The 72,089-nt window shown below is 36.5% G+C and overlaps 2 protein-coding genes and 1 pseudogene across 2 annotated transcripts; all 3 read right to left on the minus strand.

Moving 5' to 3' along the window:
* Positions 1-1,577: 1,577 nt before the first annotated feature.
* Positions 1,578-2,364, minus strand: LOC133293393 (glutaredoxin-C9-like). Its single transcript, XM_061491963.1, has one exon. It carries the CDS (start codon positions 2,233-2,235, stop codon positions 1,771-1,773), a length of 465 nt encoding a protein of 154 aa, XP_061347947.1. The 5' UTR covers positions 2,236-2,364; the 3' UTR covers positions 1,578-1,770.
* Positions 2,365-10,122: 7,758 nt separating this feature from the next.
* LOC133293395 (fasciclin-like arabinogalactan protein 13) lies at positions 10,123-29,512 on the minus strand (annotated as a pseudogene).
* Positions 29,513-54,240: 24,728 nt separating this feature from the next.
* LOC133293394 (probable O-methyltransferase 3) lies at positions 54,241-55,507 on the minus strand. Its single transcript, XM_061491964.1, has 2 exons — positions 54,737-55,507; positions 54,241-54,543 (listed from the first exon to the last, which is right to left on the minus strand). The coding sequence occupies exons 1-2, from the start codon at positions 55,505-55,507 to the stop codon at positions 54,241-54,243; spliced, it is 1,074 nt and encodes a 357-aa protein (XP_061347948.1).
* Positions 55,508-72,089: the final 16,582 nt, after the last annotated feature.

Here is a 72,089-nt window from a genome sequence, read left to right on the forward strand (position 1 = left end):
AAAGCTTCTTAGCTTAGATTGAGGGACCGAGTTCGTCCCAGGGACATGTCCAACTAACTCTCCAATTTAACAAAAATATATTTTAGGCGAGTTGATTGTGAAAAACATTAGGTGTATCTTCCCATTTATTATATATAATTTTAATACATTTTATTACGCATATTTAGCAATTGAGTACGTAAAAACCAGATAAATCATCAACATATACTCTTTTAAGTCATTAGGATTTGTGGTAAGGAATTTAGATAATTTGTATTAGATTATGTGTTTAATTTTTATTATTATATCTAAAAAAAATTATGTACTCTTTAATAATAAATAATGTTTACGCCGTGTTTTCTCCACTTCAACTTAAATACACCCATTTGTACAATCATGCACAGTATTAAATACAAAAAGTTGGTACTAGCATTATAATCACTACGGGAGATGAATAGATTATGGTTCCTTTTTTCCGTTGTCAGAGCAGGACGGATTAAACAAAAAATAACGTTCAATGCACCAAATTGTCTCTTGCACCCATAATAATTCTGAATTCTAAACCCAGTAATCACGGTGGGTCAGCACGATGAGACCCACAAAGTACCAAACCGAAGGGTCGCAGAAGGTGAATTTCTTGATTTTTCTGTACACAGTTACCATATTTTATTTGTTTACGCTATCGCTACCCCTCTCCAAATACGCATAAAGTCAAAAGAGGAACCTTCCTATTATTACCAGTACAGCAGGAATAGAATGACACTATGACAAAGAAAAAAGCCAAAAAAATGAGACCTTGTCATCTGCCAAAATGACAAACGAAAGATGTCAAAAATATCAATAGAATAAAGGGATACCATATTATTATTACATTATTATTAATGTTATTACTATATTTTTATCATATTTTAACCGTTCAATTTTGTCAATTAATAGTTATCATTTATTATGAATTAATAATTAATTCATGAGTTTAATTTGTAAAAATAATAACCGTTGATTGACGAAAATCAACGATTAAGATATGATAGTGAAAATATGATAGTAATATTGGTAGTAACATTATTTGATAATAACAATATTCTATGGGAAAAATGTTTCTGCAGTTACTGTAGATAAATTATCTGCATTTATTCCCATATATTTCTAAAACGACGTCGTTTTGGTATTGAAATATTAAAAAATTATAAATATAAAGACCATTATAACCCTAAAATAAATTAAAATTACATAAACACCATGATTTCCACCCAAAACGATGTCGTATTGGGCTTACTGCAGATAACTTATCTGCAGTAAGTGCAGAAAAAGCGAACCCATATTCTATCTCTAGAATAAAATAAAAAATTAATATTTCTCATATTATAAGAGATAAAATTATCTCTTATGTATATATAAAAATAATGTGAGATTATGTAAAGAACAAAAAAAAGAAAAATACAAGCACATAAAATAAAATTACCTCCTAGGAAAAACATTAATTTTATAAAACAATGATTATTTTTCCTTTATCTTTTACTGATCCAAACATAAGATTAAGCACCAGTTTAGCATGTTATAGTCCTTTTTTTTTTTCAAAAATGAAAATGAAAATCTGCAATAATAACACTATTATATCATCAGATTTCTGTATCCATTATCATAGATATCGAAAATATTCCCTCTTTTTCATTTTTTTTCTCTCTAACCTCCAAAGGTTGGAGGAAATCAACATATCGGAAAATATATAATAAAACAAGAAAAACAAGTATGAAAATGAAAACTCTTAAAAAATAATAATACAATAATGAGTCAAAGCCATAAAGCCCCTGCTTCTTTGAGTATAGGAACCAATTGACCAGAAATATGAGTAGCCATAAGACGATCCAATCCTCCAAACAATTTTCCACCTATAAACACTGCTGGAAACTGCACCTTCCCATCATTTTGAATGGCACCAACGATTGCTTCCAATTCTCTAACAACACCCACTTCATCTTTCTCCTCCACCTCGTGTACCGCAGGGTTGACACCAAGACCAAGAAGCAAGCGCTTCACCACATGGCTCATGCAGCAACCTCGCCTTGCAAAGACTATAACGGCGTTCTCAGAGACCTTGTTGAAAACCATTCCCTCCGTTGCAAGGTTCTTGGGAGAAACGGATGAGGAATAATTATGAGTAGTTAATGAGTGTGGGGTGATTGTGAAGTTAGTAGTTTGGGTGTGGTTGTGGGTTATGAGAGGTCGCCATGACCTATAAGGAATTGCTTGTTGCATGTTGTTTGAGTGAATGAATGATTGTAAGAGAAAAAGAGAGAGAGAAAGAAGAGGTGTGTGGTTTTAGTGGTTGGTTTATGGTTATGGACTTATGGTTATGAGGGGGAATATAAATGGGGGAAGAGGTGGAGCTGAGTGGGTGATGATTTGAAAGGGTCATTAACTCGTAACGTCAACGGTACATAAGTATTTTATTAAGTTTCTAAGATTACGCGGTGTTATTAGGTCATCCTCACGTTTTAGGTTTTGTCACCTTCCTCATCCTTTGTTTTTCTACGTTTTCATTTTGGACGGCCATCGATCCTACTTACTACACATCCCACTTGGCATTTCACTGCTGCTAGTGATCATATTTTTAATAAGAAAGCTATTAGGGAATAAAAAGTTATTTCCTATTTTAAGGTCAAGTATTTTATAATATATAATTAAGGTCAACCATATAATAAAGATTGCAAATAAGTCTACAAAAAATAAAATAAAATTACTGAACAATGAAAATGGAAACCCTTTCATCACTCTTACAAGTTGAACCATCCTCCTGAATATGTATTTTGATATTACTAAAACAGAGCTGTTCTCTTTCAAAAATTATCTAATATGTGCTCGATATTGATCCATCTGCTTCGTAATGTTGTCGTATGTTAATGAATGTTAACTATTTGAATTTTTGTACATCTTAAACGCTTGAAATATAACATATGAAAGGAAAAGTATACTTTCACAAAAAAAAAAAAAAATTAAAAACGTACGTCCCAATATTTTAAGACACTTTTACTTAAACGTTGTGTCATTTTTGTTATTTGCTTTTCTGCAAAGTGGTGGAGCGAGGGAAGGTTAATAGAGATGATCACCCCTTTAGATTTGTACAAAACTTTAAAATTCAGCATTACTTCTGATTTTTTTTTTATATATTTCAAATTTGTCCCCTTCTAAATTATAAAAGCCTTTAATTATAAATATTATTTTTATTTTTATTTTTTATAACATAAATAATTGTTATTATTTTTTTTAAAAAAATTATATTCTATTTTGCTTCCTTAAAAATATTTTCTTCAACAACTCTTTCATATGAAAAGGACATATAGTTCAAATTTTGCACTTAGTTAACTTTACTTATCTATGAACTTATTTTATATATTTTAAAAGTGTAAAAACTACTAACCACCAAAAAAAAAAGTGTAAAAACTATGGGAAAAACTATGGGAACTCACTTTAGCTAAAATTATTATTTTCATTTAATATTTAAATTAAAAAAAATTACATTTTTTTACCATGATTATGTATATATAATTGATTCTCTACCATAAAATGTATTAGTTTTGACTAAAATGATAGGAATATATGTCTTTCAATTTAATTAAGACATTTAATAAAATATAATAATTTTAATTAAAATAATTATCCAAACATTTTCCCTTATTTTAAAAAGGCAAAAATTGAAATTAAAATTCTAGAGGATAACAATGAAAAACATGCAAACAAGCGTGAGACACACGTTGACAGGGGAATGGAACGACGTAAGCATCATAAAGAGCCGCGTGGCATGACATAAGAGCACGGGCCAACCATGTGGAAAGGATAAAGCTTTATCAACAGATGACGTCACCATGTTGTAGCCGACAATCCTAGATTTGTCGTTCGAGAAATTATACCTGTAAAAGAAATTTAATTTATTTATATTTTAATATTTCAAACTTAAAATTTTAATAAAAATTAATTAATTTTGATGTTATATTTATAAATTTAATAAAAATAAAAATTAAATAATTTCCCTAAAATATAAAATTTTCTCAAATATGGCATAAGGTGTTAAAATATAAATTTAGTAATATTGCGTTATAACTGGATAAATAAGCAATAATTTTTCCTGGCATGCAGTGCCACGTAACAAGTCATGTTCAACGGTGTTGACATAAGCGTTACGCAAATCGGGTGTGTGGAGTGGGGCCCAGCTTAGACCGCATGCGCGGGAATTGCAGTTGCGGAAGCTTCGTTTCTAAACCGTAACGCAGCAACACGTTACACGTGTTTCAAGTCGAGACACACCCACTCACAAAACAAAACTACAATAGTCACGAGTCTCGCTGACTCTGGTGCAGGTAAATTTCTTGTCAGCAATAAATTTTATGACGTGAGTTTTTTTGTTTAAATATAATATTATGTAAAAATTAGATAAACACAAAAATACTAAATAATAAAATCTTTTTAAATTTGTAAAATCATATTAAAAGTATGCTACTTATTTATTTCATAATATAATTATGTTAAAATAAATAAATAAAAGGGCTAAAATAGTACAATTTTAATTTTTAAAAAAAAATTAGAATTAACCACAAACATATTAATAACTAGATATGGTATTTTTTATTTTTTTTTTGGTAGTTAACTTGAGATGTTTTTATTCATCTAGTAAGCACTATTTTTTTTCTCGTCAAAACAATTGTGAAAGTTACATCATGCAAGTTAACGCGGCATTAGTTGACACTATTAAAAAATAAAAATAATTTTTTTCTATTTTTTTATAACAATTATTTTCTATTTGATAAAATAAATCCTAAATTAGTAAATAGCTTTCATAATACATCATCACCACTTTTATGAAAAGCTGGATTAACTCTCAAGTCAACATCTTTCCGTCAACAATATTTAGTTTGTATTTGATATCTACATTTTCCAGAACCAGGGATTTTTTAATATACTCTAGGAGTATATTAAAATTTTGTGGTCCTTTTCCTTTTTTAATAAAAAAAATTACTCTTATATCCTCTCTTTTTTTATATTCCTTCTCTTATCTTCTTTTTTTCTTTTTTTGGCCCGGACTTTGCTGCCCCGGCCCACGTTAAAAGCGCTCCAGAACCAGATATCTGGCTCAACTCCTCCTCTTTGGTATAAAGCACTTTAACTTTACTTTCTTTCTTTCTTTTTCCTATTTAATAAACGTTTTTCTTATCAACCCAACTTAAAAAGAAGAAAAGTTAATTTCACTTGAAGTCTTATATAAGAGCTTACATTGTTTCAAATAGGAAAACATAGAGGTTTTAAAATAGGCGTAGATTTCTACTGATACCTATTATCATTTTAACAATATATAATTATATAAAAATAAATAAGTTAAAAAAAGCGTAGGATAGACTTACTTTTGAATATACAGCGGGATTGTATATAATAAGGGAAAAATGTGTATCATTTTAAAAGAAAAATGTAAAGTTGTGTCATTTTAAGTGAGAGAAAGAGATAAATCATAAGGGAGAAAATGGACAAAAAATAAATAAATGTGTGGATCTCACATCTATATAAAAATAAAATGATGTAAATTGTATCATTTAAAAGGACAAATACTTTTCTTATATAATAAATATGGTCAGGCCTATTCTTGCCAAAAGTGAAAGAATGTGTTTTTTTTAATATTATTGCTCGAAATTTTTTACAGCTACAATTATAATTATCGATTCCGGATAATATATAGTTATTTTATTATTATAGTTATGTATTATTTATAATACATAATTAAAATCTGATTGTTGCAAAAAAAAAAAAAAAAATTCTAAGTAAAAAGAGAAGTAGATTTCCCAAAATGAAAATATCATTGCATTTAACAGGACTTCAGGTCGGTCCTTGTCCAATGCCCACAAGAGGCCCAAGCCCAAAGGGTAGTACTTTCTCCCCAAGTCAAAGACTAGGGTAATATTTTCTATAAATACACATATGTGCATCCTCATGTTCAGACTTTTGAAACCATAAGTATAACTCTCCATACACACTTTACATGGCTCCTCACCATCGCATCCTTGCATAAGTGGTTGTCACCTATGATTTTGTGTGTGTGTGGATAAATAGTAGGTATCCCCAATGGGATGCAGTATTCGGGAGGAGTCCATGATTAAAATTTTAAATCTCTCCCAAAGATAATACTGGAAATAATCGAATACATATTTTAACCCTCACCTACTGAGTTCCCATACACCAACTGCTCCCATCATTTGGTGGTTGTCACCTATAATCATCTCCTTCATAATTGATCACTTACTTTGCGGATTCAATATTAACCACGATCTATCCGAACACAGAATCTCTTATGTTACATAATCATAATTAAAAAAAAGTAAATATATTTATAGCTAGTTTAAGCTATCCAATCATGAAAAAGATTTAATGTGATTTTTTCAAAAATATTCTCACCAAAATTAAACTTGATAATATTTTTTCTATTTTACTTCACTATTTAAATTTTTCACTCAAATATTTACACTTAATTAAAAAAAAAAACACTTACTAAAATAAAAATGCAAGCAGCAATGGTCGAATAATCGCTACTAAACAATTTGTGACAATTACCATACGACTATTTATGCTCACACAAATAATGAATGCCCTCAACTACAACTTCAGGTACTTTTACGCTAAAAAATAAAAATAAAAATAAAAATGAAGAATTCGAAAATTCTGATTATAGTAATAAGCTATATAATTGCAGTTACTTCGAAAATGGTAAGGTATTTGACGCAAAAAGTGGGGTTACAAGTGTTGGCTTTGATCTTTAATTATTTATGCCTTTGATATTTGTGTCTTTGGTAACAATTGTATATTCTATTTTTGCGGTATGTTGAGCAGCTACAATTGGATTTTGAGATGGCTGAACATCGTTTAAAAGGCACCTAACACCTATACAATCTGAATGACACAATAGCAGACATAAATGTTTAATATCCAATTTTATTCGATTTCCTTTTTATGGAGTTACAAAGGCTACAAGAAAATTCAGGTAGTAGATTTATCCTGTCACCAGAGAAGTTTTTTTGGGACTGCCCATGGTAGTCCCTCTCCAAAATTAAAAAAAAAAAAAAGATTGAGAGGGAAAAGAATCAAAAAAACAGAGATAAAAATAAAAGAAAATTTTTTATTTATAGAAAAGGAACCACTGAATAAGTGGCGACTTGGAACATGTTAAAATTTTCTCTGTCATGAAACTCAATCAAATAAGACAAATTAAAAACCATTACGTACAAATAACAACAATGTAGATGTACATACCAAACCCGAATCAGTTCTGTAAAAATAAAGAACACAAAGATTTATTGTGGTTCAGCCATTAGGCCTACATCCACACTGATGACATTTCTCCCCCTCTCAGATATGTTTCTGGAGGGAGGTTTCCTTTAATACAAATAATAGGTGATACAATAATTGGGCCAAATTATTTTGCTCACAATCAAAGAAATCACATGATTTGTTTCCCTCTTTACAGGTTGTATTTGATACATGATTACAATCAATCAAATCTCCTAATTTATCTCCTCTGATATCTCTAACACTCCCCCTCCAAGTTGAGGCGAAGATGTCAATCAAGCCTAACTTGGTAATGATGTTTTGAAAGGAGCTCTTAGGAAGAGCTTTTGTGAACATGTCCGCAAGTTGATCTTCACTTCGGATATATGGTGTCTCAATTATCTTAGCTTGAACTTCTTCTCGAACAAAATGGCAATCCACTTCAATGTGTTTAGTTCTTTCGTGAAACACAGGATTGGATGCGATATGAATAGCTGCTTGATTATCGCAGTACAACTTAATAGGGAACTCCATTTTCTTCAAGGTGAGGTCGAACAGGAGATCTTTGAGCCAAATAAGCTCACTGGTGGCTGAGGCCATAGCACGATATTCAGCTTCTGCACTGGAACGAGCTACCACACTCTGTTTTTTACTTTTCCAAGTAACAAGGTTTCCTCCCGCAAAGGTGCAGAAACCAGACGTGGATCGTCTGTCATAAGGGCTACCAGCCCCATCAGCATACCCAATAATATTAGTGTGGTTGTTTTTTTTTAACCATATTCCTTTTCCTGGACATGACTTCAAGTAATTAAGTATCCGATATGCTAGATTCATGTGATCTTGTGTCGGTTTGTGTAGGAATTGACTAACATAGTTCACCGGATAAGAGATATCTGGTCTGGTTATGGTGAGATAGATTAACTTGCCAATAAGTCTCTGAAATTGTCTTGGGTCAGATATAAGAGTGGAGTTATTTTCAAACTTCCCTTTGTATTCCATAGGAGTATCAACTGGTTTGGATGCCAACTTACCGGTCTCCTTCAAGAGATCCAATACATATTTCCTTTGTGAGATGAATAAGCCTTTATTAGATTCAGCAATTTCAATACCGAGGAAATACTTTAAACGCCCCAGGTCTTTAATGTCAAATGTCATATTGAGATGTTTCTTCAATTTATCTATCTCGATCATATTATTCCCGGAAATAACTATATCATCTACATAAATAAGGACCACAATAGTATTTCCAGCCCAGTGTTTGATAAATAAGGTATAATCTGACTTACTTCTGAAGAACCCAAAAGCAGTGAGTGCTTTGCTCAACTTTCCATACCAGGCGCGAGGAGATTGCTTTAGGCCATATATTGCTCGCTTTAGTTTGCACACCTTACCAGGTTGAGATTCAAGAAGGTGACCTGGAGATAGATCCATGTAGACCTCCTCTTCAAGTTTCCATGCAAGAAGGCATTTTTAACATCCATTTGGAAGAGTGGCCATCCGTGATTGACGGCAACTGACATAAGGACCCTCATAGTGTTCATTTTTGCTACTGGTGCAAAGGTCTCTGTGTAATCTACACCATAAGTCTGAGTGTACCCTTTAGCGACAAGCCGAGCTTTGTGTCGCTCAATGGACCCATCACTTTGATATTTGATTTTATAAGTCCACCTGCAACCAACAGTATGTTTGCCTCTGGGAAGAGAAACAATTTCCCAAGTGTGGTTTTTACCGAGAGCAACTAGTTCATCGTTCATAGCAGCTTGCCATTCTGGAATTAGCTTTGTTTTTCAAAGGTGGCAGGTTCATGATGCTTGTCAATGGCAGTCAGGAAGGCCTTATGTCCATTAGAAACATGATCAAGACAAACATAATCTTGAATAGGGTAAGTGACAGCCGTAGAGACATAGTCCTTCAATTTAGTTGATAGTCTGATGGTTCTGGTTGACCTACGCACTGGCTGATCTTGCATTACTGGTGGATTAGAGGTGGATATCTCGACTTCAGGAAAATCAAGAAGGGGTGGTGCTACATCTGGTACAACATCTGCTAATGGTCCTTAATCTGATACCACATTTCTAGGTGGGGCAACGTTTGGTGCCATATTTGTTGGTGGTACTGCATCACCTATATAAGTTATTTCACAAGAAGTTGGTCTGGGAGAAAAATCAAGTTGAGTTACGATTCCAATCTCCCCCTGATTTTTGTCCCTGGAAGAGAAGTACATGGACCTTTCATCGCAATAAACATCGCGAGAAATATATAAGTTCCTGGCAACAAAATCATAACACTTGTAGCCTTTTTTGATAGGCGAGTACCCTAAGAAAATGCACTTAGGGGCACGAGGCTCGAGTTTGTGGGTATTTTGCAGGTGAACAAAGCACACACAACCAAAGACTCGTAGATGAGAGAGATTAAAATCTCGACCATAGAGTACTGTCAATGGAGATTTGTACCGAAGTAGTTTACTGGTGTGCGATTGATGAGGTAACAACTTGTGAGTACTGCATAGGACCAAAAATTAGAGGAAATATTGCCATGAAAAAGCAAGGACTAAGTGACCTCTAGTAGATGTCGATTCTTTCTCTCGGCGATGCCATTTTGCTGAGGGGTACCGACACAGGATAATTGATGAACAATTGTTTCCCTCTTTACAGGCTGTATTTGATACATGATTACAATCAATCAAATCTCCTAATTTATCTCCTCTGATATCTCTAACAAGTTCCCTTTGTCTATGACAAGAGGAAAACCAAGAAAACAAATAAAGTGACAAAAAAAGAAAGAGAAAAAAGAAAAAGAAAAACATATAACACATTTTCCATCATGGCATCATCACTTATGTTATGAAAGAGCTCCCATGCAAATGAATCCAAGCCCAAGAACCAATCCAAAACCCACATTCCTTTGAAGCGCATCATTTTTCTGATTATCAGAAGGTGATGGAGCTTCACCACCACCACCACCAGCCTTAGTGGTATTGCTCGAGCTTTCAGAAGGAGCATTTTTGGTGTTGGATGATGACTTTGGAGATGGAGCTGTTAGAGATTGATTGACAGCTAAGTGCTACACTTAGATTGACAGCTATACTTATAGGATAGTAATTACCACTTTATCGGTTATAGGATAAATGTATACCAGTTTGTTGTGCTATTTATTATCATTAAATAAGTTACCGTTGTAAATTAATTTTATATTATTCTTACCCAATGTAACCCAAAAGTCGTCTATATTAGACGCACCCTTTCAATGCAAAAGAGCCAAGATTGATATAACACCTCACATTTCTAAATCAAATATTAAAATATTAAGTGAGTAATTAAGTGAAGGATTAGTGAAAAATTCTGAAGATTAGACTAAAATACAAAGAAAGGGCAAAACGGTAATTAGCCAACACGCAACCCTAGGAAGATAAAAATTGAGTAGAAGGTCTCAGATGATAAAAATAACCCTAGAAATGGATTCAGAACGAAAAATTGAGTGGATAGGAAAGTTTCAGAAAAATCAGTGAATAATGTTTTTCGCGGGTAAAAATACCATGGTACGATTGCACCGTAAAATGTGCCAGTTGAGTTTTGAGCTCTAGGTTTCAAATATGATTTATAAATGGTCTATAGAACTAGGAAATAGGATTCCTGATAATATTTGATGGAATTTGGTGAAATTTGATGGAATTAAGTCAGTTTGGAAAAGCGTGCCAATGGCGCGCGCAATAGCTTAAAACAGTGTTTTCTCTGAACGACCGGAAAACTCCGAATTCATCTGACTAAGTATAATTAAAGGAGAATGGTTAATGTTAAAAATTAGAGTTTTTAAATAGGTTGTGAATCTTTGGACGTTTAGTGAAATCAGAAGGAAATTCGGATGAGTTTAGATCGCGTGAGGTGGCGTGGGACCCACCCCACTTAAAATCCACTTAAACCACATCATCATTCCACTATTCATCACCCCTTCCACTCTCCCTACAGCCCCAAAACCGTGACCCCCTCCCCTTTATACCATTTTCATTGCAAAATTTCATTCTTCCATAACTTAGCCATTTCTTCACCGAATCCAACGATTTTTGTCTTGAATCGTAATGGAAAACACCTTCTAACCACATTGGTACCACTCTTGAGCCTTGAAACCACGTATTTGGGGAGATATAGGCCAAATTCAGATTCGAATTTGTTGGAAAAAATGGAGGTTCATGGAGTAATTTGAGCTTCCATTGCTTGGAGGAGTCTTGGGGTAGCTTCTAGCCTTTGTTGTGAGTATGTTTCCATCCCATTTACATGGTTTAATTGTGATTGAATTTTTGGAAACCTAAAGCTTGATTTGATGATGTGTTGTGTTAGGGAGCTCAATTGGAAAATGTGTATTAGATGATAATGCCTTAGAATGATGTATTAAAGCTAGAAATGCAATGAAAATTTTAAGTGAAAATTGTTGATAATGAGTTGTTGTATGATTGAATGATGATATAATGTAATTGGTTGAGGTGTGGAGTTGTAAGAATTGATGAAAATCCTTGGATGTGTGCAATGGTGCAAATCAGTTATGTTATGAAAATGGAGGAATTGAGTTGGAAAAATTATAGGGATCATGTGTTGTGTAATCAAATGGTAATTAGATGGATTGTGTGGTGGTTGGAAGGTTGGAAAACCTATAGAAAAATAATTGGAAGTGTTGAGTGTTAAAGTGACCTAGAGTGAACTATTAAGCAAATCGATGCATAAAAGACGTAAAACGTCGAAACGACACTTGAATTAGCCTTATGGCAACCTAAGGAAGCATAATAAAATGAGAAAGAAAATTTAGAAAAATAAATCTCAAATTAACACCTATATGGCCGAACCATCAAGGAGAATGGAGAGGAATTTTGTGATTTTGCGTTCTGATGTTATTGGACGCATACTGATGGCTGTACATGGTTGTACAGGTTGCCGTACGTCAACTTGAATCCCGAACAGTGAATCAGTGAATTGCCCTTGGTCTTGGACCAAGTGGATTGAGGTGAGTGATTGAATCAATGCATGTATAATTATGAATTAGCATGTATTGTTTGAGTTTTGAATGATTGGGAATGTCCTCTGTGTAGGCATTCTGTGGTGTACCAAGTTGAGAAATAAGCTGCTGCGGAGCTAAGGGAAAGAACAAATTAAGGTAACCTCTTGGTACTGGGGCTTGTTCCCCTTTTCTGTTCCACCTTGCCAGTTGATGGCAACGGTAGGAAGTGTATATGAGTAGTGTAGAACAACATGAGCATGCATGCATTATCACAGTGGGTACTTATGTACCGAGTCTCTGGCCAGTAGACAGTTTTAGCCTTCGGGCAATTTCGGACTTCCACTGGATAGGTCTCCGAGAGGGAGTTCCAGTTGACCTAGGGTCGTGGTGTGTAATCCAGATAGGAGCACACTAGGAATGTCTCGGGTGTTATGGATGGTTGGGGCATCATGGTTGAGGTTCTTGGAACACACCTTGGATGATACCTGTAGGCTTATATATGCCGAGGACGTTGCGTGGTATTGGTAGCTACCATCCCGCTTCGTCGTATTTTGTATCCCGATATTCTTCAGTTTCTCTAAATCCCTTGCTTTATCCCGTTTTGAAAGTGGTTGTTTTATATTATTTATATGCTTCGAAGTGAACCATTGGGCGGAGTTTTCTCCAGAACCTCTGGGTTACTGAGATATATCCGTATATCTCACCCCGTCTCGGGGCATTTATTTCAGGAGGTAGCAGTGGCACAGGAGTGGCGGACAAGAGGCTCGTAGGATGAGTCATGGGAGCATTGTCATTACTTGTTCATGATATATATTGTGCCTGAGTCTAGTTAGTTATTATTTCATTCGAAGTATGTTTAAAGTTGTAAATTCAAGTTATGAATATGTACGATTTTATATTTAAATGAAATGTTGTAAGTATGCATGAATATTGATGTAATATGATGGAAGGGCTTTAGGCCTATTGTAGGATGATGATTATATGCTTATGTTGAGAAATGGCATGTAAATGGATCCTTGTGATTGAAACAAGTTAAGGATTTTAAAGTGAGCATTATAGTATAAACTGTGTAATAAATATAAACTGAATTGAGTTGTAAGTGCCCCAAGGCATTGTTGGTCCTTGTGTGTGCCACCCATTGGATTATTACTGGATTATTATTGGATTATTAGGTACAATTGAAGTACTTTTGAGTTTGTACAAATTTGGGGATTTAAGGAAAAACAGAGGAAACTCTGGCGAATTTTCTGTAGAATTGGCAGATTTTAGGTGAAATTCGGGAGAGCATATCTCCCTCCATAGATGTTCGATAGGGACGTTCCATACGCATTTTTGAAGCTTGAGATGTCCCCTACATTGTGTCAAAATATTAGAATTTTATGATTTGTACACAGCCCTATGTAAGTCAGTGAACACAACTGCCCTGTTTTTCCCTGCACTTGGGGTCTGTTCTGGTCCAGTTTTGGGAATTTTATTCCTGCTTCGTTTCTTGGTCAAATTAAGCGTATGATATATCAAATCGAAGATTGAGGTGTTTAGTTTATGGTGTAAAAATTTGAGGGCAATTGGATTAGTGGATTCAGTGCAGAAATTCCTAGAGTGGGAGAGGTTTTGTGCTGTTTTTGGGTTGGTTGGGTGATTTGCTTATCCAACTTCAAACGGCGATAACCAGAGCAAATGAGCTCCGAATTGAGCGTGTGATAGCTTGTTGAAAAGGAAATTAAGTAAGACAAAAATATAATCTGAGAAGAAGTTCTGAATTTTTGTGGTGCGTTCTCAGTAATTTAATTAGTGAACCATGTCGGGTAAGTAAAAACGTAAAAGTTAGTAATTGGCTAAGTGGGTTTATGGGAACCCCTTAGTAACTTATAATAAGTAAAGTAAGTTATAAAAATAGTTTAAATAAGTCTTCCGCAATAGTTTACGGTTACGGTAACAGCTTTTAATTATTACGCTTTTTATGTTTTAAAGGCTCGCATAATAATCGGAAAAAGTTTATTCGCATTTTTATAAATGAATTGTTGTGATTGTAACTGTGCTTAATATCGTAATTAATGTTAACAATACCGGTGTACAACGGGCTGTTACAATTGAGAGCCAAGATTGATACCAATTGTATTATGGTATCAGAGCAACTATCCTCTGCGTAATCTCTTGAACGTAAAGCTCTAATGGCAAAAGACTCTGATGTCTCTTTGCAGTTCAAACCCAGTGACTCTAGATCTCCATTCTTTGTGGGAGTCTCAGACAATCCTGGTATCCTTCTCACTAATGCCGTGTTGAAGGGGGAGAGCAACTATGAAAGTTGGTCCAGGGCAATGAAAACGCTTTACGTGCCAAGAATAAACTTGGCTTTATCACAGGGTCAATTCAGAAATCAAAGGATGAAACCTCTGAAGAAGGTCACGCATGGAAAATATGTAACTCCATGGTGAATGGTTGGATACACAACACTGTAGACATACAGTTGCAGCCTTTTATTCCTTATTTTGACACTGCTAAGGAAGTGTGGGATGACCTAAAAGAGCGTTTTTCAGTTGAAAATGCTCCGCGAATGTACCAGCTTAAGGTTAGCCTTGTCACAATGAAACAAGAAGGCATGTCGGTGTCAAATTACTACATGAAGCTACGTGCTATATGGGATGAATTAGAGGCTCATGAAACTGACCATAAGTGCTCAAATGGACAGGAGTGTCCCATGGTGAAGCATGTTGCTGAAGAGAAGCAAAAGGATCATGTATACCAATTTCTCTTGGGATTGGATGATGCAACCTTTGGACATCTTCGTACCCAGATTCTAAATACCACTCCCTTGCCAAATATTAACCGTGTCTATGCAATGGTGACGCAAGAGGAGACTCATTGTGCAATAGCCAGAACGCAAAATGATAGATTAGATGGAATGGGTTATGCTATGCAAACGTTACAACAATAGCCTCTACAGGGCACACATATACAATCTGGTGCTACTCATAAGGAAAAACAGTCATGTTCTCATTGTGGAAAATGCAACCATGATGTGAGTAAATGTTGGGAGCTCCATGGGTACCCTGACAAGTCTGTGAAAGGTCGTGGGCGTGGATGATCAAATGCTGGATGAGGCTCTATGGTGTAGGCGCACGCTGTTAAAGCTGATGACACTTATAGTGCATTGACACCTGAAGTGATCGAAAGATTGCTTTCTCTTGGAAACAACCCAAAGCCCGACACTGAAAGACTATCTGGTAAGGTCACTATAAACCCTGTTTGGTTAATTGATAGTGGTGCTTCCCATCATATGACAGGGAGGATCGACCTACTGACTGAAGTAAAAGATATCCAATCTGTTATAATTGGGTTGCCAAATGGTTCGAAGGCACTAGCAACTAAGAAGGGTTGCACCATTCTTACATCTGATTTATGTGTTAAAGACGTTTTGTATGTGCCAGATTTACAATGCAATTTGTTGTCTGTCGCTCAACTCCTTGATAAGGACCATTGGCAAATAGTGTTCACTAATAAAGCATGTATTTTGCAGGACCTGTCTTCGAAGACTCGGATTGGACTGGGGATACAACGTAATGGAGTATATATATACCAAGACTGCAAATTATGGATGTGCAGCGGTCAAGTTTGAGTCTCCAAAACTATGGCATTTACGGATGGGTCATGCTTCATTTCAGAATCTGAATTTTATTCCTAATTTTCGTTTGAATAAACTTGATGTTGTTTGTGATGTTTGTCATAAAGCCAAACATGCGCGTAGTTCCTCCTCTTTGAGTAATTTTCATAGCAATTATCCTTTCGAAGTTTTGCATTGTGACATTTGGGGCCCATATAAAATGAGTAGCTTATCTGGTGCTCATTATTTTTTAACTTTTGTGGATGATTTCAGCCGTGCAGTATGGGTTTATTTGATGACCGATGTAAGAACCTGCACAGTTAATTAAGGAATTTAATTAATAAATTACGAGAAAATAGGAAATGATTCCATAATTGACCCTAATAATTATTATGAGGCTTTAATAATTATAGTAAGTGAGTAATAATGCTGAAAGTCGCTTTTCGGAAGAAAAGTGCAGATACCGGTTCTGCTAGTCGTATAAATGCGTGCGGAAAAAGTATCTCGGAAAATTATAATAAGTGCATGATAATTACTAGAATGATATGTAGGACTTGTAAAACGAGTTTCAAGTCCGAATAATGAGAACTGGTGCTGGAAATCGGTACTGGCTTGGAAAAGCGCGTACCGGAAAAGTGCTCAGAAAATTATAAGAAAAATATGATAAATCTTAGAAAATTATGTAGTTTCATAATCCAAAGTTTGGGATTAAAATGCTAAGCGTAGCAATTAAAGTTAATACTGTGTGTTTAAGTGGCTTGGGCTATAAATATCCTTTGTAAGGGCACAATGCCCTAGAAAACAGAATTCCAGCGTGAGGCTTTGGTGGAGGCTGACCAGAATAGTGCTCCATTGCTCTTCCCTTCATTTCTTGGCCAAGTTATCACCTTTGATGCTTGTTCCTTCTTTCTAAACACTTGGTAAGGGTGAGAGCTAGCTTTGGGACTGCTTTGTTGGTCTCTTTCTGAGTGTTGGTGGTTGTGTTGAGCTTGTGAGGGGGCTGAGTTAGTAGGTCGGAGTGTAGAGGTTTTGTTCTTGGTTGTTGAAGCTCCAAGTGGTCATCTTTGGGAAGAAAGGAATCACCTTGTTGTGCATTTTCCTGCACTCTTCCAAGTCAGAGTTTGGGAGCTGGTTGTGAGCTCCAAGAGCAACCCTTGCCTCTGTTTTGAGCTTTGGTGAGTTGTACCTACCTTGAGCTTGTGTTTTAATGGGTTAAAGGTGTGATCTTTGCATGTTTAATGGGTTAATCAAGTAACCAACTGGGGTGTGCACCTTAATCTGTATAAAGATGCATGCTTTAACGTAATTAAGTGTTAAAAATGGAACCTTGGAAGGATATCTTCACGAAATGCATTTTCTGCATTCTGTCGTGAAATATCTGGATATGTGCCCGATGAATTTCCGGATATGTGATATCCGGATATGGGTTTTGAGTATCCGGATAATAGATATCCGGATATGGGATTCTGGATATCCGGATATATCCAGTGAGATATCCGGATATTGCATATCCGGATATGGTCCCGAGGAATATTCGGATATTCTGGGATTTCGTGGAACAGTAGCTGTGTTGTGTGTACAGTAGGCTATTGGGGGTTTGTGGACCCTAGATTGCTGAAGTTGAACTTCTGTAATAAATGAACTAAGTCAGAATCAAGTGATTAAGGGCTTATGGCTTGGTGAGAAGCCTTAAGACATAAAGCGTAATGAAAAGGCGTTGTCTTAATATTGTATGCTTGTGGTGCATGTTGTTGATGTATTGTTGGTCCATAACAGATTGTGAATCTGCTGTGTTTGGACTTTGAGCTGTGGACTCTTGGCTTTTGGTGTTAGCTTGCAAGGTAAGCTTTCGTGTCCTCGGTTTAGCCATGTTGTGGTTCCACCATGTCCCATGGGGGTATGGTTTATGCCTGCTGTGTACATGCTTTTGAATATTTGATATGTTGATTGAACTTTACATGTAATGGCTTTTAATATGCATGTGTTGTTTCATCTTGATGGGAAGCTTGAGTATGTAGCGCCATACAAGACGGTGTACCGGGGTGAATGCAAGTGGTACTTGCACGGTGTGTATGTGATAGACGTATACCTGCACTATCTCTGGCCATTAGATTAGTATTGACACACATGGCATGATTATCTGCTGCATTGCATTGTTTTAGAAATGATAAATGATAAACTGTTTTTGAACTTATATTGCACATGTAAGTGAGCTTAGGGTGGAAGATCCTTGAGGACTCACTGATTTACTGAGATTTCTAGATTAGAGATCTTACCCCACGTTTGGGGAATGCTTATTTCAGGATCAGGTAGTATGGGTACTGATGCCTCAGGCGGCAGGAGGCCGGAGCTTAGCTGATTATGCTTTACTACTTTATGTTAGCATGACTGGATTTGGGATGCTGTTTATGTTTTTCCGCTATTTATGATATGTTGTGGTTGAGACTGATGTGGGGCATGTTGCCTTATTTGAGTGAGCATGGGGATTGTCCATGACACTTTCTGTTAGTACTTGTATTTGGAGTTGTATAAACTGTTAGATGGTCCGGTCTACGTTGTTGTAGTTCCGTGACTAGAGCCACACTTATATTATCTATGTTATGAAATATTTCAGTTAGCTATTTTATTGCAATTACATACAGGCGATGTTTTGTTAATTGATTATTAAGCAAGTTGGTAATGTTAATGGCATCATAATTGAAAAGAAAAGTAATTCCGCATTTTAATTAAGCGCAGCTTAATACGATATTATGATAACATTACCAGATATATACGGGGTGTTACATTTATGGTATCAGAGCAATGGTTCGAGGGAAAAGCCTGTATGTATTGCAATTGCTAGGTTGTTTGGTTGTGTCTGTCTTTGTGTTTACTCCGTCAAATTTTATTATGATGCTGTATATGTGATCACATTGCGTGCGTCTGATCAACTCATAATTTGTGTAACTTGTGCAGAGTCATGGTAAGGTCCGGGAGAACACGAGAGACTTCTGAGGATCAATCTGATCCTATCCTGACTGCATTGGCTGAGATGCAGGCGGCTAGGTTAGCCGATCAGGAGGCCACTAGATTGGCCAACGCGGCAATGATGGAAGCTGTTTGCAAGGCGAACCGGATAGCCGCAGCTGAGGTTCGTGAAGCGAACCGGAGGACCACTGAGGAAGTCCTCGAGGCGAACAGGATGGCGAACATGACGATGATGAGAGTCATGTTGGAGGAGATGAGGGCTGGTCATGTTGTAGGCCATGCTCCACCACCACCGCCACCACCGCCACTGCCTCCACCTAGTGTTCAAGAGGAGAGCCATAGTCACATCGGCAGTGCTACTCATGCCGCTGAGACGGGGGAGCCCCTTGTGGGGATTGCTGAGGATCGTGATGTGATTGATCGCCGGCTGAATGCTTTCAGAAAGCATAAGCCACCTGTGTTTGAGGGGTCTTTGGATCCTATTGCTGCTGCGAGATGGCTAGAGTCACTGGACAAGATCTTTCGGGTTATGCAGTGTACAGATCTGCAAAAGCTGATGTTCTCGACTTATATGCTGGAGGGCGATGCCCATGAGTGGTGGACACACACCTCTCGTGCTTTTGAGAGGCAGGGCCGTGTCATGACGTGGCCATTCTTTGAGGAGTGCTTTCTGGGCCGATACTTTCCCTATGATGCGCAGGAGAGGAAGCAGGGAGAGTTTGATCGTTTGGTACAGGGCTCGATGTCTGTTGATGAGTACCTGACTAAATTTAATGAGATAGTGAAGTTTGCACACTTCCGGATGGTTCCTCCTACTCCGTTGTTTCTGGCAGCTAAGTTCCGCAGGGGACTTAGTGAGGTGATTCCTGAGCATCTTGCTGGTGCTGCTTCGAGGGACTTTGGTACACTGGTACAGCAGTGTAAGGAGATCGAGGATGTTTGCGTGGCAGGCAAGGCCAAGAGGGCCAAGGTTGAGGAGAGCAAGGGAATAGGTGGTTCCACTCCTGCTCCTACTTCTTGGAAGGACAGGAGGTTTGCTGATAAGAGCAAGGGAAAACAGTTAGCGACTAGGCAGGCGCCTAGTCAGTTCAAGAGAGCTGTTTCACACCAGGGGAGTTCTGCTAGGCCTCCTACCACTCCGAGATGTTCGGGATGTGGGAAGGAGCATGTGGGACGCTGTGCTACGGGGCAGTTGTTGTGCTTCAAGTGTGGCAAGGAGGGCCACTTCTCTAGAGATTGTCTGTCGTCGACGGCGAGAGTTGCAGCTGTTCAGGCAGTTCCTTTGCAGATGGTTCCGATGGCATTTTCTACGGCACCTGCAGTGTCACCTTATGTTGGGAGAGTGTATACACTGGATAGGCAGCAGTCGGACCGCGCTCCGAACCTTGTCAGAGGTACTGTGTCTATTGGTGATTCTTTTGTGGATGCTATCTTTGATTCCGGGGCTACTCATTCGTTTGTTGCTACCCCGATTGCTTTGGGGCTTGAGTTGCCCAGTGCTGTGCTTTCTCCACCGTTGCGGGTGACTACCGCCACCGGAGTGATTTGTGATTCTACCACTGTACATCGCGATGTAGCGTTTCAGTGGGATGGCCGTGAGTTCTCGGTAGATCTGATAGGGTTGTCGATGGCCAACCTTGAGATTATTCTGGGCATGGATTGGTTGTCTAGAAACTGTGCATTGATTGATTGTTGTGCAAAGCGAGTGGTGATGTCTCCGTGTGATTCCACAGCTAGTTCCTCGCCATACATTTCACTGCTGCAGGCCAGGAGAGCGTTGCGAGCAGGGGCATTGGGTTATGTCATGTTGGGTGGTTTGGTGAGTGGGACACAGGAGGATATCACTGGCATTCTTGTGGTGGGGGAGTTCCTTGAGGTGTTTCCTGAGGAGATCCTTGAGTTTCCGCCACAGCGGGAGATAGAGTTCTCCATTGACTTGTTGGCCAGTGTAGGGCCGATTTCTTTAGCTCCTTATCGGATGTCGCCACCGGAGTTGGCTGAGCTGAAGAAACATATTGAGGATCTTTCGGCAAAAGATTTCATTAGACCGAGTGTGTCTCCTTGGGGAGCACCGGTTATCTTCGTGAAGAAGAAGGACGGGACAATGCGATTATGCACCGACTACAGGCAGTTGAACAAGATGACAATCAAGAACAAGTATCCTCTTCCTCGGATTGATGATATGTTGGATCAGCTCAGGGGTGCTTGTGTGTATTCCAAGATAGATCTTCGATCCAGATACCATCAGATTCGGGTGAAGCCGGAGGATGTCCCGAAGACCGCGTTTCGTTCGAGATACGGTCATTTTGAGTATTTGGTGATTCCGTTTGGACTCACAAATGCACCGGCAGTGTTCATGGATTACATGAACAGGATTTTCCAGCCGTATCTAGATCAGTTTGTGATTGTCTTCATTGATGATATTCTGATCTACTCCAAGACTGAGGAGGAGCATGCGGAGCATCTGAGGATAGTTCTGCAAGTGCTGAAGGAGAAAAAGCTTTATGCTAAGCCTTCTAAGTGTGAGTTTTGGCTCAAATCAGTCAAGTTTCTGGGGCATGTGATTTCAGCAGATGGAGTTGTAGTGGATCCCAACAAGATTGAGGCCGTGTTGGATTGGGAGAGGCCCAAGACAGCTACGGAGGTGAGGAGCTTCTTAGGTTTGGCAGGTTACTATCGGAGGTTTATCAAGGGTTTTTCCACGATGGTTCTCCCGTTGACTCGCCTTACCCGAAATGAGACTCCATTTGTGTGGAATCACGAGTGTGAGGCGTGCTTCCAGGAGTTGAAGGAGAGATTGACTTCTTCACCTGTGTTGATCCTTCCTGATCCTGAGGAGCAGTTTGAGCTTTACTGTGATGCTTCTGGAAAGGGGCTGGGCTGTGTGCTGATGCAGTCTGGTAGATCTGTTGCTTTTGCTTCGAGGCAGTTGAAGCCTCATGAGGAGAACTACCCGACTCATGATTTGGAGTTGGCTGCGATTGTGTTTGCTTTCAAGATTTGGAGGCATTATCTTTTCGGTTTGAGGTTTGTGGTGTTCAGTGACCACAAGAGTTTGAAGTATCTGTTCGACCAGGAGGAGTTGAAAATGAGGCAGAGGAGATGGATGAAGTTCATAAAGGACTACGACTTTGAGCTAAGGTATCATCCTGGCAAGGCCAATGTGGTAGCTGATGCTTTGAGTCGGAAATCCAGTAGTTCATCCAGTTTGCTACTTGGTAACTCTGATGTGGTTGAGAAGTTCCGCCACTTGGCAGTGACCGCTCTGTGTGCGAGCGTACTTCTCGGGTAGGAAGCATCAGATGTTGTGAACGAGCTGCTAGAAAAGATTAAAGAGGCACAAGTTCAGAGAGAGTGTCTGGTTTATGTGAAGAACCAAGACGGTGTGTCTTGGAATGATGATGGATTGCTTTTGTTCCAGCGGAGGATTGTGGTTCCTCGAGGTCCGTTGACAGAAGAGGTTATGGCAGAAGGCCATAAGGGTCAGTTTTCTATCCACCCTGGTGCTACTAAGAGGTATCAAGATTTGAAGAAGAACTTCTGGTGGCCAGGCATGAAGAAAGATGTTGCTATCTTTGTGTCCAAGTGTTTGGTTTGCCAGAAAGTGAAGATTGAACACCAGAAGCCGTCTGGTAAACTTCAACCTCTTGAGATTCCGGAGTGGAAATAGGAGAGCATTTCCCTGGACTTCGTTGTGGGTATGCCGAAGACTCAGGTTGGCTGTGACTCGATATGGGTCATTGTGGACAGAATGACGAAGTCTGCCCATTTTCTTCCAGTGAAGGTGAGCTTCACTACAGAGCAGTTGGCCAAACTGTATGTTCGTGAGATTGTGAGGCTTCACGGGGTGCCCGTGAGTATCATCAGTGATAGGGACCCGAAGTTCACATCTCGGTTCTGGGAGGCGCTGCAGGGAGCTTTTGGTACGCAGTTGAGATTGAGTACCGCCTATCACCCTCAGACTGATGGACAGACTGAGCGGACTATCCAGACCTTGGAGGACATGTTGCGAGCTTGCACGTTGGAGCAGGGCTCGGCATGGGATAGGTACCTTCCATTAGTAGAGTTTTCTTATAACAACAGTTTCCATGCTAGCCTGGGCATGGCACCCTACGAGGCGCTCTACGGTAGGAGGTGTCGTACACCTACCTGCTGGTCGGAGGTTGGGGATCGTGAGTTGTTTGGCTTGGACTTTGTCCAAGATACCACCCTGCAGATCCAGATGATCAGGGAAAAGCTGAAGCAGGCGCAAAATCGTCAGAAGAGCTACTACGATGTCAAGCATCGACCACTGGAGTTCAGTGAGGGTGAGCACGTGTTTGTGAGACTTTCACCTGTCACCGGTGTTGGACGGGCACTCGGAGTGAGGAAGCTGAGCCCGCGGTTTATTGGGTCATACCAGATTCTTGGTAGAGTAGGACCTGTTGCCTATCAGCTTGTCTTGCCTCCGAACCTGGCCAACATCCACGACGTGTTTCACGTGTCACAGCTTCGGAGGTACATAGCAGATCCTTCGCACGTGGTGCAAACGGATGATGTGGAGGTTCGGGAGAACCTGAAGACTCCCGTCGGACCACTCAGGATTCTCAATCGTGGCGAGAAGCAGCTGAGGAGCAAGATCATTCCGATGGTCAAGGTGCAGTGGACCGGAAGGACTCCTGAGGAGTGTACTTGGGAGCGTGAGGACGAGCTTCTCCGGCAGTACCCCGAGTTTCGACCAGGTATGTTTCTGATTTTGAGGTCAAAATCCTAAAAAGGTGGGATGAATGTAAGAACTCGCACCGTTAATTAAGGAATTTAATTAATAAATTACGAGAAAATAGGAAATGATTCCATAATTGACTCTAATAATTATTATGAGGCTTTAATAATTATAGTAAGTGAGTAATAATGCTGAAAGTCGCTTTTCGGAATAAAAGTGCAGATATCGGTTCTGCTAGTCGGTATAAATGCGTGCCGAAAAAGTATCCCGAAAAATTATAATAAGTGCATGATAATTACTAGAATGATATGTAGGACTTGTAAAACGAGTTTCAAGTCTAAATAATGAGAACTGGTGCTGGAAACCGGTACTGGCTTGGAAAAGCGCGTACCGGAAAAGTGCTCAGAAAATTATAAGAAAAATATGATAAATTTTAGAAAATTATGTAGTTTCATAATCCAAAGTTTGGGATTAAAATTCTAAGCATAGCAATTAAAGTTAATACTGTGTGTTTAAGTGGCTTGGGCTATAAATACCCTTTGTAAGGGCACAATGCCCTAGAAAACAGAATTTCAGCGTGAGGTTTTGGTGGAGGCTGACCAGAATAGTGCTCCATTGCTCTTCCCTTCATTTCTTGGCCAAGTTATCACCTTTGATGCTTGTTCCTTCTTTCTAAACACTTGGTGAGGGCGAGAGCTAGCTTTGGGGCTGCTTTGTTGGTCTCTTTCTGAGTGTTGGTGGTTGTGTTGAGCTTGTGAGGGGGCTGAGTTAGTAGGTTGGAGTGTAGAGGTTTTGTTCTTGGTTGTTGAAGCTCCAAGTGGTCATCTTTGGGAAGAAAGGAATCACCTTGTTGTGCATTTTCGTGCACTCTTCCAAGTCAGAGTTTGGGAGCTGGTTGTGAGCTCCAAGAGCAACCCTTGCCTCTGTTTTGAGCTTTGGTGAGTTGTACCTACCTTGAGCTTGTGTTTTAATGGGTTAAAGGTGTGATCTTTGCATGTTTAATGGGTTAATCAAGTAACCAACTGGGGTGTGCACCTTAATCTGTATAAAGATGCATGCTTTAACGTAATTAAGTGTTAAAAATGGAACCTTGGAAGGATATCTTCACGAAATGCATTTTCTGCATTCTGTCGTGAAATATTCGGATATGTGCCCGATGAATATCTGGATATGTGATATCCGGATATGGGTTTTGAGTATCCGGATAATAGATATCCGGATATGGGATTCTGGATATCCGGATATTGCATATCCGGATATGTCCAGTGAGATATCCGGATATTGCATATCCGGATATGGTCCCGAGGAATATCCGGATATTCTGGGATTTCGTGGAACAGTAGCTGTGCTGTGTGTACAGTAGGCTATTGGGGGTTTGTGGACCCTAGATTGCTGAAGTTGAACTTCTGTAATAAATGAATTAAGTCAGAATCAAGTGATTAAGGGCTTATGGCTTGGTGAGAAGCCTTAAGACATAAAGCGTAATGAAAAGGCGTTGTCTTAATATTGTATGCTTGTGGTGCATGTTATTGATGTATTGTTGGTCCATAACAGATTGTGAATCTGCTGTGTTTGGACTTTGAGCTGTGGACTCTTGGCTTTTGGAGTTAGCTTGCAAGGTAAGCTTTCGTGTCCTCGGTTTAGCCATGTTGTGGTTCCACCATGTCCCATGGGGGTATGGTTTATGTATGTTGTGTACATGCTTTTGAATATTTGATATGTTGATTGAACTTTACATGTAATGGCTTTTAATATGCATGTGTTGTTTCATCTTGACGGGAAGCCTGAGTATGTAGCGCCATACAAGACGGTGTACCGGGGTGAATGCAAGTGGTACTTGCACGGTGTGTAGGTGATAGACGTATACCTGCACTGTCTCTGGCCAGTAGATTAGTATTGACACACATGGCATGATTATCTGCTGCATTGCATTGTTTTAGAAATGATAAATGATAAACTGCTTTTGAACTTATATTGCACATGTAAGTGAGCTTGGGGTGGAAGATCCTTGAGGACTCACTGACTTACTGAGATTTCTAGATTAGAGATCTTACCCCACGTTTGGGGAATGCTTATTTCAGGATTAGGTAGTATGGGTACTGATGCCTCAGGCGGCAGGAGGCCGGAGCTTAGCTGATTATGCTTTACTGCTTTATGTTAGCATGACTGGATTTGAGATGTTGTTTATGTTTTTCCGCTATTTATGATATGTTGTGGTTGAGACTGATGTTGGGCATGTTGCCTTATTTGAGTGAGCATGGGGATTGTCCATGACACTTTCTGTTAGTACTTGTAGTTTGGAGTTGTATAAATTGTTAGATGGTCCGGTCTACGTTGTTGTAGTTCCGTGACTAGAGCCACACTTATATTATCTATGTTATGAGGTATTTCAGTTAGCTGTTTTATTGCAATTACATACAGGCGATGTTTTGTTAATTGATTATTAAGCAAGTTGGTAATGTTAATGGCATCATAATTGAAAAGAAAAGTAATTCCGCATTTTAATTAAGCGCAGCTTAATACGATATTGTGATAACATTACCGAATATATACGGGGTGTTACAACCGACAAGCGTGAAACACTGGCAATTATTAAAAACTTCTTTGCTATGGCTAAAACTCAATTTGGGAGGACTGTTAAGACTTTTCGAACTGACAACGGTAATGAATTTAAACACCATAATTTACTTGCCTTATATACTGATATGGGAATATTGCATCAAACTACCTGCACTTATACACCTCAACAGAACGGTCGTGCTGAACGTAAACATAGACATATCCTTAATATAGCATGTGCTTTACGGTTTTAAGCCAGCCTTCCCATTGAATTCTGGGGAGAGTGTGTTTTGACTGCTGCTCATCTCATAAATCGAACACCAACACCACTCTTACAGGGAAAAACACCTCATGAGTTATTATTTGGAAGTGCACCATGCTATAATCATCTTCGTGTCTTTGGATGCTTGTGTTACGTTTATATCAATTCCAAGCCATCAAACAAATTCGCGGCTAGGTCCTGTCGTTGCTTATTTATTGGATATCCATTTAGCAAAAAAGGTTGGAGAGTGTATGATTTGGAGTCACAATCTGTATTTGTATCGCGAGATGTGGTGTTTCATGAGGAAATATTTCCTTTTGCTCCCAACCAAGTTAACCCTATTACACCAATGCAGGTTACCTTGCCTGCTTCCTACGAAGCTAGTCCTTTGGAGCCTTTATGTGATGAGGAAGCTAGTCCACATGCTGAAAATAGTGGAACTAATGCACCACTTTTTCTTCCTGTTCCAGCTTCGAACAATAATGGTGAAAGGGGGAGCATTTCACCCTCTTCTATGCCTAGTAACAATGCCAGTTTAGAATCCACATCGATGCAGGAGCAAGACTCTACACTTTCTCATACTCGATCTCGACGTGAGCATAGACCCCCTGCATATTTAAAGGATTATCAATGTCATTCTATGAGTACACATCTTGCTCCTTGCGATGAATCCTCTTCCTCGCCGTCCGCAGGTATGATCTAACCTATTCAAAATTATGTTAATTATTCCTGTTTCTCATACAAGCACAAAGCCTTTTTGGCAGCACTTGAAACAACTACTGAGCCCAAAGGTTTCAAGGATGCTATGACGGATCACCGATGGAGAGAAGCAATGAAAATCGAAATTCAAGCCTTAGAGAATAATCATACTTGGCGCTTGCAGGATTTACCACCAGGAAAACGGGCGCTTCCATGCAAATGGGTTTATAGAATAAAGCATAACTCTGATGGGTCTATTGAGCGCTTCGAAGCTCGCTTAGTTATTGCCGGTAATAATCAAATTGAAGGGGAGGACTTCACTGAGACTTTTGCACCTGTTTCCAAAATTAATAGCGTGCGCGCTTTCTTGGCTGTTGCTGCTGCCAAAAATTGGGACTTGCATCAACTTGATGTCACAAACGCTTTCCTTCACGGGGATCTTCATGAAGAGGTATATATGCGTTGCCCTCCTGGGTTTTATGCTCCTCTTGGCAAGGTATGTCGCCTGCAAAAATCTTTATATGGTCTTCGCCAGTCACCTCGTAATTGGTTTGATAAGCTCTGCACCTCTCTTCTTGCTTATGGATTTACTTAGTCACGCGTTGACTACGCCTTATTTACATTTCAACGCCAAAAAATCTTTTTGGCCCTTCTTATCTATGTTGACGACATGGTGCTAGCTAGTAATGACCCGCAAGCATGTCATGACCTTAAACAATATCTCAATACTTGTTTTAAAATCAAAGACTTCGGAAAGTTAAAATTCTTTCTGGGTATTGAGGTGGCACGTAGTCCCTCTGGTCTGTTTCTATGTCAACGTAAATATGCTCTTTATATTCTTTCAGATGCAGGCACTCTTGGTTGCAAACCTATTTCCTCTCCCATTGAAGCACATCATAAACTTGCTTTAGCTCAAGGGCCTGACTATGCATATCCGGGTCGTTATCGACATCTTATTGGTCGTTTAATTTATTTAACAATTACTCGGCCTGACTTATGCTATGCTGTCCATATTTTATCTCAATTCATGCATTCCCCAAAACAAGAACACTTTGATGCTATACAAAGGGTGTTGCGTTACATCAAGAAAAATCTCGGGCAAGGTATTTTACTCAAATCAACTAATGATCTTCAACTTCATGCCTTTTGTGATGCAGATTGGGCTAGTTGCCCTTTGACCAGGTGTTCTATCACCGGATATTTTGTCATGTTGGGAGAATCTCCTATCTCTTGGAAAACAAAGAAACAGGCGACCGTCTCTTGCTCATCAGCTGAAGCCGAATACATTCCATGGCCACAACCACTGCTGAGATTTTGTGGCTCAAGTCTTTTCTAGAATCCTTGGGCATCTCTCATTCACAGCCTATGCAACTCTATTGTGACAATCAAGCAGCCCTTCATATCGCTGTTAATCCAGTCTTCCATGAACGCACGAAGCATATTGAACTTGATTGTCATTTTATTCGTGATCATCTTCTCCATCGTCATATCTCCACAACCTTTGTTTGCTCTGCATCACAGTTAGCTGATATCTTCACTAAGGCTTTGGCTTCAGGACCTTTCCACAGACTTCTCCGCAAGCTGGGCATTTTGTCCCTACATGCTCCACCTTGAGGGGGAGTGTTAGAGATTGATTGACAGCTAAGTGCTACACTTAGATTGACAGCTATACTTATAGGATAGTAATTACCACTTTATCGTTTATAGGATAAATGTATACCAGTTTGTTGTGCTATTTATTATCATTAAATAAGTTACCGTTGTAAATTAATTTTATATTATTCTTACCCAATGTAACCCAAAAGTCGTCTATATTAGACGCACCCTTTCAATGCAAAAAAGCCAAGATTGAGAGCCAAGATTGATACCAATTGTATTAGGAGCTGAAGCTCCAAAAAGTTCCAATGGCAATAACACCTTATCCACTTGATACACTGCCAAGGGAAATTGTTTCCTCAACGCATTGTAGATAGGGTTCTCAACCATTCCAGTGGAAACGTTCACTTGGTTGACTTGGCCAGTGAAGTTAAGTCCCAGTTTCCTTCACTTCCAGAAGCTTCGGTTCTAATAGGGTTGCTCAATGTTAGAAACTGGGTAAGGGTGTAGTACTTAGGTGCTATGTGGTATAGTATTAGCTGTGTTTTCTGCTGGTCTGTGAGGTCGTTAATGGTGCCAGATTTGAGGGTTTGAAAGGCATTGTCTGTGGGGGCGAAGACGGTGAAGCCCTCAGAGTTTGTGGAGCTGAGTTGGCTTTGGATTTAGATGATTTGTTGGGTCTCAATGAGGAGGCGGATGAAGGTGGTGTATTGGCCGGCTTTGTCAAGGATTTCGGTGAGGTTGGCGGGCTGGCGGGTGCCGGAGTGGTGGCTGTGGGAGTTTGAGCTTGGGTTTCGGGAGTGAGGAGGAAGAGGGAAGATGTGAGAGTTAGAAGAATCAGTGCAAGTGGTGAGGCCATAATGGTGTCAAGGAGGGGACTAGAGAGAAAGGAGGCTGATAAGATGTGGTGGTGAGGGAAAGTGAAGTGAATGACGTTTTATTGGACAAGAAGTTATAGTTGAGAATATGTTGGTATAAACTGGCTCAAGGCTTTCATCAAAATACAATAAATTCCAATTGACAAAATGAAAGAGAAATATGCACTCAGAGCTATGAGCAGTTTATTAAAATATAGATAGAGAAGAGAAATATATCTGAAAATTAAGCCAGCCCAAAAGAATTTTACAATAAGAAACATATCTTTAGCATTGGTTACAATGATAGAAAAATGTTGTGTGCTCCTCCCTAAACCCTCTAAAATAAGTTTTTATCCCGAGTTTCCTTTTTTTCTTATTCCCCATATCAGTGTGCTTCGTTTTGTTATATTTATATTAATGTTATTTATTGTTTTTATCCCAAACACCATAGGTTTTATAACACAATTGCACGAGTTGGGGGTTTGGACTTGCAACAGGCGTAAATTAAATCTGGTATTTGGCAGCCTGGCATTTATAAACGTAACTTGTCAGTTTAACTTGGAAGCCTGGCATTTCGAATTATATTAGCCACTAAATTAAGAAAAAAGAAATTTTCATTATGAAGAATATTATGTCATTTTAAATAAAATGATTGAGTTTTATAATGAGAGAGACTTATCTCAACCTGGGGAGAGTGATAGGGTATCCTTGACTGCGAGGTATTTCTTCCTCTAGCCTTGACTAAATATTGATATTGACAGGTGTTTTTATAGACGTTGATGGAGTTACAGGTTCCTTACAAGTTTTTGCATAATGACCAGACTAACTACATTTGAGACATATAACTGCATATGATCTTTTCAGTTGCACTCCACTATTCCCTTATTCTTCAGTAGGCACTACAAGAAAAGCGGTTTTTAGGTACGTGTATTTTGCCACATTTAATAAAATCACTTTAAAATTAAAAAAATATCCTTAACTCTACTCACCGTTTTTTTGACATCCCAAAATACCCTAAAAAAAAGACGCTTTCTTACCTGAGTAAAACCAAAAAAAACAAAAGCTCACCTTATTCATTTCTTCATTCATTAATTTAATTGAGGAGTTTTCATTTTTTTCATTTCTTAATTTATTTCATCTTTCTTCAAATCTCAATTCGCAGCAATCACATCTTCTTCCAAGTTTTTGTTTGCTTTTTATTCTAGCTTAGCTCTTCCTCACCTTCATCTTTAAACTTCTTCCATGGAGGATCGATAAACCCTAGGAAAATCAACACACCTTATGGTTCGATTTGGAGTCAAATCAAACCTACATGTACGTATGTGATCATTTCTATTTCTCCTTCTCTTGTGTCACCATTTAATTTCCTCTTCCTCAGTCTCTGTCTCTCAAATTTTTGCTATTCAAACATTGGGTTTTATGGTTATGATTGATTCAATTTTTTGTTTTTACTTTGGTGTGGTTTTTGTAATTACATATTGTTGCTTATCGTCAATGAGCTTATGCTTCGTTACGTTTTTAGATTGAAGATTTTGTTCACGATTATATTGCTTTCTTTCATTTTCTTCTTTTTATAATGTTGTGGGGTAAGGAAAACAAAGAAGAAGAGAATTTAGGGCCTTCATCTCTCACCGAATTTGGTTAATTAAACTATATAACTATTTGTTGAAGTTTAGTTAACTGTTTAATTTTACCTAAATTTTTTATTTTCTTAACTCTACCATCACATAAATCTTTGAAATTCACTGCAGGGGAATAAATGCAGTGAATTGTAATTACCATCGTGATTATAAGCATGAACATGGTTTCTATAACAGCTTTGTCAGGTATTTTCAAATTTGTTTAGTTTTGAATTATTCAGATTTGTTCTTGTTACCATCTTAACAATTGGGGAGACTATAGCTTTATGTTCTGAATTGTTTGTTTTGAAATATATTTTGGTAGGCTTAAATCTAAAATATTTTAAACCTTTTTTTTTTCAGGTTACTTGTGGTATTGTTGCCATACTAAAGTAAGAGCATTTGTCTTTTATTAAATTATAGTAACTGAACTTACGGGTGGGATCAAGATATAAAATCTTCATTAACAACCTTGACTACATAATTGCATAGTTAGTGTGAGTGGATGTGCGTGTACAGAATTTTCGTGTTGAAGTGAATCCTGGAGATGTTCAGCACTTTGGTGGAGTGGTTTGTTTACACTTTCACCCCTGCAAAGTTGTTATATTGCCTATTTAAAATGCTAATTTACTGATTTCAAATATCACGTAGCATTTCTATTTTTTTGTTTTCAAATATCACTTAACATGCTTAAATTGAATTAATTTTTTATCCTTTTTTTTCCTATTTAAAATAGATGTTGGATATAACTTTATCTATTGTCTAGAGACTTAGTGCAAGTTGATTTTACAATGCCTTCTAAAAGCTATATGTCGCAATAAAATTTATTTACTATTTGATATTGTTTATCATGATTAGAGCAATTTGTACAGCATGGAAGTGAGTAACTTTGCCCAGACTTGATTGTCCCTCATTGGACGAGTTCTATTTACGCTTTTGTTGAGTATAAGTTCTGTAGTTCCACAAGGGAGCAAGTTAAAACTTTCATTTTGACTATGTATGCTTTGCTGCTATATATTTCTAAAAGTTTCTTTGGTTAATAATGATATTTTATATATATATATATATATATATATATATATATATATATATATATATATATATATATATATATATATATAGCTTACTTCAATGGGCTTGTTCACGTGCTACCAGCTAAAATTTGTCTGTTTAAAGTTTCTTTTGAGGCCTTTTTTTTTTAGATTGTAGTGAAATGATTGACTGATTAAGAATTTTAATACTGATGAAATGATATAGTTGCTGAACTTCAAGCTGTGAATTTCGACACTAATGTGTTATTTGAGAAAGCACATCCCTGTAGATTCAATTCTATTTTTATTTTTTTGGTTCTTGCTTTTGTGATTTTTGTGGTTTGGCGGTGAAGTGTTATTTATTTATCTAGTTGCTATTGGATATTGGAATCTCTAAGCCTTTGAATTTGAATTCGGTTATACTGTCATAGTAATTGGTTCAAATAATTAGCTTAGATTTACACGTTAACTATCCAAAATATTCTAGCAAGTTCAATTTTATCTTGATATCACAAATTGGCTTTTTCTTGCATGATACAGGTCTAATGAGATGGCATCTTCACGTAATGTTGAGCTGGAGATAACAAGGTTCTTCACAAACTCATGCAAGGTTCTAAAGATGAGCCAACCAAGCAAGTTGGTAGTATGCTTTTAATTAGATTGAGGAGTGCTCTAAAACTAAGACATAATACTATTAGCATTGTTTTCAATGTACGTTTTTCTGTTAGTCATGTATGATTCATGTTGCCTATGTGATTTTTTAACGTCTCAAATACTTAATTATTGCTAATTATTTATTTTGTATTGTGTTTATAGGACAATACACTATGGAGAATATAGGTGCATGGGACTAGCTGCTTCCTCTGGCCGTGTCAAATTTCGCAAGATACTATCTGATGAAGAAGCAAAGCCCTTCTTGAGCATGGCTTATATTCATGGAGGAAAGTGGGTTGTCCCACCTCCCAAGCTGTGATACAAATAACAATGTTCTTGGGTAATGAATTTATGCAACTACTATTGTCCTTGAATGATGTTGTTCTACATATTTAAGTACTTGTTTTTTAAAATAGATTTTGTGTGATAAAAAACATGATTAAAATAAATTTCATTTATTGCTAAGAATCTCGTTTTCCATCTTAATTTTGAAATATATCTCAATCTTCTTTCATTTCCTTACCCTCCTGGGTTATCTTTTTTTCTGTATAGGTTTTTAATAACATTCTGGACTCTCTCTGTTATTGTAAAATTATACTCTTAATTTTTAACAACTTGTTTCAATCATATTTATTGTAAAAAATTTCCTTTCCTTTATCGGTGATCCTCTCTCTCTCTCTCTCAAGAAGTTGGCGCAGTGCAAGCAGTTTAAAAAACCAAACACTCAGAGAATACAGATAAGGAAAATTATTAAGCGGGAGACTGATAGGTATGAATTCGCTCCCTGTCAACAACAAAAGGTGATTCAGGAAAAACGTGTTCAGAAAAGAAACAGGCTACTAGCTTTAACCTTTTTCTTTTCTTTTCTTCTCTGTTATTCTTTAGGTTTTTTTATTTTCTTTATTTTTTGGTTTTATTATTAGGGGCTTGATATTGTAGGGAGCAGAGGAAGGAAGGTTCTATTTGGAGATATATAGATGCAGAAACCAAAACTTGTCCCTTATGTGGCCATAACATTGAATTCGAAGATCAGGTAGTAATGAAGTAAAGGTTTTGATTCACCAACTGGTGTTTGTGCTTTTATCTTATAAGTCCAAGATCAAAAGTTTGAAGCATATGAATTTTTTTAAAAAACACTGATTGAAATAAGTTACTAGATTTCGTAAGTTGATCTAAAATTAGAGTACTTATCCTGTCTGTAGACTAATTACTATATTTTTGTCTTAAGTTAGATTCTTTAGAGGTTTTTATGTTATGGTTTTATAACTGTTAAATTGTAGGTTTCAAATGCAGATCATATGGACATATTGATACCATACCTTCACATGGCACTTCCATTTGTCGTGGTAAGGACTGTTATACTATTTTATCTTTTGTCATATCCTTCTGTTTAGTCTTTTCTTCAACTAATCCATTTTTTTCTTTTCTTTCACACGGGTGCATCTAGCAGCAAATTTGTCAACTATATAAATAAATATATAATACCTGCTTTTGACCAGTAATACTTTTGAGTTTAGATCTTTTTTTTTGTTAGATGAGTTTAGATCATTTAGTTTGAAAGAATAAGCATGTATTTTATTATTTGTGCAACCTATTTAATATTTTCCTTTTTTAACCTGGTGTGTATGCTTTTTCCTTTCTGTCAATTTGTCGCCATCTAGTGGGTCAGATTATCAATATTGGATTATTCAGTGGTGGCATTTGCAGCAGCCGGGGTGATAATAGGAGCCATGATCTCATTGAGAAAAGGGGAAATTTAAAAAAAATGTAGCCACAATATGGCTGTAATTTTTTTTAAATTTTTTTTATTAAAATAGCCACGTTTAGACCGTGCTAAACATAAGCAATAACCGTAGCTAAACGAATGCTACCACGCTCAAATACAATGTGGCCAAGTAAAACAATAAATGTGGCTAAAATATTGCTACGCCGTGATTAGCCACATTCATAAAAAGTGTGGTAGTTTTTATTAGCCACAATTTTAAAGCAATTTAGCCACGTTTTTTAAACGTGGCCAAACACCCATTTTTTGTAGTGAGGATCTTTTCTCCTATATTTTTCGGGATGTCCAATTGGCCTTTTAAGTTGTGGAAGTATTGGTTTAGGGGCATCCGAGAAAGGCCAATGCTGCTAGGAATTGACTGGGTTCAGTGTGTGTGCATAAATGGCATGCAAAACATCCATTGTAAGCCACTGATGTACATAATTTTTAGCAGGTTCATTCTTGTGAGTAATTGCTGCAATGGCATGTTCAGATGGCAGTCCAGTCAATTGCCACACACTACAAACACAAGACTGTGTTGTTAAATTACTACAACCTTTTCACCTTTTCCATAGACTTATACATATTTTGGACAAAATTCCCAGTCCAAGTAGGAGTCCATGAATTACTAGCAATCTTTAATTGGTCAAGCTTTTTCTGTTGTGCATGTGCCATTTTCCCCCTAACTATTACCAAAACCCTTTTCTGTGCTGCCATCCTCCTCAGGATATAACAACTCAATTCCTCACACAGACTAATGATAAGTTTGGACCTATAACCCATAATCTTAGAATTCCACACCTCAGCCATGTTATTTGTAATTTTGTCACACTTTGGCCAATGGCTATAATATGCCTTCACCCAACACGATGGATCAATATTGTCTAGGTACTTCCAAGCTCTTTTATTCAACCCTTTCAACCTTTGCTTACCTCTCTGAAATTGTGGGAAAATTGTGCATTTAGCACACTCCCAAACAATTCTCATAATGGCTTTATCTTTCTACAGCTTGATGAAGTTTTTCCACATATGTTGCACACAATATCTATGATGTGAACCAAGAATTACCTCTTTCAAAGCTGACACTAAACCTTGAATGGAGAAACCAAGCAAATTATTAAATATTAATTTAAAACATAAATAGAAAATAACTTTATAAAACATAAATTATATACCTTCTGTTGATCTGAAATAAAGTTTCAACCATAAACTCCATGGTCCCCTATGTCTTCTTGTAATAAGGTCAAAAATATTTCAAGTTGTCATTTGTCTCACTGTCAACCACGTTATAAGCAATTACATAAAATTGCTAGTTTGTGTCCTCTCCCACTACACTCAACAATTGTCCCCATAGTAGTATTTTAAAAAACAACCATCTAACCCAATTAATGGCATACAACCTGCTTTGAAGCCCCTCTTACATGCATCAAGACATATATACATCCTGGAAAATATTGGCGGAGCTTGTAGGTCAGGTTGGGGTATCACTAGCATCTAGCAAGTGGATCCATGATTGCTTCTCAATAGCTCTGCTAGATATTCTGTTACTTTTGCATATTGTTCCTTCTCACAACCTTCAGCCCTTGTCATGTTGGGTTGTGTCAGTAGCCTTTTCTCTAATTTCTTGGCCATCCAATCTCTACTAGCCCTTTTATTTTGGAACACTCTACAGCAAGAGTGTGAGTCATTAAATGTTTAAATTTGGAATGTGCTCAATTTGTTGTTCCAAGCACAATATATCATCCAGTCACAGCATTCAATATTGCATTTTGCCTTTGTTCTGACCTTGTCATTTTTAACCAGATAAAATGTCTCCCAAGACTAATGTTATAGTCTTTCACAACATTTTTAAGTTGCTCCAAACTCACAAACTCCCCTCGAAGTTCTAAGTGAACATGACCAAAATTATTCTGTTCATTAAACTCTGGAAAGATAGACCTCAAATGTTCCTCGTCATCACTTGAAGGAGGAGTCTTCAGTTTTCCAGAATGATATCCATACCCATTTTCTTCAAATGACATTTGGTCGTCCTCCTCATCCAATTTTTCTTCCAAGGCTTGCTACCCAACATTTTTCTTATTCTTCTTTTTCTCATAGCTCTTTTTTGCAGGCTTCTTCTCAATATTCATAGCCTTTTTTGGGCTACATTCATACCCTTATTCATCTTCTGATTGGTCCTCAACACCTGGGAGAGGAGGTCTATATGGCTCACTCTCTGCACCATCATATGAATCAGTAGACAACGCATTATCATTTGCATTGTCATATTCAGCATAAAGCACCCTATTATCATATGCATTATCACATTCTAACCCATCCCTCTCTTGTGCAGTTGCTATAATACCAGGACTTGCAATGCAATCTTCAAAATAAATATGTATCTCATTCCCATTAGCTAAGGCAACCTCACACATTGAATTGATATCAAAATCCTTACTAAGAGATTTTAGACCTTGCTCTAAATCAGGCTCATCAAGCTTTAGCCACAACATCCTTCTACATTTTTCATACCCAAATCCCTTAAAAAGAGTGTATGGGTCATGTAAGTTTACATAGTCAACATCCATCTCAGGCAACTCATCAACTCTACCATTTACATAGGTAAGCACCCCCATCAGGATTTATCAGTAACAAACTCCCATGATGATACACAATCACTATATATTGTTCCATTTGTAAAACAAAGAGGCTATATTGCAACTATTTTACAATACCACATGCATAATGCAGTTAATTTCTAAAACGTGCAAACAGACAGAAATAAAATAATTTCTAAAGAGGGGTTGCAATCAATTTACCCAACACTCAGGTCCATAATCCACTAAAATATGCAACAACTTTACTCAAACAAGGACCACATAGAAAATACTTTCAATTTTTTTAAACCCTAAACTTTAGCAGGGACCACATTTAGGAGACAACATGGTCCACTGAATCTACATTACACAACCATTGTAGAGAGGACCACAACAAACAAATTTTTTTGGGATAATAAATAAATGGGAAAAGTGTCTATCATTTAAAATTACACAACTTACATCCTTTCACTCTCACAAAGAGGTGGGACCCACACCTTTATTTTTTTTTGTCAACTCTCTTTCCTCCTTTATCTATCTCTTTCTCTCTCTTAAAATGACACAACTTTACATCCTTTAAAATCATACACACTTTTCCCTAAATAAATAGTCAAAACACTTACCTTTGAACAAATTAAATTATCAATGTCTTCTTGTTAAGGACCTTGAAATCACCACCCCAAAAGCTAGCTCAAAGGGTGGGAGTGCCCAAGGCTTTATAAACCCCACATTAATTGTATAGGAAACCAATGTGGGACTTGTAACATTGCCACCCCCTTTAAAGGTCGACGTCCACGGCGACTTTCACTCTATCGACACTGACTCGACGGTAGCCCTTTCCCCCTCTGGGCGGCTTCACTCACCTATCAGTATTCAGTGCCCAAAGGCACCTTAATCCAGCCTATAGGTAGCCCTTTCTGTGGCCTCAACTCTCAATGAAAGCACCAATTGTTACGGACCTTGAGATCACCACCCCAAAAGCTAGCTCAAAGGGTGGGAGTGCCCAAGGCTTTATAAACCCCACATTAATTGTATAGGCAACCAATGTGGGACTTGTAACACTTCTCGTACTACACCCAAGCGCCCCGAATCCAAGTCCTTGCAAGTGGAGAAGTGCTTTCAACGTAGAAAGAAATATGGGGTTGCTCACGAGTAAGGATGGGTTTTTTTTTGCCAAAAAACAATGTGAAAGAAATCTGTGACAAGAAGAAGGAGCACAGTTGCTCACGAGAAAGGCTGAGGTATTTCTCCCCAAACGATGTCGTCTGCTGAATACCCAATATGATGTCATTTTTTGTCTTACGTGGAATATGACTCAGACACTTAATGTTACACGTGAGCAACGTTACTAACGCCATTCGAGCTCCTCTTACGGAAGGACTAACGTGGGTCTATTTTGATTTTCTGAGGAATCACGAGTGAACTATTTTTATCAGAGATTAAAGTGGACACTATGGAATTTGTTGAGGACCCAAAATATACTTTACTCTTAATTTAAATATCAAGCGAAATACTATCATTTTGTTTCATTTAAAATGATATAATATTTTTTTTAAAAAAAAAGACAAACACTTATATATTGATGTGGATTATGCATGTTCCGTAATATCATTGTTAGCATGATCAAGCTATTGAGTCACTTTGGTCCGTATGATGGGGACAAGTCCACCATTTACATTGTTTTGTTATGCTACTTATTGTTAATATTCTATAGCAATTCGTATTTCAGTACTTGAGCTGTTACTCAAAAGAGATGGTCGCCAAATGCTACTTACTGTTATTGGAGGATCATAACATCATGTCTTTTTCATGCTGTGTTAAAGCACAATAAACTAATGATAGTTTGGAGGACCATTAACACACCACCTATGTAAATTAAAGAAGTTCACAAATAGCCTTTAAGTTTTTGAGTTGACATATAGTATTAAGTATCAATCCATTTATTCTAATTTGTCATTTGATTCATTAATAAATCTATTATTTGTAATGAATTGTGGGCTCCCTCGTACCACTGGCGGACTCAGGTTGGGTCACATGTCCGCAAGTGCGGACTTTGCGGACATGAGATTTTGGATTTTAATTTTAATTTTTTTTGTAGTCATGTAGGTTATTATTTGTTTCTTGGTTCAATATTTATAATAGGAGTAAATATCATTTTTAGTCCCTAACAAAAAATATGGTCCCCATTTTAGTCCCTTACCAAAAATTAGTCTCGAGAAGATCCCTAAAAAATTCAAAGTGGATCAATGTAATTAAAATCGTGATCCCTCACAAATTCAAAAAAGACCTACATTAGTCTCAAAAAGACTAGAATAGGTCCACTTTAAATTTCATAGGGACCAGGTGACTCTTTTTTTTTATAATGGACTAAAGTGGGGACCGAATTTTTTGTTAGGGACCAAAAATGATATTTATTCTTATATTAGTTAGCAACGTAGCAACGTACAGAGATGATTAAAACAACGTAGCAACGCAAATTGATTAGAGAGAAAACTTATTCTTCTTCCCCTGTCACATACTCATTCTCATGATTTCTTCATCCTTTGTTATGGAAGCAACTAGATTATGAGCGAGTTCAAGCGTTAATTTAAAATTTTTTTACAAAATTTTTTTTGGGGGCACCGCCACTAAATGTGAGGATATAAAAAAAATTTCCTGGGTCCGCCACTGCCTCATACCATTCTCACATTATTCTGACTTTTTTATCCAAAAATAAAAAATAAAAGTAGTTCACAAATTCCCAGTTCCAATTGTGGTTTCTCTACATAGTGCATAGCATGGATGCATGATCTTTTTTATCATTTCTCAAGCTGCTGGAGATAAAGTTATCTCCGGCTGCTAAATTATAACCGTACAAAGATGAATCAATGGTGATAAAGGAAGAGAGAGAAAAGGAGAATCATAACCATTAAAGTGAATCAATACATATAAGAAAATAAATAATCAAAACGACGTAGTTTTGGGGTGGCCGAAGATAAATTTATCTCAAGCAGCTTGAGAAATGTTTTTCCATATATATATATATATATATATATATATATATATATATATATATATATATATATATATATATGGGCTTAACATTTCTACAGCTGTCGTAGACAGTGTTATCTGCAGCTGATACAGAAAAGTGGGCCCCACAGCTTTAAAAAAAAAAAAACAGGACTCGAAAGCTGATCCTGGCTTGCTGTAGGTGCAGCGGCTGCAGAAATTATTTTTCCATTATATATATATATATGGGGTTTACATTTCTGCAGCTGTTGTACGTGCAACAATCAAATACTTGACATATGTATATTTTAAAACATTAAATGCGGGGAATCATAATCATACACTTGTCGTTGTTGTACGTAAAGCGGCTGCAGAAATAATTTTTGATATATATATATATATATATATATATATATATATATATATATATATATAAAAGGCAGTTATAGAAATACTGACTTTAAGTTCTTGGTATGCCAATCCTCAATGGCAAGGCTCAAAAAATTAAATAACTGGCAGCCATATACTTTGTCGGATTAAGCTAGATCCAGCATTAACAAATAATAAATTTTGGAATATCAGAGTCAGCTACAACTGGAACATACTGAAAGTCAAGGAAGCTCAATTAAAGGATTTAATCTTTTAGCTATTCAACGATCTCTACCCACTCCTTGTATAATATAATAACTCAACATGGTATTTTTTAATTAAAGAAAAACCTCTTGTTACGTACGATTTGTGTTAGACGAAGGGAAACAGAGCTATGAGTATTAACGTGGAGTAGTAGATTTTGTTCCTGTTTTTATTGATTTATTTAATTATTATATTGAGCATACTCTTCACAGAACCTCACTTGAATTGTCTCTTGTTTTAGAGCGTACAGTAGCTGAGTTTCTGCTTGAAGTTCACTTGTTTTTGAAAAGAAAATGTTAAGCCTTGTCATGCCAAACACGCTCAGTGAAAAGTGAAAACTGCTCTGCTCATGCTAGAATCCATATGTGACAGGTAGAAAATTATTGCAAGTAGTGCCAATCATTGATTTAAATCATTAATCTGATTTTGAATAATAACCGTCCGTAACAAGCCAATTTGACATGAAAATCACAAGGCACAAGCCATCGTAAAACGCCACTTGAATTCAAAATCTTTAAGACTTGAATGAGAATAAATTAATTATTTTATAAATCTTTGGTCTTGAAAGGTCAAAATTGTGTTTAAATATGTCAAATTGGCTTTAGCCTGTAACCTGTTTCGAATATAATATCGGCATGTGGCATGACTTATTTACAAAAAGTAAAAGCATGTCTTAGCCTGTTAAAAAAAGAATAAGACAACAGAATTCCACAAAAATTCATAAATTCAATGTATTTCCAAATAGAATATACGATCAACAACACTAATAATTCCACAAAGATTCATAAATTCAATGTATATCCAAATAACATAATATAGAATAAAATCATTCAAAAAGTTTACTTAACCAATAAACTAAAATAGTACCAAATTCAGCATATCCAAAAGAACAAAAAACTACAAATTCTGCGTAAACAATTTAATATACTCATATCAACAATTTAATATATTGCGATGTTGCCTTCTCCTACATAAAAAATAAAAAACAAGTCAGATTATTTTTGACATTCAATTATAATATCATAAGATATAAAACAATTTAAATTAAGTAAATTAATACCTTCTGCTTGTTCTTTATGCCATACTTATTGCGTAACCAATCTGCATCGCAAATTAATGCTTGAACTGTATTTTCTGTCAAACTTGCCCAATAAGTATCAATGACTCTTCCTCTAACAGTAAATGTCGATTCAGATGCGACTGTAGAGACTGGTATTGCTAATATATCTTTTGCCATATTTGATAAAATCTTATACTTCATGTTATTGTTCTTCCATCGTTCCAAGGCATCAAATAAAAGATGAGAATTATCCTCACTTATATAAACATTCTCTTCAAGATAACACTTCAGCTCTGACTTAACTGAATGAGTAGATTCCCTTGCACGTATCATGCTCATGAGTTGAGCAAATCCAGATTTAGAACCTTGTGAAACTTCAGTTGAGGGAGTAGAAAAGGAAGATCCTTCCACCCTAGTTCTGACATCTATATTAGAGGAAGACTCTTGCAAATAATCTTTGTAAATGTCTTCTAAAGCTTAACACATATAAAAAAAATAGCAATTCGGTGCTACAAGACTCCACTACATATACAACCCAGTTGTGCCAATGTCCCCCTACCTGATTTTACCATAAATGTTTAATAATTCATTAAATATGATCATCAATTGACAACTTAAATTGTGTTAAGAAAAATAAAAAAAGTAATCCCCCAATATTATTTAAATAAACCAAAGTTAATAATGAGAAACTTGTGAGGATGACAAAAATAAACAATATATGATTTTCAGTATTAATCAAGTTAAAAAGTGATCCTACCACTTTCAAGAGTTGCAATTTCCTCTTGGTGTTCCTCTTGTAGAGTAAATGCTATTTTCCAGCTCTCCTATGCATTATTTTCCCTCGACCCGTCACCCTAAATCGCTTTGCCCAAATAACGAAAGCAAAATCAAATTAACAATGCAAATAAATAGCGTGAACCCAAATTCACAAAAAAACAAGGGACCTTGTGTGTTTTCATTTTGTAGCCTTTATGAGATATGGTGAGATGGTGAAGCCTAAGAAGGTCAGGAGGAGTAATCGGAACTTGGAGTAAACTATACCTTGAAGGCAGTCACAATTCTCTGCCTTCTTCCTCACAAGTTAGCAGGAAGGAAGTCCAACTAAGAGTTTCTGGCGTGGCCTTGCAGATCCGCGTTTGTTGGGATGATTACTTGGATCGATTTGGGAGAACTTGGTTGAGGAGAGAAAGCAGAGGCCATAGAGGAAAGTTGAAATAGAGGGACATTGTCACGTTGAAATGATTAATAATAAAAAAAAGTAATGTAACGATGGTTTAGCCTCCTAGGCCCCAAGGCCAGGCTTACCCATGGAAGCTTGAGACCTTTTAAATAAAAAGACTTTTATATGAGTTTAAGTTTGAGCCCAATAATTAAAAAAGACAGGTCGAGCCAGGCCGAAACAAGCCGGGCCTAAGGCCTCTAGCAGACCCCTGGCCTTATTATCAGCCCTAGTGATAAGTGATAATACTCTTACTCGGAATTCGATTCCCAAGCTATGAAGTAGGGTTGGCAAAAACGAGCCAATCCATCGGGTTGGCTCGTAACCCGCCAAAAATGAGCCGGGTTGGGTTGGAAAAAAATGAGCTGCCAACCCGACCCGATCCAGCTCGTGAAAAAATGGGCAAACCCGCGGGATTAAACGAGCCAGCTCGTGGGTTGATTTTTTTATTATAAAAAAATACAAAATATAATATACAAAAATAGACAAAACTCACACATGTTGTCATCATTTTTCTTCCTTCTCTATGTTGGACAAGTGGCCTCAAACTCACGAGGGGGTGAATTGAGTTTTAAAAATATTTTTCGCAAAATGCCTCACTTTCTTTCCTAAAAAAGATTTTCTTGAGTTAATATGATTTTTATACAAGCAAAGCTTAACGAATAGAAATTAATACAAGCAAGTAGTATGCAAAGTGTAAATTTAAATAAGCTCAAGTATTCAAATAATGCTTATGTAAAGAGATAAAGAGTTAGAGAGATTGCAAACACGATATATCCTAGTTCGGTCACCACCACCGTGACCTACGTCCAGATTGAAGCCGCTTGTTCAACTTTTCACTAATTATCAAGCTTCAAGGGTGCTTGACAAACCGCTACAACCTTCAAGAATTTTGGTTCTTGAAACCCTTACACTTGCACTCACTTTCTTAGGCTATGAGCAACCTTTTCTCTAGGGTCTCACTACCCTCAACTCAAATAAACAGAATAAGAGTGTTTAGAGATGGATATGTACTCTTGAAGTACAGATTATACAAGTTGAAGCTTATGGGTATTGATCAATGACACAAGAATGAAGCTCAAAGGAGTTTTATGATCAATATGAGTAAGAAAAAGCAATGAATGAGTTTGATTCAATGAAAATGATCAATAATGATTCCCAAACCAATGGAACAGTAAAACTTAGCTTGCTGATTCGTAATAAATGAGTTTATATAGGTGTTGGCACGAAACTAGCCGTTTATAGCCATTAGACTGCTTACTGTCCAGTAAGTATTCAAATACTTTTCGTGAAGTATTCGAATACTTCATCTGGTATCCGAATACTTTTCTTAAGGTATTCGAATACTCTGTTCATAGCACAAGTATTCGAATACAGTCAAGAAAGTATTCGAATACTTTCTTGACAGAACAGCAACAGTGCAGTTTTTTGAGTTGTAAAACATTCTCATTTGTCTCTAATCACTTTCAATGTAATTCCTTGACTTGTTGAAAACGTTTTGAGGTTACGAAATATGTTAAGGATCTTTTTCATAAATATTAAAGCTTTCAAGTGATTGATGACATGGATAATGCATGTATAGAATTAAATATCCTTTGAGCTCATTTATGAATCATTAATCAATTACCTTTACATTTAGATCTAAGCTCTCAAGGATATGTTGCAATCTTAATCTTTAATCTTGATCTTGTGTGTTGAATGATTTGCTCTTGTTGAATTGCTTCCTTGAACTTTTGATTGTTGCGAGTTGTCTTATTTTTGACATCGCTTCTAAGCTTGTTTGTTATCATCAAAACTCTTGTATAAATGAACTCTTCATTTTAAGTGCATTGGTTTCACACTCTAAACCTAAGTCCCTAATCTTTTCACATCCCTGCCATTTTTTTATTGTTAGGCTGTGCTGGCTCTGTTTGGTTTCTTGATATTGATGCAAATTTGTTGTGAAGAAAATTAAAAACTAAAATATTTTGTTTTTATTTATTATTTTGTAACATTTGTTTAAGCTGATGGAAGCCACATAGTTGGTGCATTAATATTACAGGATCATTTAAATAGGCTGAAAACGAGCCAACCCGCGAGCAATTTTCTAGCCAACCCGTGAGCTATTTTTTCGAGCCAACTCACGAGCCATATTTTTGAGCCAACCCGCGAGCCAACCCTAACCCGACTCGGGTCGGGTTGGGTTGAGTTTTCTGGCTTATTTTTTTTTCGAGTCAACTTTAACCCAGCTCTTTTATTTTGGGTTGCATGCGGTTGAGTCGGGCCGAGCCAGGTTGACCCGTTTTGCCAACCCTACCATGAAGTATCATTACGTGTTGTAGTTGGGCTAGGCCGGAGCGTTACAGGCCTTACAAAAACATTGTAGTTTAAACGAGGAGTTGGGCTCATGTTTCATGAACTTATTTCAATCTAAAGTCTGGCAGCTAAATATTTCCAAAAAAAAAAAGTCCGGCAGCTATGTTGAGCAAGGCCCAATCTAAGGTATCTTCTTCTTCTTTCTCTAATCTTTCTTTGGAGCTTCTCTTGTTTCCTTTACCAGAAGAAACTCAACATTCAGAATCAGAACAGTAATGTAGATTGTAGAGACAAGAAAATATCATATTCCAATCTGAAAGTGCCGACGACTCCGTATCCTTAAAACCGCCGCACCTTCAGCCGAAGTTCGTGTTGAATGAGGAGAGGCCTGGACCGGAAGTTCGTTCCAGAGATGCGCCACATGGCCCACATCATAGGAAGCAAGGGAATGCCGGGTATACGGGTCGGGTAGGATATTGGGCTGTTGGGTCGCCCCGAGATCAAGTGAGCTTAAGATATATAGAGCTTTTTGTGAGTTTTTCTTTGCCAATCCTCTGTTTAGTTTTTTGACAGATAGTTGTTGTAAGACAGTAGGACACCAATCTAATCAAAATATAACACGTTACACAAAATTTGAATCAGTGCAATCATGTTAATTTTATAAATAATAAAAACGCTGACATTATGCGTGCTTTCTGAGACCATGTAATAATTTCTGGAAAGAATGTGATGTTTTTTTATCTGTACGGCTTGATCTTCAATACGTTCTGTCTGGTTAGCTACATTTATGTTGCAAACGTTACATCACATTGGAAGAGCAACGCTAATGTAATTGATAATTGTGCTGACTATTTTTGTGTTAGAATTTTAATAGAATTTAATTCTTATGAATAAGAAGAAGTAGGGAGAAAAATGTCTTCTTACCATCCAACATAGACCACTATTTATTATAGAATAGAGATGACTCTTCACCGTAGATCATAGTGAATTATGGTTTATAAATATAGAAGGATTAAATCAATCATGGTAGAAAAAAATTAAATATTATAAATTAAATAAGAAAATACGAAAAAATAGTATTTTAAAACCTAGAATATATAATAACTAGTCATGCCCAAAATGAAGCGTTACGTTACCCATCGCTAGGGGTGAAAGTGGGCTGGGCTGGGCCAAGCTCTGCCCCGAAAAACCCAAGTCTACGTAAAAAAAATTTAATTTGGCCTGGCCCAAGCCTAGTATGAGTTTAACTGTTAGCCTGGTTTGTCCCGTTTATAAAAAAACAAATGGCCTGGCTTGGTCCGTTAGCCTGTTAATTTTAACTTCCAAGCAGAACCATGAATCAACTTTACAAAGTACTCAAATTCAGTTGCTACACCAAAAATCATAATTTCAACGTCCAAACAGAATCATGAATCATAACAAAACTCATACAATATGCACTTAAGTTATTTTTTCGAAAGCAAAATGCTCAAACTAAATAACATATATTTCATCAGATCCAATAAACAAATCCATACTATGTAAATTAAAATAACTACATGAATTCAACAAACAAATCATGATGCTTGTAGTAAGTATAACTCTCCCAAAAATCTTTTAATATATTCATATATACAATCTAATATGTTAAGATGTTGGTTCCTCCTATATAAGAAATAAAATAAGATTTCTATTAAAATATAATCGAATATAATTAAGTTATAAATAATTGCAATTGATTAAATTTATTTCTTTTGTTTTTTCTTCAAGACATACTTACTATATTTTATTTTATTTAAAATAAATAGTACAATATAGGCTGGCCTGTGGGCTTATAGGCCCGGCTTTTTGAAAGTGAGACTACAACCTTTTTATTAAACAAGTTTTTTTAAGACCCAAGCCCGGTGTAACACCCCGTGTATACTCGGAATATTAACATTACATCGTATTAAGCGGTGCTTAATTAAAAATGCGAATATTCTTTTTCTTTTCAATTATGACGTCATTATCAATTACCATCTTGATTACTTAATCAATTTCATAAAATATCGCCTGTATGTAAATTGCAACAAGACATCTACTGAAATACCTCAATATATAAAATAAAGTGTGTATCTAAATCATGGTATTACATCTCGTAATACGGACAATATCCTGATACATTATTACAACTGCAAAAGACTCAAGACATAACAATACTATGTGTCATGGACAATCCCCATGCTCACCAAATAAACATAGTAAACAACAAGTCTCAACATAAAACTCCATAAACATAAACTGAAGCTATGAGCATATAAGCAGCATGCAAATCCAGCATCCAACATGTCAGCATAAATAACAGCAAATCTAACTCAGCTTCGGCCTCCTGCCGCATGAGGTCTCAACATTACCTGACCCTGAAATAAGCATTCCCCAAACGTGGGGTGAGATCTTTAAACAAGAAATCTCAGTAAGACAAGGGATCCTGAAGGATCTTCCACCCCAAGCTCACTTACATGTGCAATATAAGTTCTAAAATTATTTATATCATTATCAGTTCCAAAACTATGTAGTGCAACAAATATCTATGGCATGTGTGTAATCACTATCTACTGGCCAGAGAAATGTAGGAATACGTCTATTCCCTACATGTAGTACAAGGAACACCGCTTGCACCTCACCCACAGCCTCACCATCTTGTATGTTCTACATACTCAGGCTTACCGTATAGATGGAACACCTCCATGCATATCAACAAGGCATTTACATACAATAGCTCAACAGCATTTCCAAAACATCAAAAGCATGTAACACAGCATGCATATAACCATATCCCCATGGGACATGGTGGAACCACAACATGGCTAAACCGAGGACACGAAAGCTTACCTCTAAGCTAGTTATCCAATGCCACAAGATCAAAGTCCAATCACAGCAGATCACAATCTGATATGGACCAAATATAAATCAATAAACATGTACCACATACATACAATTAAAGACAACGCCTTTTCATTACGTTTTAATGTCTTAAAGCTTCTAACAAAGCCACAAGTCCTAAATTCCATCATTCTGGCTTAGTCCATTAAATACAGAAGTTCAACTTCATCAATCTAGGGTCCACAAGCCCCCAATAGCCTACTGTACACACAACACAGCTACTGTTCTGCAAAATCCCAGAATATCCGGATATTCCTCGCGACCATATCCGGATATACAATATCCGGATATCTCACTGTCCATATACGGATATGTAATATCCGGATATACAGATTCTCATATCTGGATATCCAATATCCAGATATCCCAAAACCCTATATCCGGATATCACATATCCGGATACCATATCCGGATATTCCACGGGCAGATATCTGGATATTTCACGACAGAATGCAGTTTCTGCATTTCGTGAAGATATCCTTCAAGGTTGGGTTTTTACCGATTTTAAACACTTAAACATGCATTTCTAGGTGTGTTAAGCCTTACCCAACAACAAGTTATCATCTTTTAACCTTAACATGCATCAAGCTTCCATTTTTAAGCATAAAACTCAAGATCAAAGGGTGGTACAACATACCAAGACTCAAAACTCAGAATGGAGATGCTCTTGGAGCTCAACACAGCCCCTCAAGTCTGACTCAAGGAAGATGCACGAAAATGGCTTCACAAAGGTTGGTTCTTTAACACAAAAGGTCACCACTTGGACCTCCAAAAACCAAAACCAAGCTTTTCACAACCCAAAACCAAAAAGTCAGCAACCAAACCTCCCTCACACTGACTTCAAAACTCAGAACAAGACCACCAACACACTCCCAATGATGATCCTCACTCACACCAAGTGTTTCCCCAAGAGAAAGTGTGAAGAAATCAAAGAAAAGGTAGGAACTTGGCCTCTCAAGGAGAAGAGAACCTCCAAGAACAGAGTATCAGCTGACCACACCAGAAACTCACGTAGAAAGAGTGGCACCTAGGGTTTTGTGCCCATAATATATAGCCAAAACTCATTAAAACGCACAATATTAACTTTAATTGCTACGCTTAGCATTTTAATCCCAAACTTTGGATTCTGAAACTACACAATTTTCTAAGATTTATCATATTTTTATTATATTTTTCTGAGTACCTTTTCGGTACACGCTTTTCAGAGCCAGTACCGGTTTCTAGCACCAGTTCTCATTATTTGGACTTGAAACTCGTTTTACAAGTCCTACATATTATTCTAGTAATTATCATGCACTTACTTTAATTTTCCGGGATACTTTTTCGGTACGCATTTATACCGACTAGCAGAACCGGTATCTGCACTTTTCTTCCGAAAAATGACTTTCAACATTCTAACCCACTTACTATAATTATTAAGCCTCATAAATAATTATTAGGGTCAATTATGAAATCATTTCCTAATTTTTCATAATTAATTAATTAAATACCTTAATTAACGGTGCGGGTTCTTACACCCGGCCTATTATACAAAATATACTAGGTTAGATCTGACCTGATGTAGGCCGAGCTGTAGGACCCTGTAGGCCGGCCCGGCCCGGCCCAGTTTCACCCCTACCCATCGCGCTCAAAATAGGTGTGTTAGGGTGTATTTTGGGCGTGACTTACACGGAAAAAATTTTAAATAGTTTTACCGTAAAATTTTGGAAGACCACAACTTTTGACTCGGTTGTCCGAATTTTTTTTTTATTTCATATAACTTTTTGAGATCTACACAAATGTGTCATTTCTATTTTATTTTTGTGTAATACTGGGCTCGAATTTTATTTTTTTATTTATAATTAATTTTGCATCATTTTCTATTCATTAGTTTTAATATTAATTGCTTTGTTTCATCAACTTTTGAATCAAAATTCCCCCTCATTTCTATTTTATGCGCTTTTGTACTAACATTTTTAATGGCAGTAGATTATCAAGATACGACAAAGGGTAATCGCTATTTGGCATTGAATTCGGAGATTTTATTAATTTAGTTGTATGTTATGTGTTAATAGGGATGTTCATCAACCGATCCAAATCGATTCAAACCGCGAAAACCGAACCGAAAAACCGATAACCGAATAAACCGAAAACCGAAAAAAAAATGCAAATTTTAATTGGATTGGATCGGTTTTCGGATGGGTTGATAAAAACTGATCCAATCCAAACCGATCCAATATATTAATTATCCTCAACCTATTTGTCCTTTCTCCAGTCATAGTCCAAAAATTTCTAAACTCAATACTCATTAACACATCAACTAAACCCAAGAAAAAACTTAGTCACGTATCATCAACTATAGTATTGTTTACTGATATTTTTATATTTCAAATTTTTTTTTTTACAAAGCCAATCTATACAAAAGATGTTATTTGTACAATAATCATGAAACTAATTTTAGAGATATTCAAAAAACCGAAAACCGATCCAATCCAAACCGAAAAAAATTGGATTGGATTGGATCGGATTTGAAAAAAAATCTAAACCGAATGGATGATTACATAATCAAACCGAAGGGATTGGATCGGATGAGTTTTGCTTCCAAAACCGATCCAATCCAGACCGCGAACACCTCTATGTGTTAAGGAGTTGAGATGAAATAATGCTTGAGGAAAGAGATTAGGTCGTTTGTATTGAATTTTAAAAAAAATTCTTTTTATGTGTGGCATATTTTAAAAGTATTTTTTACAAAAGTCAAAATTATTTAAATTTTTAAAAAAATATTTAATTTTTTAAAAAAATTAACTTCTGACTTCTGCTTTTTTTAAAAGTTAAAATTTTTAACTTTCGTAAAAAGTAAATTTTTGCTTTTTTTTTTTTATGATTTCTGCTTTTAAAAAAAGCAGACATCCAAACTAACTTTTTTCGAGAAGTACTTTTTTTTCTTAAAAAAATCAGCTTTTAAAGAGAAAAAATCCATCCAAACAGTGATCCTAATTTTCAGTCCGAGCTATATTATCTGGTTAAGTTGCGGGGATGAAGAAACTATTTTGACCTGAATATCCAGTGATGAATTCTAACCATATGCCAACAAAAATTGGTCATCTTGGAATTCGCTGGTACATAATGGTTATGTACTTATGTTTATGGCGTTTTAATTGAGTAGGCATTACTTTTAGAAGGAACAACTTACAGTTTTTACTTGTTTTTTTTTTTTTTAATATTCTAATCGATCGGTTCAGTTCACTGATTAGCGACTAGTCTAATTTGAGGTGGATTCTGAGATTAAGGATTTAAACTTCTCTTAAAGACGCTACTAAGAAGGATCAAACACATATTCTCACCCTCATCTGCTCAATTTCCTGCAGTTTCAATTTTCCCAATTTCTTCCTAATAAATCAACCCTTTCCCTCAATCAATATTTAAACCCATGTTATTGATAGTACATCACTAATTAATTAAAACTCAATCTCATAGTATTTTAATTCTTTGACCTATTAAGAATCATAATCACTTAGTGATTCTACCTAGGGCAACCATTAAGAACGATGAACAAAAGAGTTATAGGTAGGGGTGTAAATAGACTAGGCCGACTTAGTTATATTAGGTCAGGCTTGGCCTATTACAAATACTAAAATAGAACATGCCTAGGCTTTTAAAAAAAAAACCTATTTAGAAAGTAGGTCATAGGCTTTTTTTGTATATGTCGAGCTTATAAGCCTACTGAACGGCCTATATCATATTATTTATTTTAAATAAAACAAATAAAATTATTATTTTAATAATTTTGAATAATAAAGTAATATTATTTTAGTTATTTTTTAGTTATTAAATGTTTAATAGAGTTAAACAGACCTAGGTCAAGACTTTTTATTGTTTTAACATAGGTCAGGTCAGTGGCGGACATAGGTGAGTGCAAGTGTGTGCAAGTGCACACACAAATTTTTTGAAAAATAAAATAAAATATATTTTGGGTCATCAACAAAAATTATAGGATTCAATTAATCTCTTAAAAAAAGTTGACTCTTGATCCCTTTAAATTCCAAAATAAACCCATGTTAGTCTTTTTGAGGGGTTAATGTGGGTCTTTTTGAATTCCAGAGGATCATAATTTTGATTATCTGGATCTATTTTTGAATTCTGAGGGATCACAAGTAGATTTTTTTTCTCTAAGAGATTAAATTGAGGCCCGTAATTTTTGTTGATGACCCAAAATGTTGTATTGTAACAGTTTAGTTGACTCTTGATTATTTTTTTTATATTAAATTAAAGTTTTATATATATATATATATATTCTTTTGTATTTTAATATATTTAAAATTTTCTTTAAATTTTTTTTCTTTATTCTTTTATTGTAAATGTGCAGACATTAAAAAAAATTTCTAGGTCCGCTATTGGGTCAGGTCAGACTTGTAATTTGGATCTACACAAACTAACAGATCAGGCTAGGTCTAACATTTTTTACAAAGGTCTTACCTATTTAAGCTAAAATTTAGCTTAACCTATTTACACCCCTAGTCATAGGTTTCGTTATTCTATCCCTAAATCAAACAAAACACTTAACAATTAGTCAGATTAAAATCATACATCAACATCCCTATTATCATGTATAATTCAAGTATCCTTCCATGAGTGATCAGTTCACAAAAGAATTAAGAGAGAAACAAAGAATAATTGCATAACATGGAAGTTTAAATATTAAATTGAAAGGAAAAGAGTAGATAACATCATGATTCAAAAGATTCCATCTAACCCTAACTACAAGAAAACCTAGCTTGACATAGTGAGGAAAACTAAAATAAAAGATGAAAACTAGAAAAATTCATAAAAGAACGTGATACCCAGTCTTCATAATGAAGCTTTGACCCTCTCCTCGACTTCCCAGTCCAAGAACAGAGCTCTTCCTCCTCTCTGGTCGCAGCCATCACGAATTGGTTTGCCTTCTTTATGTTCTTTCTTTTAATAAAGGTCCATGGGTTTTTTTTGTCGTTGCTCAATGCAAATTACCAGCGAGGAAATACATGCAGCTTGCTAATTAACTTGCTTGTTTAAGCGAGCAGGGAAGCGAGGATGACGTTGAATGTACACGTCTTCTGGATTTGCTCACTGGACTGGATTTGTTGGCTTAAGCGAGCAATCCAGCGAGCAAATAACATGAAATAATACTCCCCCGATCTTTGCTTGGCTTTAGTTTTGTCCTCCATTGGCTTTAATTTCTTGATCCATGAACATTAACGATTTGAACATAAAACCGATATAGTCATATCCAATTGTAAAAACTCAATAGTATTTTGCATTTGATAATATTTACTATGTCTTTTATCAGTTACAACAAAGTTTACCGTAATTTTGGCTCTAAAAGCATAGTGTGTTTTACACTAAACAGTTAACCATAAGTGCCTTGCTTTATAACATTTTCTTTTTGTTTGATTACCTGTGCTGCCTTCTACAGATCATGTTGATGAAGACAAAATTCCTTTGTTTTTTGGCTCACATTTCCTAATTCAAGATTCTAGCTAAGAGACCAAAGGTAATTTTACTTCATTACTTTTTTTTTTTTTTTTGAGTATTTATATAAAGAATGCGAAAGACAAACAACGTAAATACATTTATGGAGAATATCTTTCTCATGTTGGATGAGATAATTTTGTCTCATGTAACAGAAAAAAATGAATAAGACCTATTAAGGAGAAAAAGAGAAAGAAAAAAATGATATCACCCATTTTTGTGTATTTGAACGAGACAAATATGAGAAAGCTTGTTATATATTATTTAATTTCAATTTAATGTATTTATTTGTTCAAATTTGTTATATATTATTTATAAACTAATCTAATGATATAACTTTTATTAATAACTTTTGTACACAATTATTTTTAATTATATTGATATATTAACCTTAAACATAGGAAAATATAAAACGTATCCCTCTTACATAATAATCAACTGAAGTAAAATGTATAAATAATAAAAGCTTGTCCTTCCCATTTAGTGATGATGCTAGACCCTGCTATGGATAAACCTCAATAAGAGACCGTAAACCAGAAAGCGGAGTTATCTTGTAGTCGTTAAAACCAGCAGTGAAAATCAACTTGGCCCATTCTTTCTCATTTCTCTCTTTTCCAGTGACCAACACCATCATCATCATATCAAAGAAGAGCTGTGTTTCAACAGATTCATGGTCTCCTTTCTCGGTCTCCATCACCATGTCTATGATAATCACCTTTCCTTTTTTCCCTTTGTTAGTGGTTGCCTCCTTGCATTTCTTCAGTATTTTCACGCACTCCTCATCGTTCCAGTCATGCAATATCCACTATTTGTCTTTCAAAGTAGCAATGATCAGAATCATTATAACATGTTGATTACTATTAATCATAATGCTAATCTTAATAAATTTCCACATACCATATTGTGGTTTTAACTTATATAAACCGCATAACAATAAACTTTTAAGGTATCTATAATAAAGGTGTTGAAAGAAGATAATTGATGTCATAACATTTTACCTTCAACAAAAGGGCATCTGCAGGAGGAATTGCCTCAAACATGTCACCTCCAACATATTTTAGATTGTCATTTCCTTGCAAGCCATCAACAACATGTGGGAGGTCAAATACAATACATTCTAGTTGTGGGAATGTTTTGGCAATGGCCTTTGCCATAGTCCCTGTGCCTCCCCCAACATCAACCAATGACTCCAATCCCATGAACACCCCTTTGCACTTTTCAATCACCACACTGGAAATCAATCGAGCGTCACTAGCCATGCCATCATTCATAAAATGATTGAATTTGGGATGGTGGCCAGCATGATCCCAAAATGTCATCCCATTTTCCGTGAAAAATGGAGTAGGATCATCATTTTTGAACCAAGTAGAAAATTGAAGCCATGACTTTATCTTAGTTGGTTCAAATGTGGAATGCAAGTAAGATGTCATGCTCAAGGGATGGTCCTTAAGCAGTAGTTTAGATGCATCAGTTAGCCCATACCTCACTTCTAGCTCATTTTCAGTAACATTCTGCTGAAAGAAGAAACCAGAATAGGTCAAAATTCGCATCAAGCGAAAGATGCCCCCAGTTTTGGAGGGGTGGATTGGTAGTGAAGCAATGAGTTGTGACAGTGGCATGGGTTGGCCATACTTGTGTATGATATCTGGTATGCACAAGTCATTTGCACATTTAAGGGACATGGAGTTTATGAAGCTGTAAATGTGATTGAATATATGGGTTTGTGCTGGAAGAAGTTTGGATGCATGCTCCTCGATGGGGGATTCCATAGCTTTGATGCCTGAACTGCTAGATTTGTGGTATGAACCTCACATTACTTGGTTCCATTTATAAGAGAAACAATATATTGTCATTATATATAATTTTTGAATTATATATTATAATATTAGGTAATTGAATGTTTGTCATTAAAAGTAACAATGACACGCTATATGTATTTATAAGAAAAATTATTAATTATATATTATTGGAGAAAGTTATACTTACAATTTATTTTTATTTACAACATTTTACAACCATATCTTAACCGTTGATTTCTGTCAATCTTAAAATTTTGTAAATTAAATTTATTAATTAATTATTAATTCATAATAAATGACAACCGTTGATTAGCAGAAATTAACAATTAATATATGATTGTAAGAAATTATAAATGAAAATATGTTGTAAGTATAATTTTTTTTATATAATATTAGTTTATTTTAATTTATTTTTTTGATAAATATAATATTAGTTTATTAACTGAAGGCTGACTTTAACTTCTTTGTCTGTCAATCCTCAATTGCAAGGCGCGGTTATAGTCTTTGAGAACGCCGTTATAGCCTTTGCAAGGCGTGAAGCGCTTGCTTCTGGGTTGCGGTATAATTTCTCGAACGACAAATCTAGGATTGTCGGCTACACCATGGTGACGTATAAAGCTTAATGTATCGTGTTTATCAACCGATCCAAATCGATTTAAATTATTGTAATCGAACCGAAAAATTAATAATTGAATAAATTGAATAATTAAAAATCGAAAAAAAATCGTAAATTTTAATTAGACTAGATCGATTTTCAAACTTGTTGATAAAAATCGATCCAATCCAAACCAATCCAATATATTAATCCTCTCTATCTAGTTGGGTCTTTCTCCAATCATAATCAAAAAATTTCTAAACTCAAGACCCATCAACTAAACCCAAAAAAACTATATTATGATGCTTTGTATTTAAAAAAAAAATTACAAAACCTATATATACAAAAGATGCTATTTGTACAATGATTATGAAACAAATTTTAGGATTTTCAAGAAATCGAAAACTCATACAATTCAAACCGAAAAAAATTGGATTGAATCGGATCGGATTTGAAAAAAAATATAGAATGGATGATTACATGATCTAATTAAAGGAATTGGATCAGATGATTTTTCTTCCAAAACAGATCTAATCCATACCGTGAACTCAGCTAATTCTTCCCACATGGTGGGCCCGTACTCTTATGTCATGCCACGCGATGCTTACGTCGTTCCATTCCCCTGTCAACGTGTGTCTCACACTTGTTCGCATGTTTTTCATTGTTATCCTCTGCCAATTTTAATTTCAACTTTTTTCCTTTTTAAATTAAGGGAGAATATTTGGACAATTATTTTAATTAAAAGTATTATATTTTATTTAATATTTTAATTAAATTAAAAACATAAAATCATGTCATTTTAGTCGAAATTATTGTACGTATTTTGATAGGTAATCAATTGCACAATAAAAATTATGATAAAAAAATATGAGATCTTTTTAATTTAAATATTAAATAAAAATAATAATTTTAACTAAAATAACTGTTGTTTTTACACTTTTTTTGGTGGTTAGTAGTTTTTACACTTTTAAAATATATAAAATAAGTTCATAGATAAGTAAAGTTAACTAAGTGCAAAATTTGAACCATATAGGTCCTTTTCATATGGAAGAGTTGATGAAGAAATTATTTTTGAGGAAGAAAAATATAATCTAGTTTTTTTAAAAAAATAAAAAATAATATTTATATTAAAGGCTTTTATAATTTTGAAGGGGACAAATTTCAAATATATAAACAAAAATCAGAAGTAACGCTGAATTTTAAAGTTTTGTATAAATTTAAAGGGGTGGTAAACTGGTAATCTCTATTAACCTCTCCCTCGCTCCACACCACTTATTTGCATAAAAGCAAATAACAAAAATGACACAACGTTTAAGTAAAAGTGTCTTAAAATATTGGTATGTATATATATATATATATATATATATATATATATATATATATATATCTATATATCTATATATGAGTTCGTTTTTTCTGCAGTCAATATAGATAAGTTATCTACATTGAACCCAAAACGATGTCGTTCTGGGGCAGAAATCAAGATATTTTTATAATTATAATTTATTTAAGAGTTATAATAGCTTTTCTCATTATAATTTTTTAATTTTTCAATACAAAATGACGTCGTTTTGAGAGTGAATGTAGATAACTTATCTACATTCATTGTAGAAATATTAAAGCGCGCACACACACACACACACACACATATATATATATGAGCTTATCATTTCTCAAGCTACTTGAGATAATTTTATCTCCAGCTACTAAATCATAACCGTACAAAGATGAATCGATGGTGACAAAAGAATAGAGAGAAAAAGAAAACCATAACCGTTCAAAGGTAAATCGATTAATATAAGAAAATAAATAAACAAAACGATCGTAGTTTTGAGATGATCAAAGATAAACTTATCTCAAGTTGCTGGAAAAATATTTTTCCCGTATAGGATGGTTCGACTATACTAAGAGTGATGAAAGGGTTTCCATTTTCACTGTTAAGTAATTTTATTTTATTTTTTGTAGACTTATTTGCAATCTTTATTATATGGTTGACCAATTGACCTTAATTATATATTATAAAATACTTGACCTTAAAATGGGAAATAACTTTTACAATTTTAATTTAGTACAAAAAAGTATTTAATTAGAAAATAATAAATATAACAAAGTGTCGAATTTTTTATATAATGGTTTTTAACAAAATTAGAATTTCGTCGAAAATTCATAAATATAATTTTTTTTTGATTTTATTTTATATAATGGTTTTCGACAGAATTATTATTTTTATGTAATTATTTTCGACAGAATTCAAATTCCGTCGAAAATTCATAGATATAATTTTTTTTTTATTTTTTTTATGTAATGATTTTCGACGGAATTAGAATTCTGTCTAAAATTCATAGACATAATTTCTTTTTTATTTATTTTTATATAATGGTTTTCGATCGAATTCGAATTCCGTCGAAAATTCATAAATATAATTTCTTTTCGATTTATTTTTATATAATTGTTTTCGACGAAATTTGAATTCCGTCGAAAATTCATAAATATAATTTTTTTTCGATTTACTTTTATATATTGATTTTCGACGAAATTGAAATTTCTTCGAAAATTCATAAATATAATTTCTTTTTAATTTATTTTTATGGTATGTTTTCGACGGAATTCGAATTCCGTTGAAAATTCACAAATATTATTTCTTTTTAATTTATTTTTATATAATGGTTTTCGACGGAATTCGAATTTTGTCAAAAATTCATAAATATAATTTCTTTTCGATTTATTTTTATGTAATTGTTTTCGATGAATTCAAATTCCGTCAAAAATACATAAATATAATAGTTTTTTGATTTATTTTTATCTAATAGTTTTCGACGGAAAACGAATTCCGTCGAAAATTCATAAATATAATTTTTTTGATTTATTTGTATGTAATTGTTTTCGACGGAATTCAAATTCCGTCGAAAATACATAAATATAATTTATTTTTGATTTATTTTTATCTAATAATTTTCGACGGAATTCGAATTCCATCCAAAATTCATAAATATAATTTTTTTTTGATTTATTTTAATATAATTGTTTTCCACGGAATTTGAATTTCGTAGAAAATTCATAAATATAATTTCTTTTTTAATTTCTTTTTATGTAATTGTTTTCGACAGAATTCGAATTCCGTCGAAAATTCATAAATATAATTTTTTTTCGATTTATTTTCATCTAATGATTTTCGACGAAAAACGAATTCCGTCGAAAATTCATAAATATAAATTCTTTTTAATTTATTTTTATGTAATGATTTTCGACGGAATTTGAATTCCGTCGAAAATTTTTGACGGAATTAATTTTTTCATCGAATTTTTTTGATAATTTTCGACGAAAAATTAATTTCGTCGAAAACTTTGACGGAATACGTTTTCCATTGAAATTGGCGTCTTTAATTTTGACAGAATATTTTCCGTCGAAAAATTTCGTCGAAAATTTGGACTTTTCTAGTAGTGAGAATGTATACAAGGCACGAGCTAGGGTATTATAATACATTCTCAAATATATAAACTCAAGTTTATGGATCCATACATAATCAAGCCATTGTGCCTTCATTTTGCTACTTTCTGTTGCCCTTACCTCAGAGAAATATAGATGTGCCTATAGGATATACACTGAGATGTGAGCAAAAAGTTAGTGAACACAACTTAAAAATAAAAAATTAATTAACCAAAATTAAAAAATAAATAAATATTAAACCAAAAGATTATGAAGTATATGCAACATAAGAAATATGCTAAGGCAAATGGATAAAACTAAAAATTAATGAGCCTTTTATCATTACCATTACTTCAAAAGCTAACGCATGTTTCATATGTTTTGCCCCTTAAGAAGAATACTGCAGAAGATATCTGTTATAGCATAACAAAATGTATTCAAATAAACAAAAACAAAAAAAGGAAATAAGGACATTCCCAAACCATAAAAATTCAGAAATAAGGAAGAGAGCCTGGGCTTGCATGTAGATGTCAACGGGGTTGTTGTTATATAATTTAAGAAAAAAGGCAAAGTGAAAATTTTATTTTAAAGTAAAGCAAATTATTTGATGAGTCTAAAACTCAATGCTGGATGTTAGATATTAAGATAGAATTACATAATTTCCTATTATACCTTTGATTGTCATAGATCAACCATTGCTTTATAGCCACCTACTGATGCCATGTTCCCGAGATGCTTATACACAAAAGACTCTCCTAGAGCTAGAGGTATGCCTTTCGCAGAGAAAGCCCAAATAATAATAATAATAATAATAAAATCACATGCCAATTATATCGCTATGTTTATAAATCATCAAGTAAGATAGCCTAAATTCCATATAAATCCTATACAAGAATCTTATATTTTTAATATGGGTTCAGTCCCATACAAGCTTTAATATTAATTGATACGAAACTTATAAGAATCTCACCTCAAAAATTAGCTCGTAAAGTAAGAAAACCCACAATTCATTCAAACCTCATACCACAATCTTATGCTTCCAATGTGAGATTCAAGAGACTCATGTCTCAAACCTTGCAATGAGATCGTAACAATAAACACTATATAAAGTGCATACAAAAAAAAACTATATAAAGTGAAAAAAAAGGACTCAGAAGAGGAATTCAAGAGCTTTTCTATTCCTTCCAACCTTTTCTTTTGTTTAAAATTCTCATATCGCAGAATTCATTACACAACTCAATTGGCAACGACAACAAAAAATGTAACGAATGCTTTTTAAGCAATACTACTATCATGACTTATGATGCACGGACACGGACGCGGGACACGGGACACGACACGACACTCCGACGCGTTAATTCTAAAAAATGCTAAATTTCGACACGGTTGGACACATTTTGATATTAAATAATATTTTTAATATATATAATATAGTTTACATTTAATACTTATAACAACTCATAATAACTAATATACTAATCTAATATTCAAATTTCATAACATAAATATTAAAAAAAAAATATAACATCCCAAGAGTGTAGCGTGTAGAGTGTAGAAAAATAGAAAAATTGTTTTACTTATGATTACACATAGTTCAATTATTTTCATCTCCATCTTGAATAATCATTGCCTTTATCTCTGGCTCATCAAGTGAAAGGCTAGCAAATTGAAGATCTCCAATATCATCAAGTGAATCGAATGTATCTCCAGCAATATCCCACATTTGATTTTCTCCTTGTGCATAACTAGGAGTCTTTCTTGATAAGAGTCGAAGATTGCTATGCACATAAACCAAGTCTTCAGCACGTTTTGGAGTGATTTTATTCCTCTTGATGGAATGCACAAAAAAATAAGTACTCCAATTGCGTTCAGCACATGATGAAGAGGAGGGTTGTTGCACAAGTGTCAATGCTATTTTTTGAAGCATCGGTGTAAAGGTACCATAAAGTAGCCACCAAGATTTCGGATCCATAGTGTATTGAGTATTGATGGCATCAAAATCGCCAAAGGTTCCACTATTGATAATAAAATCTGCATACTCCAAACTAATCCGGCTTCAGTCCTCCATGCTAGGAAAGAATCTCCTGTAACATTTTTGTCGCTCTTGAGTAAGCTCTAAATCCATGTGTGGAGGAACTCGACTAGAATCCTCCTGAAGCCATTGTTGATTATAGTATCTAAAAGAGAAGCAAAAAAAATCAACAAGTTGTCAGATTATATCAAGAGGAGTATTAATTTTAAATTGAATCATATTTAAAAACTTACTTGGGATTCAAAGCATGTGCCAAACAGTGTAGTGGAGTTGAGTTTTTTGTCCAACGATCCATAAGAATGCGATGCACCACATCATAAAAAAGGGAGCTCTCTTCCATCCTCTTCCCCTCTTTATGGTGTATAGCTTTCTTCACTTTCACAATCATTGTGTCTCACATATCATATATCAAGTGAAGACAAGCTCTATATAACACCTTGTAAATCTAAATATAAAATTATATGCTATATTGTGGGTTAAAAGGGAAGGATTAGTGAAAATCCGAAAATTAAGGCCAAACTGTGTGAAAAGGGCAAAACGGTAAATTACCAAACACGTAACCCGGGGCATAAAAAATTGAGTAGGAGATCTTAAATGATAAAAATAATGCCGGAAATGGATTTAGGACGAAAAATCGAGTGGATAGGCAAGTTTCGAAAATTTTGATGAATAGTGATTTTCCCGGTTTAAAAATACTGCAGTATAATTGTACCGATAAGCGTGAAATTTTTATCAGTATTTTTAGGAAACAAAAATATGTCATGGACCAGAAAAATACGTAGGTTATGAAGTTGTGGTCGAAATTAGGTGATTGATTGAAGTTAAAATGCGTGTGGGACCCACTTGTAACTTAAGTGACTTAAAAGTCACATTTTTCTCACACTCTCTCTCCTTCCCTCCTTCTTCTCCCGTGAGCAATAGCCCTCTATGGCCAAAAGCTTGGAAAAATTCTATTTTCTTGTAACTTCCTCATTTCTCCTCCAAATCTAGTAAAGTTTGTGTTGAAACTTGATGGAAATGGCCTTCTAAACACATTGGCATTAGTGGCAAGCCTTGAAACCCATCATATTTTGAGAAATCCCCTCCCCAAAGTCGCGGCCCTCTTCCTTAGGTTTGTGTTCTTGGTGGTGATAGATGCTCCAATGGTTGGATATGATGTGGAGGAGCCTTATACCCACCTTTTGAGTAAGTTTCCTTACATTTCCATGGATTGATTCATGAGATTTATGTTTTGTGCCCTAGAATGAAATTGGATGATTTGTGTAGTTAGAGAGCTCAAATGGAAAATGTGCATTAGATGATTATGTCTTAGAATGATGTATTTGAGCTAGAAATGCAATAAAAATTATTGGTGAAAATATGTTCATGACTTAGGAAATTTTGCATGATGCCATGGATTTGTGAAAGTTGAATTGTGTAAGGAATAGATTGATGAGTTGTTGTATGATGTTGTAATATGATTATATGATGAGTATGAGTGTTGAATAGGATTGAATACCCCTAGATTGTTGGGCATGAGCAATTCGACCTATTGAGGTAATGGTTGGTTGATGATGTAAAATTGGTGTTGTATGATGGTAAGTGGGGTTTAAATGAATGATAGGTTGGTATGATGTTGTGGAATTGGAAGAATGTTGGATGTATTGAGTATGTGGTAAATTGGTCTATGATGATGTACAAGGAACAATAAGTGTAAATAACCCGTTGGCCTAAGTGAATGAGTTTGGGTATGTGTATTTTGAAAGTTAATTGTTGTCTTGGAATTGATAGATGATCATGATTGTTGATCATTCAGGTTGCCTCTCACGGACGCTATGGAAGCGAAATAAGCTTGGAGCTTACGTTGGGGAGCATTGGCTTCGGAGTTGAGGTAAACCTTTGGAACTTGGGTTTAGTCTCTTGTGTGCTCCACCACGCCTAGTGGAAGGTTGTGGTTGGATTTTGTGCCTTTGGACATTGTGTGAATATGTATGTTCATGCATTATTGCTTGATTGTGTGACATGCTTGGAGCACGTTGTGTGTGAATTGTTTGATCTCTGGCTAGTAGATGTGTGTTGGTTTGGACTTCCGCTGGAGATACCCTTTGGGGATTCCAGTCGGGTTGTTGTCGTGGGGCCGACTCCGGGAGCGGTACCTGGATGATCCAAACGTGGGACTTCCGCTGGATAGGGCTCATGAGGAGTTCCAGTTGGGTTTTGCCATAGGGTTGTCTCAACCATGGGAGAGGCACCAGGAAGATTCCGGGAGTTATATGATGGGGTCCTTGAACGGAATCCTGATGTGGATGTTCTTGGATTTGTCCCCAGTTGTTTGTGATATTGTATGCCATGCATTTCATACTATGTTATTTGTTGCACATTGAGTGAGCCATGGGGTGGAGTGATCCTCTAGTACCCTAGGTTTACTGAGATATATTTGTATATCTCACCCCGCGTTTGGGGATAACATTTCAGGTTAGGTTGAGCCTGGAGGAGTGGAGCATGAGGTGCACATGGAGGGCATAGCATGTTAAAGGATTTTATCAAATACACCTAGTATAGTGTTTAATACTTTGGATTTAGGTTATGAGCTTGTGCATGTTGATATTGTCATGCTTTTGTATATTCATGACTATATGTAAGTCTTTCAAAAAATGGATGTATAACTATGCCTTGGATTTATATGTATATTCTATGTGAGCATGGGATTTGTCCATAGCCACCTATGATGTATTTGAAGCATGTATAATATGAAGGAAGGGCTTTAGGCCTATTGTAGAATTGATTATAGGTACGATTAACAAATGCATGTAATTGAACTTGATGGTTGAAACCTAATAAGTATTGTATATGTAAGATAAACTGTGATGGGTTGTAAGTGCTCCAAGGCATTGTTGGTCCTTGTGTGTGCCACCCATGTGATTTTATGCACCTTGAGGTATTAGGATTTGTTCGAAAAATTGGGGATTTTTGTAAAAACAAAGGGAACTCTGGCAAATTTTCGGGAACTGTTGGAAATACAAACAGGGTTCTGCCCAATCTTCGTCTCCTATATGAAGGAATTGGACCCCTTGACCTTCTTAGAAGTTAGAGATCTTTCTCTTAGCTTTCCAATGAGACCAAGATTGTGTAAATTGGAGTTGTATAACTCAAGTTATGGGCAGAACACCATAGGAAGGTCAGATTTCATATTTTAGGCATACAGCCCCTGTACCTTGACGTTGTTGGCGCCAATATGGCGCTGTGGGCGCCGTTGTCACTGTTTGCTGGCGCTGTCAGCGTGGGGGTCCTGCTGTTTCAGCACCCATTTTCTTTGAAATGTCATAACTTGGGCTACGGTACTCCAAATTGAGCGCGGTTCGAAGCCACGTGAAGCTAAAGAGAAAATATATAACATACTAAGAAATGAGAAGCATTTGATAGGTTTAAAATTGTGGGAGTAAATAAAATGGTTAAGACATTTAGTGTTAAAAATGGAGAGAACGAGTTTTAAGCTTTGTTGGTTTATGGGAACCACTTAGCAACCTTTAAACAAAAAAAGTGTATGGTATTAGGCTTGGTATTAATGATTTCGCATAAAGTGTTGGGTTATGATCACAGTTATTTTAATGGTGTAAACAATGTTAAAAAGGAAAAAGTTTTCCCGTAAATTCAAATAACTTCTGTGATTGTAACTGCGCTTAATATCATATTCAATGTTAACAATACCGGTGTACAACGGGATGTTACATTTTATGGTATCAGAGCGTTTTCTTAGGGAACTCTGATTGTTGCATGATTGTGGTGAGTGCTGTATAGTTGTACGTAGACTCTTATTGACTACTGCACATGTGACTTCTTAGTTTGGGCCTGATCAACCCATTCCTTCGTGTTATATGTGTGGCCATTAGAAGACGCCTTCGTGACAACCCTGGAGCACCAAATGCCAGTCCTTAGATTGAGGTTGTGAGTGCAGTGTTGATTGCTCCACAGACATAGATGTTGTAAGGGAATTTGATGTAATTGAGGACTCAGTTAGAATTATTGGAGGTGCGTCTAATCATTTTGGTAGAATGCTATCATAGTTGAAATTGTGCACTCATGGTTAGTAAGTATGATTGAAATGAGTTGATATCATGATGATGATGTTGGTGAATATTCCCTATATGTATGGAGTAGTTAAAACAATTGTGTATATATAGAATTAGTGGGTATGACTTTAACATGGTGAGTGGCTTGGAGCCCCGATGGATTCTTGAAAGTTTGAATATGTATGCTTATGTGTAAGCTTAGTCACATTGAGGTTAAATAAGAAGGTTATAAGTCCCTTGTGAAGGGCACACACTGGGATGAATTAAGATGTTTGGGTGTAGAAAGAATTTGAATCTTCAAAATTTGAATCGAGGAATGGGAGTACCTTAAAATGACTATGAAAATGATGTGTTAAGTACTTCAATGTTGAAATATGGGACTTTAATCCATGATGATTTAATATTGACTGAACATAAGTGAGGATATCATAATGTATAAAGAGTACAATGTAAGAAGTTGAGAAAAATTGCCATGGATGGCATTAGACAAAGTTTATTGAGAGTATGATGGTCCATAATGGGAAGATGGTTTGACTTGACGAATGTGTCATAAGGGAAACAAATGTGATATGAGAAAGTATGACTAAATGTTGTGTACTAATGGTATTAGCATGCTTTTATAATGTCGAGTAGTTGTTAATTGTTTATGATGTGACCTGATTATATGTGTGCATTGATGTATAGGATTTTACTTGAGAATGGCTCCTTGGTAGGAGTTCAGGTGGTATAATGCATAAGAGGATTGACCCTGAATGGATGTCTCTTGGAAGTTCCAAGGGGTGATTATTGTATTTTGAAATGGCATAATTGCTATGAGGTAATTGAAATGGGTAGTGAATAATACATAATGGCCTGATGGCCTGTATACTTACTCTGATGAGTAGATGGATGAAAATCATGTGATGGCCTAAGTGCTAGTATATATATATATTTGTGAAGGCCTGGGCGCCCATATATATATCTGTGTTGTAGTAAAGTATTAAATTCTATGGTAAAAGAACATTGATGTTAAATGAAATCCCCTATGATGGGAAGTATTTAAAGAGATTGTCTCTTGGGAGTGTCATTGGACGCTCAAGCTGGTTTGGGATTCATTATGGAGTCCTGGTGTACAAGTTACACCATAGCATACATGTTGGTAATAATGTGACAATTAAGGTTGTCCTGGGTTTCTGTAACACCCCGTATATATCCGGTAATGTTATCATACTATCGTATTAAGCTGCACTTAATTAAAAAATGCGGAATATCTTTTTCTTTTCAATTATGAAGTCATTAACATTACCAACTTGCTTATTAATCAATTAATAAAACATCGCCTGTATGCAATTGCAATAAAACAGCTAACTGAAATACCTCATTAATTAAAATAACATAATGTATGGCTCTAGTCACGGAGCCACAACACGTAGACCGGACCAACTAACAGTTTATACAACTCAACTAAAAGTACTAACAGCATAGTGGCATGGACAACTCCCATGCTGACCCAAATAAGGCAACAAAGCCCAACATAAGTCTCAACTCAAAACATAAAGAGCGGAAAACATAAACAGCATCCAGTTCAGTCATGCTAGCAAATAAGCAGTAAAATCATAATCAGCTAAGCTCTGGCCTCCTGCCGCCAGAGGCATCACTCACCATACTACCTGAACCTGAAATAAGCATTCCCCAAACGTGGGGTGAGATCTCTAAACAAGAAATCTCAGAAAGACAAGGGGTCCTCAAGGATCTTCCACCCCAAGCTCACTTACATGTGCCATATAAGTTCAAAAGCAGTTCATCAATATCATTTCTAAAACAGTGCAATGCAGCAGATAATCATGTCATGTGTGTCAATTCTATTCTACTGGCCAGAGAAATGCAGGAATAAGTATATGTCTATTACCCACAATTAGTGAAAGATACTACTGGCCAGATAATCCTTGCAAACTAACACCCAAAGCTAATAGTCCACAGCTCAAAGTCCAAACACAATAGATTCACAATCTGTTATGGACCAATAATACATCAACAATCATACTCTACAAGTATACAACATAAAGACAACACTTTTTCATTACGTTTTACGTCTTAAGGCTTCTCCCCAAGCCATAAGCCCTTAATCACATGATTCTGACTTACATTAATTAATTACAGAAGTTCAACTTCCTCAAACTAAGGTCCACAAACCCGTAGATCAGTTCTGGATGAACAGTACGCTACTGTTCCTCGCAAACCCAGAATATCCGGATATTTCTCGGGGGCATATCCGGATATGCAATATCCGGATATCTCACGGGCAATATCCGGATATCCAATATCCAGATATCACTCTAGAAATATCCGGATATCCATATCCAGATATCCAGATCCCCATATCCGGATATTCATATCCGGATATGAATATCCGGATATTCCATGGGCAATATCCGGATATTTCGCGACAGAATGCAGTTTCTTCATTTCGCGAAGATATCCTTCCAAGGTTCCATTTTTAACATTTCCAGAAGCTTAAACATGTATCTTAAGGTCCATTTAGGTTCACATGACAGTTGGTTACTTGTTTAATTCGTTAAACATACCTAGACATCAACTTTAACCCATTAAACTCATGAACAAGGTTGGTACAACTTACCACAAGCTAAAACTCAGCAAAAGGGTGCTCTTGGAGCTCACTACCAACTCCAAAGGTTCTGACTTCAAGGGTGCACGAAAATACCACCCAAGCAAGGATCTTTCTTCACAAAGATTGCTCCTTGGAGCTCCAACAACTCAAAGAAGAAGCTCACACACTCACACAAGGCAACTCAGACCCCAAACAGCCTCCACACAGCCACCACACTCAGGGAAAGTGCTCCTTTCACACTCACAATGATCTCTCCCACTCACCCAACGTACAAAGTGAAGAGAAAATGAAGAAAAAAGGTCACAAGGCTCACAAAATGGTGGTGAAGCAATGGAACAGTGGAAACAGCAGATGACCAGCCCCACACTCACGTAGAGAATCTGTTTCCTAGGGTTTTGTGCCATCACAAGGGTATTTATAGCCCACTTAAGCCTCAAACACACAATATTAACTTTAATTGCTACGCTTATCATTTTAATCCCAAACTTTGAATTCTTAACCTACTCAATTTTACAAGAATTATCATATTTTTCTTATAATTTTCAGAGCACCTTTCCGGTACGCGCTTTTCATAGCCAGTATCAGTTTTCGGCACCACTTCTCATTATTTTGACTTGAAACTCGTTTTACAAGTCCTACATATTATTATAGTAATTATCATGCTCTTTTTATAATTTTCCGGGATACTTTTTCGGTACGCATTTATACCGACTAGAACCGGTATCTGCACTTTTCTTCCGAAAAGCGACTTTCAGCATTCTTAATCACTTACTATAATTATTAAAGCCTCATAATAATTATTAGGGTCAATTATGGAATTATTTCCTAATTTCACATAATTAACTAATTAATTCCTTAATTAACGGTGCGGGTTCAGGTCCTGCTCTACCAAGGATCTGGTATGGCCCAATAAACCGCGGGCTCAGCTTTCTTACTCCGAGTGTCCGTCCAACACCGGTGACAGGTGAAAGTTTCACAAACACGTGCTCACCCTCACTGAACTCCAGAGGTCGATGCTTGACATCGTAGTAACTCTTCTGGCGATTCTGCGCCTGCTTCAGCTTTTCCCTGATCATCTGGATCTGCAGGGTGGTATCTTGGACAAAGTCCAAGCCAAACAACTCACGATCCCTAACCTCAGACCAGCAGGTAGGTGTACGACACCTCCTACTGTAGAGCGCCTTGTAGGGTGCCATGCCCAGGCTAGCATGGAAACTGTTGTTATACGAACTCTACCAATGGAAGGTACCTATCCTATGCCGAGCCCTGCTCCAACGTGCAAGCCCGCAACATGTCCTCCAAGGTCTGGATAGTCCGCTCAGTCTATCCACAATGACCCATATAGGGTCACAGCCAACCTGAGTCTTCGGCAAACCCACAACGAAGTCCATGGAAATGCTCTCCCATTTCCACTCTGGAATCTCAAGAGGTTGAAGCTTACCAGACGGCTTCTGATGTTCAATCTTCACCTTCTGGCAGATCAAACACTTGGACACATACACAACTATGTCATTCTTCATTCCTGGCCACCAAAAATTCCTTTTCAGGTCTTGGTACATCTTTGTAGCACCAGGATGAACAGTAAACTGTCCCTTATGGGCCTCCGCCATAACCTCTTCGGTCAAAGGACCTCGAGGAATCACAACACGCTTCTGAAACAACAGAAGTCCATCCTCATTCCAAGACACACCGTCTTGGTTCTTCACGTAGTCGAGACACTCTCTATGCACTTGCGCTTCTTGGATCTTCTCCATAAACTCATTCCTGACTCTCACAATCTCCATCTCGAGAAGTGCACCCCCAAACAAGGTTGTCACCTTCAGAGCTCGAAACTTCTCTATGAGGTCAAAGTCACCCATCATCAAACTGGATAGACTCACGGATTTTCGACTCAAAGCATTAGCTACCACATTGGCCTTTCCAGAATGGTACTTCAACTCAAAGTCGTAGTCCTTCAGAAACTCCATCCATCTCCTCTGCCTCATGTTCAGCTCCTTCTGATCAAACAGATACTTCAAGCTCTTGTGGTCACTGAACACCGCAAACTGCATACCGAACAGGTAATGCCTCAAAATCTTGAAAGCAAACACAATCGCAGCCAACTCCGAATCATGAGTCGGGTAGTTCTCCTCATGAGGCTTCAACTGCCTCGAAGCAAAAGCAACCGCTCTACCAGACTGCATCAACACACAGCCCAGCCCCTTTCCAGAAGCATCACAGTAAAGCTCAAACTGCTCCTCAGGATCAGGAAGGATCAACACAGGTGAAGAAGTCAATCTCTCCTTCAACTCCTGAAAGCACTCCTCACACTCGTGAGTCCATACAAATGGAGTCTCCTTTCGGGTAAGGCGAGTCAAAGGGAGAACCATCATGGAGAAACCCTTGATGAACCTCCGATAGTAACCTGCCAAACCTAAGAAGCTCCTCACCTCCGTGACTGTCTTGGGCCTCTCCCAATCCAGTACGGCCTCAATCTTGTTGGGAGCCACTGCAACTCCATCCGCTGAAATCACATGCCCAAGGAATTTGATTGATTTGAGCCAAAACTCACACTTAGAAGGTTTAGCATAAAGCTTTTTCTCCTTCAGCACTTGCAGAAAAATCCTCAGATGCTCTGCATGCTCCTCCACAGTCTTGGAGTAAATCAGAATGTCATCAATAAAGACGATCACAAACTGATCCAGATACGGCTGGAAAATCCTGTTCATGTAATCCATGAACACTGCCGGCGCATTGGTGAGTCCAAACGGGATCACCAAGTACTCAAAGTGACTGTATCTCGAACGAAACGCGGTCTTAGGGACATCTTCCGGCTTCACCCGAATTTGATGCTATCCGGACCGGAGATCAATCTTGGAATACACGCAAGCACCCCTGAGCTGATCTAACAGATCATTAATCCGAGGAAGGGGATACTTGTTCTTGTTCGTCTCCTTGTTCAACTGCCTGAAGTCGGTGCATAATTGTATTGTCCCGTCCTTCTTCTTCACAAAGATTACCGGTGCTCCCCAAGGAGACACACTCGGCCGAATGAAATCTTTCGCTGAAAGATCCTCAATATGCTTCTTCAGCTCAGCCAACTCCGGTGGCGACATCCGATATGGAGTTAAAGAAATCGGCCCCACACCAGGCAACAAATCAATGGAGAACTCTATCTCCCGCTGTGGCAGAAACTCAGGAATCTCCTCAGGAAACACCTCAAGGAACTCCCCCACCACAGGAATGCCAGTGATATCCTACTGTGTCCCACTCACCAAAACTCCCAACATGACATAACCAAATGCCCCTGCTCTCAAGGCCTTCCTAGCCTGCAACAATGAAATATATGGCGAGGAACTAGGTGTGGAAACACACGGAGACATCACCACGCGCTTTGCACAGCAATCAATCAGTGCAGAGTTTCTAGACAACCAATCCATACCCAGAATAATCTCCAAGTTGGCCATCGGCAATCCTATCAGATCCACCGAGAACTCACGGCCATCCCACTGAAATGCTACATCGCGATGTACAGTGGTAGAATCACATATTTCTCCGGTGGCGGTAGTCACCCGCAACGGTGAAGAAAGCATAGACATGGGCAACTCAAGCCCCAAAGCAATCGAGGTAGCAACAAACGAATGCGTAGCCCCGGAATCAAACAATGCATCAACAACAATACCACCAATAGACACAGTACCTCTAACAAGGTTCGGAGCGCGTTTCGACTGCTGCCTATCCAAGGTGTACGCACGCCCAACAGAAGGTGGCACCGCAGGTGCCGAAGTAGAAGCCATCGGAACCATCTGCAAAGGAACTACCTGAACAGCTGCAGCTCTCGCCGTCGACGACGGACAATCTCT

This window comes from Gastrolobium bilobum, unplaced genomic scaffold (assembly GCF_033153095.1).
Source record: "Gastrolobium bilobum isolate Gb01-03AN ecotype WA unplaced genomic scaffold, APGP_CSIRO_Gbil_v1 utg5641, whole genome shotgun sequence".
Lineage (NCBI taxonomy): Eukaryota > Viridiplantae > Streptophyta > Magnoliopsida > Fabales > Fabaceae > Gastrolobium > Gastrolobium bilobum.

Bases quoted from the DNA above. Each gene is read 5' to 3' on its own strand.
- LOC133293393 (XM_061491963.1), bottom strand. From the start codon at position 2,235: ATGCAACAAGCAATTCCTTATAGGTCATGGCGACCTCTCATAACCCAC.
- LOC133293394 (XM_061491964.1), bottom strand. From the start codon at position 55,507: ATGGAATCCCCCATCGAGGAGCATGCATCCAAACTTCTTCCAGCACAA. The intron at 54,544-54,736 runs GTAAAATGTTAT...AAAGACAAATAG, and splicing joins CAGATGCCCTTTTGTTGAAG to TGGATATTGCATGACTGGAA.